The sequence below is a fragment of the Dendronephthya gigantea genome, unplaced genomic scaffold (assembly GCF_004324835.1).
Source record: "Dendronephthya gigantea isolate DGI-Jeju-01 unplaced genomic scaffold, DenGig_1.0 000011F, whole genome shotgun sequence".
NCBI classification, from domain to species: Eukaryota; Metazoa; Cnidaria; class Anthozoa; order Malacalcyonacea; family Nephtheidae; genus Dendronephthya; species Dendronephthya gigantea.
The window spans coordinates 3,419,941-3,488,676 of NW_021163021.1; the positions used below are offsets into that span (position 1 = coordinate 3,419,941).

General features: G+C 36.1%; 4 protein-coding genes across 4 annotated transcripts; 3 read left to right on the forward strand and 1 right to left on the reverse strand.

The window, feature by feature from the left end:
* The first annotated feature begins 7,287 nt into the window (after positions 1–7,287).
* LOC114518735 (piggyBac transposable element-derived protein 3-like) lies at positions 7,288–9,045 on the forward strand. The gene has a single exon (XM_028538732.1). The coding sequence runs from the start codon at positions 7,288–7,290 to the stop codon at positions 9,043–9,045; it is 1,758 nt and encodes a 585-aa protein (XP_028394533.1).
* Positions 9,046–30,845: 21,800 nt separating this feature from the next.
* On the forward strand, positions 30,846–32,416 carry LOC114518736. The gene is made up of 3 exons (XM_028538733.1): positions 30,846–31,254; positions 31,653–31,886; positions 32,094–32,416. Exons 1-3 carry the CDS (start codon positions 30,846–30,848, stop codon positions 32,414–32,416), a joined length of 966 nt encoding a protein of 321 aa, XP_028394534.1.
* A 917-nt stretch (positions 32,417–33,333) lies between these two features.
* On the reverse strand, positions 33,334–36,469 carry LOC114518737. The gene is made up of 7 exons (XM_028538734.1): positions 36,220–36,469; positions 35,813–35,932; positions 35,293–35,625; positions 34,656–34,888; positions 34,279–34,412; positions 33,915–34,189; positions 33,334–33,575 (listed from the first exon to the last, which is right to left on the reverse strand). The coding sequence occupies exons 1-7, from the start codon at positions 36,467–36,469 to the stop codon at positions 33,334–33,336; spliced, it is 1,587 nt and encodes a 528-aa protein (XP_028394535.1).
* Positions 36,470–43,972: 7,503 nt separating this feature from the next.
* On the forward strand, positions 43,973–45,073 carry LOC114518738. The gene is made up of 4 exons (XM_028538736.1): positions 43,973–44,025; positions 44,211–44,285; positions 44,402–44,552; positions 44,703–45,073. The coding sequence occupies exons 2-4, from the start codon at positions 44,232–44,234 to the stop codon at positions 45,071–45,073; spliced, it is 576 nt and encodes a 191-aa protein (XP_028394537.1). The 5' UTR covers positions 43,973–44,025; positions 44,211–44,231.
* Positions 45,074–68,736: the final 23,663 nt, after the last annotated feature.

A 68,736-nucleotide genomic window follows, 5' to 3' on the forward strand; every position in this document is an offset into this window, starting at 1 on the left:
ATTACCTTGTGAAAGCTTGTAATAACGATGAACCAAAGTCCTCTTCCAACCGTAATGGTTTGTTATAATATTTTTGAAAAGTTTGAGCGTTAGACCACCCAGCTGCTTCCAATATTGTATCAATAGAAATAGATGTATTAGTTGCGGCTGACGACGATGCCGCTCTTGTACTGTGACCACAAAAATCATTTATTCCGGCCAGTTTTAGAACTATTTTCAGCCATCTCAAGATGGTGTCTGTGCTCACTTCTTTATGTGGTTTTTGGAAGCTAATCAACAACTGTCGGGAGTTTCCTCTTAAACTCCGCGTTCTTTCGATATACTCTGTTAGAAGCTTGAATGGGCAAAGCGTGGGATCTGGCTGATATGGTTTAACCATTAGGGGCGCCAGGTGTTTTCCGGGTCTAGATGTTTTTAACAGTCTTTCAAAATGGAACACATATTTCCCGTCTGCGCACGACATACTGTCAAGTGACAAGGCTTTAAGAGTTTGACACCTCTGTGCCGAAGTAAGAGCAAGAATCATGACCAGTTTTAGCGTCAACGTTTTGAGGGTTAAATTTCTGCTTGGCTGAAGAGTTCGTAGGTAGTCTAATACTATTCGAACATCCCAAATATCATTGTGCCTTGGTAAGGATGGTCGACTTTCAAATACCCCTTTCAGGAAACGACAAACCATCGGGTGTGTTCCAAAGTTGGTGTTATTTGATAAAAGTATGATAGAGGACAGAGCACTACGTGCTGTATTCAATGCACTGTAACCAAGACCCTTTTTAAACAAGTCTGCGAGAAAATTTATCCCTTCTTCAACAGTGGGTGCAAAGGGATTGATATTCTGTTCACTACAATATTGTTTCTATTTTCCCAAGTATCCTTCATATTGTTTTCGCGTACCTGTTCTCCATGCTGCTTCAAGGACTTCTTTAGCTGTTGTCGAAAGGCCTCTGTTTTCAAACTGTTCCCTGATAAGTGACACACAAGTAGGACTAGTTTCTCGTGGAGAGGGTGCTTCTCCAATGGGTTGCTTGGGAGGTGCAATGTTGATGTTGTGCTGGGAAGTATGATGGGTGACTGTATCAGCATTCGGATTGCCACTGGCCACCAAGATTGGGTTGGCCATTTGGGTATAACAACTAGGCCCTCGGATTCTTCCTATTGGATCTTTTGTAGGACCTGGCTAATTAAACAGAATGGTGGAAAAGCATAAAAATCATATTCAACCCATGGGTATTACGTTTTACGTGATATTGTAGGACGTTTCCTCCGTGCTTGATATGGGTACACTTGTATCTGTAACCATCTGCTATGCCACTGGGACTAGGGTTGCTGGTTGAAAGAAAGTGGAGGTCGCCTTTATAATTGTCTGGTTCTTGACTGTTCTTTTCCCGTGTTTTTGCAACGTTTGTGTCCACTTTTCTTTGGTGAAGGGTCGAGACGCGGAAAGCATCTCCGTGCCAAATGTCTGTGACGTGCTGGGTAAATCACTTGCTTCATCGCTTGGTTTTTCGGTTTCCTCATATTCAGTTACCACACGTTGCTGTTCTGCGTCTCCTGAACTTTCCTCTTCTTCCTTCGACGATTTGCGATTTAGAAGATGAAATATTCCCTGTAATTGTGCGTAAATATTCTTAGCTTTTATTATTTAGAATGTGACAATTGCAATTAGGCGAATGAGTATTGAATTACCTTTTCTTGTTGTCTGTTTTGGGCAAGAGGCCTTGTTTTAGTCATGCTTGTATCTCTCAGTGGTTTTTCAGGGTTGGCAAGGCATCAGTTTTTAACCGTACTCGAAACATTTCTTGACACCCTATACGTTCCAAAAACTGTCGCGAATGTCCAGGTTCATACGCTTCCTCAGCGAAATGGATTACAACCGTAAACAGGACAGTACGACATGTCTTCGATCGGCCTCAGTTTGCAGTAATGAAGCATCAAATTCGCTTATTGCCCTGTTATACGGCTATTTCGCTCACAATGATGTATTGTAAAACCTGTCAGCACCGACACGGCAACAGTTATTGATCCTAATTTGCTTCTTAGTGTGTCGCCGAAAGAACAACACATAAGTAAAAAGTGTCGCTGTAATATACCTTCCCATCCGGTGATATAATCTCCTTGCTTTTACTGGTGTGGGCCGTAAATGATGTCGGCAGGGGTAATAATACCCTTTCTACCTAGCCGACAGTTTCGCCCTTCTGCAATTCCGACCCGGTACATTGTTGCTAGCTGTTTTTGATATTGTTCTAGAGATACTTTGCACAATTCAAATTCTACACATTTACCATTTACAATTATATTATTCATTTACTACATGTTCAAAGTGTTTCTGCAATAGAGTATGTATCGTTGTTTGAAACATTTGAAATGTATATATTGCCTGTTGCCATAATTGTCCAGATGTGAGGACCACATACATGGCAGGCATCATATTTATAAGCGTTTTAGCGTTTACGTCGCCAATATTTTTTGGCATAAGAGTGACGCATTGCTATTACACAATTATTCAATTCCATTCGCTCCGTATCATTCATTTTAACAAGATATTCAAGTAACAACGTCCAGGTACAATAGAAATCTATATATCAATATAATGAAATATCTTGCGAACCCATCAAATGACGTCACAAATGTGTGCGTGCATAAATTATCACATTGTGTTGTTTTCAAAATGGCGGACGACTGTTCAACATTTTCACAAATTTTCTCAAAAATAGGTACGCAATGCGTACATGTGGGTAGCCTCTAAAACATTTGCAAATCATTGGCTGCGATGAAGCTATGGTTTGGCAAAAAAATTCAAGTTTGATTCAATGTCAAACTACAGGCTGCTATAGTGGCGAGTCAATATAAACTAATGCTTATAATTTTACTTTCTAACGCCATATGTTAGCCAGTCAAATTCACGAAATCGATTTTTTTGTACAATATATTTAATTTTTTTATTGTTTTAATTTAAATACATTTTTACCGACAGAAAAATAACATATATAAAAACATATTTACAAAAGATAGGAAATGCATGATTTTTAAAAAACAGAATAGGTGGACAGAACAAAAAAGAGAGTAAGGTTCCAGAGTGGTGGTATAAATCGTCTGCTTAATTAAGCTTAGTTTGGAAGGAGAGAAAGATTTTTTAACGTTTTCAAAGTACTTCTTTTTTATGCCCCTTGATTATTTATTAGCTAGCATATCGGATGTTATTGTTCCTGTACGAATTCAATTTGACAGCCTTCAACATCATTGTGCATCAGCTCATAGCTAGATGTTCCACAGATGACTCGCTAGATCAAATGACACCAAAAAAGCTTATCAATCAATTGATAGCAGACATTGATGAACTGGACATTGTTTATGACACTATCCAGAAGAAAATCATTTAACTATCCTAAAAGTTATGTTTATAGGAACTGCACAGTTACATAAAATAAACTAAAACAAAAAAAGTATAAAGTTCTGTTAAATTATGTTAAAGCTTCCTGGTGACAATTGACACTTGTTATTTGACAAAATGGTATATATTTCATATCATTTAATTAAAGAATCTTATATGACTTTTAACTTATATATTTATATTTCAGGTCTTGATTTGAATATATTATCAGCAGTGTACATACACATATGTTTCTACAATATACACATTGTCTGTGAGTTTAAACTAACTTGAGTAAAATTTTTATATTAATTATATGTCTAAACATGGAATTTTGGGAATGGAACATTTGCAATGACTGTATTGGTCTTCGATTACCATTTTTCTATACAACCTGATCTATCAAGTCCCCTGCATTTTAAATATCTCAGCCATTTCCTTCCATCACCAGTAGTTAAGGGGTGCTGACACATTTTCGATCCATGTGTTACATTTTTCATGAAACTGAAGCATAACTTTTGCCAGTTTCATTCAAAACTGAAGCACAACTTTTGCCAGTATCATCCAAATATTATAAAGAAACTAAACCTTGAGATCTTGTTATAAATCAATATGTTCTGTTTGTATCCCTGTTCCACTGCTTCGACATGCTATTTGTGAATTTAAGCATAATTCCTGTGCTCAATTTTAGTGTTTACAGGAAGCATAATTTAGCATTTAATATTTTGATCTTTTTGAAGCAAATGGAATATAAATATTTCATATTCAAAAATGTGGGCATATTAACATTTCCATGTATGTACAAGTCATTAAATATATACAAGGTATTAAATATGCAGGGTGTATCAATATCCGCTCTGTTTTACAATACAAAAGCCATTTTAAATTTTCACAGGCCTAAAATCTATTATAGTTCGGCCCAAGCGTTTTTTAAATTTAACTATTTGAAATTAATCAACAAATGAAATGGGCGATATAAGCATGTTTTAATACTTATGCTGTGTTACCTTTGGAAGTCATATACAATTATATATGGATAATATATAGCATGCCAAAAGTACTTACGAATCAATAAATATGTTCCCCCATGCCAAAAGTACTTCGAAATAAATAAATATGTTCCCGAATTCCAGAAATCGTGCAATTGCAACTGTTAGTGGTGTGCATCCATGTTAGTTCGTTTCGGTAATGCGACAATCACCGAAGATGTCAACAAACACTAATACTAATAGTTCATGATCGTGATCTGTTGTGGACATTTAGACGGACGCGGACACTTTTCAGCTATAACATAGTGGCTACCCACAAAAACTAAATGCGATAGGAATGAAAATTATAAAATTAAGTATTCCATAGGTAAGTTTAATAGATATATGAAATAAAAATTTTGGCTGCCAATGTCCTTTAACACTCTCTTGTAACCTACACAAACTTTGTCCTGTTAGGTCTTTGTTACCTCGAGACCCTACAGGTAACTTTAACAGAGAGTGCACAGTTACACCTTTAACGTTATAGGCTGCTTTACCTGTGGTAGCAGTAATAGCACATTTAGTTTGCAGAAGGTTTTTTATAGCATTAATAAGATAACTTTTACCCGTCCCGGCAACACCATTTATAATGAGACATAATGGCTCTTTGTCAGAAGATGTATCTTCAAAATGAGATTTAACAATGTCAAAAGCAAGTTTTTGCATTTCACTAAAACTGTTTAAGTCAACAACATCATATTGGTCATTAATAGTATATTCTTCTTTGTTTGTTTTTATCCATGTTGGCATTTCATGGATTTGTTGTTCTGTATAATTGCCTCTATCAAGGTGCCAGTCATATGTTGACGCTGGTGTTTGTTCAGAGGTGTCAAAAGGAGTGTGAAGGTCTGACAATATCATCCACTCTTCTTGAGCTACCTCCTGTTCTTCAGAAGGTTCATCTTCTGATTCTTGACTTTGGATGACAGCTTCTAATTTGTCAAACCAGTCTGGAACATTGGATTGTCCACAAGGAGTCTGCAAGAATTCTTGCCAAGAATTGATTAGAACATCGTCAGTTGGTTCTTGGTCACCCCACGCATTGTTTTGGGTTGTTCTCCAGGGTTTATATCTTAAAAGTTGATACTTACAATATAGTCCAAAAAAGGAGAATAAGTTGGGAATATTCTTGGTATAACATTCTCTGGCAATTTTGTCAGTTCATTGTGAACAACTTTATATGTTGTGGCAAATTGAACAAAATTCATATTCATGATATTTTGTGAGCTGTCATATTGCTCGTGATTAGTGTACACATCAAGAAGTGAGTAATCAGTGCATTACTCACCTTCTTCAAGGTGAGTGTGACGTATTTTACGTGAACCATTTAAACTGATTGGTATCACATTAAATGATGAGCTATGAAGCTTTAAAGACAACAAATGATGCATTGTCTCCTGAGCAGCATAATCTCGTTCACCAAGGGATCTCATAACTACCTTCTTAATAGCTCTGCGAGGGTCAGTATTGCTGTCAACTTTTTGCATAATAGAGTTAAATGCTTGTTTTAATAAAGGTGACCTTGGTTCACCTTTGGCTGCATATTTTGTGAGATATTCAACACATGCATAGTGATCAATAACAACTTGAATATCACAGTTAGCTCTCCACCCCTGGAGTTGGAATTGCTGATGGTTACTTAACCTTGAGTCATTTCGCTTAGTCACAATTTTAGCTTTATAATGTTCATTATCACCTGAGGTGTGTATCTTTTCAAATTCTAACTTTGTCTGCAGACAATTGTCAAATGGAAAATGAAATCTACATTTCAATTCAGTCTCATTTGACTTTTTCATGTTCAGGAATTTCATTATGGGGTTTCTGACATGGATGAGTTTCAGGTCGTACCCACATATCTTCATCTGGTGGGTTTGGATTGACAGTTGATAATAGCCAATCAACATACCGACATACTGTTTCAGCTGCTTTCTGACCAGCATCAATATCATTGTCTAGTTCAGTTATATCAGAAGAAATGTTCTCATCTTTAAATTTTTGTGCTAAGTAACCTTTCAAAGCAGTCTCAGTAAGTTCACACAAACCTGGGTCATTATTTAGTTTAGCAGTACCATGATAATGGATACTGCCTCTACCTTGGTACTCATATCTAAACCAGTGCCATTTTGCACCAATTGTTTCATAAAGCCAGTGTTTAACAAAGCTTTCTAATCTTTGAGTGAAAAACCAATCCACAATATGAGGATTGTTAATTACATTTTGTCGTCTGACCTCATTGGTATTATTACCAGTTCCACAACCATTATCAGCATTAACCCTTAAAGACCCCTTGTGACAAATATGTCACACCAGTTTTGAGGGCTATTTGTTTCTTAATAAAACTTTTTTCTGACCAGTAGTGCCCATTGTGCCATATTTGGTACATAGAGCTTCCATTTTGTCGAGCAAAACTGAGACAAAAAGGAGAATGAGTACTAGATTCTATATTTTCAACATGGCGGCTGTCACGCACGAGATATTTTGCTTTTCCTCTGGTCTTTGATGCTTAAAAATTATACTTTAAAGGTACGTAAACAGCTTATTCACAGTGTTAAGTGTTAAAGCAATACATAAGCTAAAAAACTAAGTTTAGAAATGTTTGGAACATCGAAAAATGTTATCCTGAAATAAATTTGAATTTTGATGTGCCAAATGTGTCACTTTGGGCATTTGAGTATCACTTCCAACTAACACCATAAAATATATAAAATAGTGGCACCCCAAACAATTTTTTTTTATCATTTATATAATGATCATATAACCTTGTATGTATAATTACCTATAAAAAATACAGTTTCTAAAGATCACTTTAGAAAGCTTGTAAGCATTTTCCTTGATTGTTTTTCAGAAATACAACAACTTAAACTATATATTTACCTTTTCAAGGTAAATATGGACAGAATCCCAAAAACATATACAGTTAGAGATGCATTGGAGATGGTTGGCAAGGATGGGAGTGATATAGAATTCAGTGATGATGATTCTGAAGAAGAATACAACCCTGTGAATAATGAGAGTGAGAGCTCTGATGATGATCAAAACTTAGATCACAGTGAAAATGATAGTGATTCATATGATGATGAACCTTTGGCTGAACGTTTACAAAAGCAAAAGACTTCCTCTAGTGCCACTGATATGCAGGAAAAATATAAATACAGATGGAGGAGCCGTGGATTTGATCAACAAGAAATGCCTTTCTCTGGTGATGAATATTTATTGACTGAGCCAGAGCCATCATCATTAGAATTTTTTAGGCAATTTGTAACTAAGGAAATGCTCCAGAATATGTGTGAACAGACAAATGTGTATAGTGTTGAAAAGTCTGGTATATCTATAGAAACTTCAGTTGATGAACTGGAGAAAATCATTGGTATGTATTTCCTTATGGGCCTAGTTCAACTTCCATCTGTAAGATCTTATTGGGAGAATGCCACTCGGTACCCTTGTGTTGCTGATGAAATGGGTCGCACTCGCTTTCAGAAGCTTCTCACTTTACTTCATTTTGTCAATAATAACCAAGTTACTGATGAAGAGAAAAAGGACAAGCTTTGGAAATTAAGACCATGGCTGGACAAGCTAAGAACTAATTTTCTTACAGTTACTCCAAGCGAGCACCAGTCTGTTGATGAGATGATGGTGGCATTCAAAGGTAAATATGGACCACGAGTTTACATGCCCAAGAAACCAACAAAGTGGGGATACAAGCTGTGGGCACGAGCCTCATCATCTGGATTTATACATGATTTTGATGTGTATCAAGGAGCATCTGATGAAATTACTGATCGGGATATAGGTTCTAGTGGTGAAATTGTGATGAAGCTTGCATCAACCTTGCCTGAGGGTAAAAATCACAAACTTTATGCAGACAACTACTTCACATCCCTACCACTGGTTGAAAAACTAAAAGAGAGAGGAATTCAGTATGTTGGGACTGCACGTAACAATCGGTTGAAAGGATGTCCTCTAAAATCTGAAAAATCCCTGAAATCACAAGGTCGTGGAGCATATGATGTGAAAGTTGACCAGCAGAAAGGAATTATTGTGCTAAGATGGCTGGACAAAAAAGCAGTGACATTGGTGTCAAGTTATTGTGGGGAACATCCGGTAGGAACTGCTAGGCGATGGAATAAGAAGGAAAAGAAGTATGTTGATATTCAAAAGCCAAAGATTGTTGCTGAATATAATAAATTTATGGGAGGCATAGATCTCATGGATATGCTCTGTTCCTTGTATCGCTATTCAATCAAATCTCGAAGATGGTACTTGTACATCTGGTACCACACCTTGACAGTTGCTATGGTCAACTCATGGCTTATTTATCGCAAGCATCAACAGAATGGTAAATACATGAAACTTCGTTGTTTTCAGGCAATAGTTGCAGAAGGTTTGTTGAAAGCTGGTAAAACCAGAAAAAGGAAAAGCTCCTTAGACAACCCGTCTCCAATACCCAGAAAGCGGCAGACTTCAGTACCAGTTGATGATGTCAGATTTGATGGTGTTGACCATTTGCCAGACTGGGATAATGACAACAGGCAAAGATGCAAGCTGTGCAAAGACTCTCGATCTCATGCTATGTGTAGGAAGTGTAATGTTTACCTTTGTTTTAATAAGGACAGAAACTGTTACAAAGAATATCACACCAGAGGTTAATTACTAAGTTGATACTTCAAAACTGTTTAGAATTTGAAACATTTGCCTCAACAGGTACCTGACATTTACTCATCACTACAAACTTGTGTTGTAAATAGGTAGTGGATAACCTTATTGGAGTTCAGTTATTCAATCTATGTTATGTAAATAGCATCATTTTTCATTTAATCTATATTAGTTAAAATTCTAACAGATGTATCATGTTGTTTAATTTCAGCAATTTGATCGCAAATAGGATATGTAAATACCCATTGTGACAAATTTGTCACAAATTTAAAAAGTGCTGACAATGTGAAAATTCTTAGAAATTATTTTTGACATTTTATTCAGTAGCCAATCTGAATAGGAATCCAAAATTTCAGGAATTTTCCTCACGTTTTTCTCCCTTTGGGCTTTTAAGGGTTAAATAGAGTGTGTAACTCAGGCCAATGCATATCCGCAGAGGAAAAAGTGAAAAATAATGTTGGTGCTCCAACACTAGTTATGATAGCTTTGAGTTCTTCTCTTACTTTGTTCCAGTAAGCATTAGTACCAGCAATATTCCCAACATATCTAGACACTTTAGACATAAACAGATTAGCATTGTTACTGGCAGTCATTTCCCTTAATTCATCAATAGTGAGATGTGCCTCAACTGGGTTTTGCTTTAGGAATATGCCACTTTGTTGTAAGATTCGTTTTCTTTGAATCATATTAAAAGCCCAGAACAGAATCTGGGATGGTTAGCAAAACGGTAGACCCATTTGGCATCAATAACTTCAGCAAATTTCAAAAGGTGCTTTATTCGCTCCTGAAGAGGAACATCCCGTAGAAGTCCTTGATTAGTTGGATCACCTTTTCCATCCGGAAATAATGTTGGGAAAGCCATTGTGGCGAGATGCGATACCTGATATTCATTTAATGGTTCATTCTCAATTGTGGGCCATTCCATTGGCTCATTTTCAGAAATTTGATTTTTAATAGCTTCAATTTCCTGTTGTTGTTGATGACCAACTGGCAAAAAACTACTCTAAGCTAACTAAGTTATTGTAAACTATATCCTCAGATGGGTTATCAGTAGGAGGACCGAAATCCTGGGAATTGTCATCTGTGACTATATCATCATCTGTCTCAACAGCCATAAGACCTGTTGGCACACCATTTTCAGGTAATAATTTTAATGCATCCTTATTAATTGTGATCTCTGAATAATATGGATTATTATTATTAAGCCAAACTAAAGCATTGTGCACATTTTGTTTTCGAACAGTCAAATCTTTAAATGTGTGATCTCTACCTTTAACCTTGACAATTACCACAGGCAAATCTTTGGGGTATCTTGGCAAAGACTTTGCAAGCTCAGTAAGATTTTGTGGCAAGTTGATACAATGCCCTGAATAACCTCGTTGACCACCTGGTTTAATATAGACTCTCATTACAAGAGCACGTGCAACCAACATTTCTTCAACTTGAGTTAAATTTTGTAATTAATGTGGGACATGTGAAGGAATCATTGAGTTTTCATGTGAAAATTTTTTTGGAGATTTTTTATCCCCAATACATCTGGAACAAACATAAGGTGTCCTTGGTTTAGATTTTAGGGGCCATGCTTCTTTGAGATTTCAACATTGGTTTTTTTGCTGCGCAGGACGAGTTCATGATTTTACTTGTTATATATGCGTTGTGTGGTTTGTGATGTTTGTCCTGCTGATGTAGTTTTATGCATATATCGCTCGTTCGTTCTGTGTAGGAAAAAATGCATGTCTAAGTGGGTAGGGTGTTTTACGTTTCCGGATGCCCACAGTTGAAGTCAATATATTGTGGGATGGTGCGGCATGTTGTTTTCAGATTGCCCGATAATTTTCAGTATTTGCAGCATCACGGGATAATCAAATGCGGCTACCCTCGTTGTATGCCATGATTATTTCGCTGCCTTTTCCATTCTTCCTGTCTTTTTTAATCTTTGTCAATTGTATTGTGCGTGGCGTGTCTCTGGTATATAGTATTTTACGTATCACCACAGACATTCGTTTCGCTCTTGCTCCGCTCTTTGTTTATTCCTTAGTTCTTGCTATACGGAATTATGCCTGCTACCACTACCAGAGCGAGTAAACGAGTGCAGAGGCGAACGCAACCAACCCGACCCGGCCGACCGCGACGATCATCCCGCTCCGGTCTACTCACGGCTCCAAGTACATCGGTGAATACCTTGCCGCAGCCATTGTCCGCGCCAACTACTGCACCAACAGACAACACCACTGCGGGGTCTACCAACCATTTTACCCTCTCAGAAGCTACTCTAGCCCGAATAATTTCGGAAACAACGCAGGCGGTCATGGCCAACCTCCAGTCACACACCATCCCATCTACACCGCCCGAGTTGTCGACGGAGACGCGTGAATTGCCAGTGGTTGCTTCGGGTGTGTTGGGTACGGCAGACGCCACGATGCAGGGGCCGGTGGCGTCTGCCTTACTCAATATATCAGGTGAGCCTAATTTAGTGCCAGTATCGCGGTCCCCAACGCCAAGCTCCAAATTTAATTCGATCAGTTTGCCTATCGGAGCAAACGTTAGTGCCAAATTGAAGTCGAAAATTTGGGCCAATGAATTTTTAGATTTCAGCCTATTGCTTGGTTCTGGGGCTTGTGATACGCGTTATCAGCTATCGGTGGGGCCTCAAGAAGGCTCCAATGTTCCGCTTTTATCTTTGGAACCAACACACAAAGTGAAGTCCATCCCTAATATCGAGGCATGGACTTCAGCGTTTCAAATTTTTGTCGGGGTGTACACAACTAAATTCCCCATGGAGGCCCCGCTTTGATGAAATACGGCGAAGTTGTTCGAGATTTGGCTGCTCGCGGGGGTGACTGGCGTTTTTACGACGCTCAATTTCGTCTTTTGCGTCAAACTAACCCAGCCGATGCACCGTGGAGCGACACTCACTGGGAACTGTGGATAAGGGCGCAAAATTTCAATCATTCACGCTTCACTAAAACCCAGACACCTACACGTAATCATGGGTCTAATTCGCCAGCGTCAGTTCCTGCCCTCTTTGTTCCCAGGGGATTTTGTCGCAAGTTCCATCGGGGTGGCGATTGTCCAGTATGTAATTTTAAACATCAATGCTTTAAATGTGGTGTAGTCCACTCCGCCCTCCGATGTAATTTTTGTCCCTCACGCTCAAATTCGCAGTCAACCCCTGCAGCATCCAAGTCCCGTCCTGCCAACACCAGTACAAATTAATAAACTCTTCCCTCTACTATGTGGATATGATGTGCGATTGACATTTTTGTTATATAATGGTTTTCAATTTGGTTTTCCCCTTCATTTTGAAGGCATTCGTATATCGTTTTTTGCAACAAATCTCGTTTCGGCCTTGCAGAACCCGGAAATCGTTAGTGCTAAACTTTCGAAAGAATTAGCGGCGAATCGCATTGCTGGGCCCTTTGAAAATCCCCCTTTCCCCAATTTTCGAGTCTCTCCGTTAGGCGTTGTTCCTAAGAAAACTCCAGGGGAATACAATACCTCTGTGAACTATGCTCGTGTCGATGATGCAGTTTCTATGATGAAGCAGCTTGGGCGCGGTTGTTTTCTTGCGAAGACAGATATAAAAAGCGCATTTCGTATTATTCCCATACGCCCTGCCGATTACGATCTCTTGGGTATTTTTTGGCAAGGCAAATATTATTATGATAGAGTTATGCCTATGGGGTGTGCGTCATCATGTCGCACTTTCGAGATGTTTAGCACTGCTATCGAATGGGTTGCTAAGACACACTTGTTAATCGCACATCTAATCCACATTCTCGATGATTATCTAATGGCCGCACCTACTTATCACCAATGTCGCATTGACCTTGTTCGCTTTTTGTCTCTCTGTGAACACGTAGCCGTGCCAATCGCTCCAGAAAAAACAATCGGCCCACACAACGTTCTTTCCTTTGCCGGCATTGAATTAGATACTTTGCGCATGGAAGCCCGCTTACCTTTGGATAAAACTGACAAATGCAAGCAGTTGATATCTGCTTTTCTTTGTCGCAAAAAGGTCACATTATGCGAGATACAGAGTTTTTTCTCAATGACATGTGGCATGACTCTGCTAGCCTTAACCTGTACACCGATTCTGCGGCTAGCCTCGGCTACGGCGCACTTTTTGGTTTTGAGTGGTGTTACGGTGCCTGGCCCGACAATTGGAAAACTTTTAACATAACGATTTTGGAATTCTACCCAATCGTATTAAGCGTTCTTCTATGGGGAGACCAGATGCGTAACCAGCGTATAACTTTTTTCACCGATAATGCGGCATTGGTTGATATTATAAATAAGGCTACTTCTCGTGATGTGACTGTTATGGTGTTTGTTCGACGCCTGGTGCTGGCTTGTTTGCAATTTAATATTCTCTTTCGCGCTCGCCATGTAGCGGGGGTTACAAATGTTTTGGCTGACTCCTTATCTCGCTTGCAGGTTTCAAAGTTCAAATGGCTAGCTCCGGTGGGCGTTCGGCCAACACCGACAGTCATACCGCCTCACCTTCTACCACACAATTGGCCGTTATTACCTCGCGGTTAATTCAATCTAGTTTGCAGCCATCTTCAATCCCTACCTATCGCAGGGCATGGAAACTATACAATCAGTTTTCTTCTGCAGTTTTTCAATCTGCTTCAGTCAAACTGCCCATATCGCCTTCAGACTTGGGTTTATTTATCGCATTCATGTTTCAGCGCCATTATGCAGCCTCGACCGCGAATACATATGTTTCTGCATTAGGTTATTATCACCGTCTAACGGGCGTGCATGACCCTACAAAGGTATTTTGGGTTCTCGAAATGTTGAAAGGATATGGTAAGCTTGGCTCCGGTGTTGATGCACGCCTTCCAATCACTATTTCTATCCTCCGCACAATTTTGCAGCAGACTTCTCTCGTTGCCTCTAGTGAATATCGCGCACTTTTATTTAGGGCAATGTGTACGACAGCCTTTTTTGCCTTTTTGCGGGTTGGTGAAATAACGACTTGCCCACGATCTCCAGGCGTGCTTCAATTATCTCAAGTGGTTCAGCTTGTTGATAATTTGGGCAATATTTCCGGTTTGATAATCAATTTTGCGAACTTTAAACATTCCTACAATCAACCTCGTGTTTCTCTTACACTTCACCGCCGTTCCGATATTTGCCCTGTGCAGACATTACTCGACTATTTTGCGCATCGCGGTTTATCCGATGGTCCACTTTTTCGCACTCTCGATAGGCGCGCAGTAACACGCAGACTATTTACTGAGCATTTGGCTTTGATTTTTTGTGCATGTCAGGGATTATTTTAGTGTGCAGTGATAACCAATTTGTGCAGTGATAAATGAGATTTGTGCAGTGATAAATGAGAATATGTGCATTCTTTAACTAAGCTAATTAGCAAAATGAGACTAAAATTCACGATTCAATGATTTCTGTTTTGTCACAATGTCCGCATCGTCAACCTCGCTTTCATGAGTATCACCACGTTCAAAAACTTTCTGAAACCATGCCTGCTTGTCAGCCTTTGGTGTATCTCTCACGCGCCGTTTTCTTTCGTTGATAAAATGACGAACGGCTGGCCTTGGGTCGAATTTTGCCAAGACTGGCATGTTGATGTTGACATAAAGATAATGGCTTATTGTTTCACGTTGAAGACGATTCCTTGAACTTGTCTTTACGTTGTTGTATGCCGAGACTAATCTTTCACAATCAGCTGAGTGTGGTTTGCATACAAGTATCCGGGCCAGAACCTCTGTCAGCGTTTTGGTCTCGTTGGAATTTGCGCACAGTTTTTGCAGCAAAGCTTTTGGGTTGCTTTTGTTCATATTGCTTTCCTGCACATCCTCGTACTCTTGTGCCAGATATCGCAGATCGAGATCCGGTGCCACTGAAGCATGAACTTCCCTGATATCTTCTTCATTTGCAGTGAATTTTACAAATGAAGAGAAATTTTCTTTTGCATGATCATCTATGTCGAGCCTTCTTTCCATAAAATTATGCAGTGCCTGTAATACCTCAACCTTTATTGCAGAAAACGCCCTTGTTTCAGAAACATAGAGATTTCTTCGTGCCGTTCGTCGTTCCTTCTGCCACAAAAGTGTCCCAAAAAATGTTCCATCTTCTTCATTGTAGCTTTGAGAAAACTTATCTTCCCAACCACCTATGATTGGGTGTTGATGCAATTTGTTGAGTTTTGCAATGAGCTTCTTTGTTTCTGGGACAATATCAACGATTGTTATGTCATCTCCTTGCAACTTCTTCTGGAACACCTTCAACAGGAAAAGAACATCTCCGAGAAAGCACATCAGCATTAAGTTGTCTTTGTTTGACAACAGTTTCCCGAAACCCTTCGCTTGCTCCTCGGCTTCTGATCTTTCACAAAACACCATAAGTGCCCTCCAAGAGGTGAGAACGGCATCAATCAATCCTGCTGTAAATTCCGTCCACCTAACTTCATAATACTTTGGAAAGCGCCGGACATTGAGACCATGCTCTTTTGCACACTTTTCAAGCTCTGCTGTACGTGCTGCCGACGCATGGAAAAATGAAGAGATAGCAGAAACTTTTCGTATCAGGGTATCCACGTCTGAAACCTCCTTATACATGTCGTGGTATGCTAATGCAGAAGAGTGAACCGCACAAACTGACTTCAACATTGGGAATTCTGCCTCTTCTTTGGCTCTTTCATCATCAATCAATTTCCACAGTCCATTATGTTCACCGACATTTTTGTTTTCCCCGTCAGTTGTCATATGGTTTGCCATGGTCAAAACTTTATTCAAGCCAATTGTATCAGTCGCGCCTTCCTTCAATGCTTCTAAATGACCCTTGGCACCCCTATTTTTAACGTGGTCAAGGCCAACGTACCGAAGTAGTTCGTTTCCATTTTTGTTAATAACATTCAACAACATGAACTCGTTGTCCTTTTGAGTACGATCCATCGGAGCATCGCACTGGAAAGAGGCTGCGAGACAATCATCGATTTCCTGTTTAAATCTCGGTAAGTCGGTCTGCACGATAATTTTCAAAAGTTCCTGATGGCTTGTTGGTGTCACGTATTGTAGATCAAACACTGATGCGTCATACTCTTTAAAAGGACTATTATAATCGAAAGTATGAGCAATTTCACTAGCTACTACTCGTGATGGCCAGGTAAAGGCAGAAATCGCTAAATTTTTGGCATCGTTGTACACCTGAATAATCAATTTACCGATTCGGTTAGCAAGAAGGTGGGTTTGTGCGTTTGCTATCTTGAGTAAAGGTACTGCTTGTATTTTTTCGGACGAAGATAATCCCTTAATTCTATTCGACTTAACAGACTCTTTATGAGCTTCACTGCTGAGATGTTTTGCTATTGTTCGTTTACGGGCTTCTGTTCCTGTTGGTGTGCATATGGGGGGAATTCGACCTCTGTAGCAAAACCTTTTAATAATATCTGAGTTTTCATTGCATGCTTTGCATCGTATTCTTTTTCTCCCGCCGGATTTAGGTACCACCTCTATGTCTTTGGCTGCAGTTTTACGATCATCAGATTGATCAGAATCACTTTGAGAAGTAAGTTCATGTTCAGTCTCAGAATCACTGTCTCCTGTAACTGTTGAGCTCAAAGTCGAAGAACTAATTTCAGTGTTATTGGCTTCGTTGTATCGATCAGACTGTTCGCTGCATAATTCGTGACCACTAGAAATGTTTACATGAGCACCAGCTTGCTGATCTTGTGAATTTAAGCTGTCATTCGCAAACTTTGCTGCAACTGGTTCGATTGCCTCATTAGCATTTCTTATAAAGAAATCAAGTGTTGACTGCTTTGTGGCCATCTTTCCAATCTATTTTTGACAGCCAATTCAGTTGCTAACCCGTTGCTAAGGAAGTACAGTTGACCAATCGGCTTTATATTACATGTAAATAACAATGCCTACTATGGGGCGCCATTTGTTCATTTATTATTTACTCAAAAATATGATGGCTTTTTAAGTGATTTAACAAATAATCCATTAATTCTGGATTATTTTCAAATAATATACAAACCAGATCATACAATCCATTTAATCATAAGGATTATTTATTATATAATCCATTGTGTAAATGGATTATTTGTTATATAATCCATTTTGTAACTAGATTGTTTATTATATAATCCATTGTGTGACTGGGTTATTTATGAAATAATCCATTGTGTTACTGGATTGTTTATTATATAATCCATTTACACAATGGGTTGCTCATTGTGTAAATGGATTGTTTAATAAATTATTCTTTTCGCCCGAGCATTATTTAACAAATAATCCTCGTACTGAGCCACTCTGAATGATGGAATCGTGGAATCTAAGATAAGGTACACCGTTGGTTACACCAAGTATTAACTGTCTCTCGTTGACTCATTTCCCGCCAAATTTCCAACATTAAAATGGCGGCAGCCAGAAATTCATCTTCGACATCTTCGACAGGTTCTGCAAATAGGTCCAATACAGTTAACAATGCTTTAAGTCTCATAGAGTCTTTAAGGTCTGTAATTTCTGATTGTCAGGACGAACAAGTAAGTAAATGTAATTTGGGTAAACATAAATATGAATAATTTATGTTCATTCACTTCATTAATTCATTGTACAATACGGCTGCATTGTTCAATATTTGACTCTGCACGCTCTATTAATTAATTCCATATTAGTCAGGCAAACGTTTTTATTGCACCATACGAATTGCATGCTCAAATTCGTCACAACTCACAAAGCACAAAGATATGGATATACATAGGTTATAGCCATTATTTTAGGCAGTGAACATTAAAGATTATTAATTTATTCATGCCCATCTCCGGTGATGTTAACAAGGTTTAGAAATGCTTATTAATTTTGATTACAAATTAGGAATTGATTATACATTATTACCAATTGACAACATGACAGCTATCAAGTATCAATAAACCTTGTGTCTCAACAGGAGCCTGAGTTATCAACCACTGTTCAAAATTTGATAACAAGCCCAGCTTTACCTTCCTCCTTCATGGCAAGAAGTCATCTCAGGCATTCTACACCTATCTCTAACACCACCAAACGTCGAAAAACATCAGGGCAAGTTGGCCGAGTTAAACAATACAACAAAAACATTCTCTGCTTTCCATTCTCAGATCAGTTTAAGGGAGGAAAAGCAAGGCCAATCCCTCGAGGAAAGGCTAGAGGGAAAATGGCTGAGCTTGGATTATGTGGGAAAATTGTCATTTTCTCTAACTGGTCAAATGATCAGATAATTGAGGAGGTGACTAGTCTGTTTGGTCATGTTTTTGACTTATCAGAAGGAGAACAACTGCCTTTCAGGTAGTGCTATAAGTATTTGAGGATTAATTACCGGTATGGTTGATTACATTATATGACAGATTTGTAGTGCTGAGTTGATGTCATTAAATTTTAGATATTTAGGGGTTGTTCCTGGGATGAAGAAAATTGCTTACCCAAATGTGTCAGCATCTTTCAAATGGACAGGTTCGGCTGTTGCTTCATTATCGGGGCAGGGTGATATATACATTGAATCTGGCCTCCCACTAATTAAAAAGGAAAAGGAGATGATGGAAATCTTGACAGATTCAGAGGTAAATGATTCAGAGAATTCAGACTCATAATAGTGCATGCATATGATTTAACTTACGCTATATCACCTTTCCTCTTCTTTCTATTTTTTAAGGAAGAAGACATGTTGCCATCAGGGCTAGGCTCACCAGATCATTTCAGTGACAATGTTAACAGTCCGTCAGTTTGTGAACAACGCCCATCCGAGGTCAGGTCCTTATGGGCTGTATAGCATTCTGATATCAAACAAGCCATTAAATGTTTTTCTATCTCAGATTTAAAATATCACATGCAGTGTATATGTTTAATGCAACGAAAGAATTTAGAGTAATTTGTTAATATTCCAATATAGGCAAGTGAGAACCTGCATGATGGACCTTCTAATGCCTTTATTCCTTCAACTGGCAATGTTCCTTCAAGTAGCCATGGTTCCAGCAACAGTGATGTGGCCACTACTCTTTCTCTTCCATTCTGGACTGAAAATGATGCTGTTGATATATTTGAAAGCAATCCAGAACCCTCTTTTTTAGAACTAAACAACTCTGTTAGGTAATTATAGCTTTATACAAATTACCCAATTTCTTAAGCCTGGATAGTAGTGACCAAATCAATCAGGATGAGCTGTGTTATGTTAAATTGTGAATATATTCCTGATGTCTACTGATCTATAACAACTGCTAATTATTTTGTTAGCTTAAACAACCAAGATGAAAATCAAAGCATTGCAGAAATTCTAAAGGAGCACTGTGAAACTGTGATCAAGGATGCTTTGGAATTTGGTGAACAAACTATTGTGATCCGAAGAAATCATGCATTTCAAGATTGTATGCGATGGTTCAAGCGAGTTGATTTTGATGTAGAAAAGAATCTCAAAGTTAAATTCGTTAATGAAATTGGTGCAGATTATGGCGGACCTCAGCGTGAATGTCTCCAGAAGATCTTAACTGGTCTAACACAAAGTGGCATTTTTCAGGGAGAAGTTGGTTACCTTCTACCGTCACCCAATCTCGTGAAATTGATGGATAAGTCAGTGTATCAAGTGGGTAGAATGATATCGTTTATCATTTGCCATGGTGGCCCTGCCCCTCGAATATTCCATCGTATTCTCGTCGACTATATATGTGGTAAGGCTGCACCAACATCAGCAGACATACCGCGTTTGGATGTGAGAAATTTTGTTCGTAAAGTAAGTTTACATGGATCAAACAGGATACATTTCGAGTTTATTCCAAAGAAAGTGAAGAGTTGCAACTTGCAACTTATTCAATTTTTTTCTTTTTTGCACCTAGGTTGAAAATATGCAAGGATGTATAGACCTGAGTGAACATAAGGAGGTCTTTGATGAAATATCCGAGGAGATAGGCTGGTTCAAAACTTGAATGAAAGAAACGTGAAAGAATTTAGTGATCGTACCGCGTACCATTTCACACTGGTGAAAAACCGAGCCTATTTAGATGATTTTATCGACGGACTTCGCTGTTTGGACATTGTGCATCTTATTCAGACTTACCCTGGTATGTAACTTAGTACACGTTTCTGAAGCAATGGCTGTTAACGTTCCATTCTTTTCCTAATGCCGTAGTTGGGCAGATATTGTAACCTTATCAGTCTTTTTCGTTGACGTTTATTTAACAGTTATAGTATAGACGTTTATATATTTGTTGCAACCTTGAATAAACTAATAATACATCCATTTAATAAACTACTGAGTACTGTGCTAATTGTCTGTTGTAGATAAAATGAAAGATGTTTTGTGTTATGGTCCCCGTGAACTCACTGCTGATGGTGTGTACAGCATGTTCACTTTCGAGTTTAGTGACGAAGGAAGCAACGCATATGAAAAAGAAGCTGTTGTCGCCCTTAATTTTATGCATTTTTTGGCGAATTGCGAAGCTAAAGGTACTATAATATTCCGTATTATGATATCAAAATAACAAATCCCACGTGAAAGAGTAAAGGATTTTGCATTATTTTCTATATTTTTTTTACATATTTTGTAGCATATGCGTGAGTTTAGAAGACTCTTTACAGTTTTTTTCTGGATGTCGTGCAGAACCGCCTAATGGTTTTGATGCCCCACCAACTATTCGATTCTTAGTCGAGGGAAAGTTTCCTACAACATCTACCTGTGGCTTGGTACTATTTCTTCCTGCACATGAAGATGAGAATGAATTTGTTGAAAACATGGTGTTTGCAATTTTGAACTCACCAACGTTTGATAAAGTATAAGCTATGTTTTATTTTTTTAAGCGAACAATTGCATTTTTTCAAAGTTGCTTAGCAAACTTTAAGTGTTAAAATTCAGTGTAAGCAATAATACTACATTCACTTGAAAAAAAGTGAAAGTTATCATCAGTTGATGTTCATGTACTGTTGTTAAATTTGAAATATACAAGTAAAAAAATTGAGTCTCCCAGATGTTCAGTTATAAAAGTACCTATTTTTAAGTAGTTGATTTCAAATCATGTTCTCCATAATGAAATGCATTGTTCTCAGTCAATGATTAGCAGTCAATGAATAATAGGCTAGGAATAATACTGCTTTTATATGCATTCAAACTTCAAAGACATTAATAGCCCGGACGGGGAGCAAGTGCATGCTTGCTCTGATATCAATCAATATTTACATTTTTCAGTATGTTTCCAACAAAGTTGACAGCCTCTACATAAATGTCCTTTCCTTGCTCATTTGATAGCTTTAAAGGATTAACTGTGGCCTGCAATTCCTGATATTCTTCTTCCTTAATCGGGCATATTGTAGCTGGAACAGTGATAACAGTAATATTTTCTGGCTCACATGATGTGGAAGGTGTTTGTCCGGTACTTGATGTGCTGCTTTGAGAATTCGCAAAAATTTCCATTAAATGGCTGTTTGCATAGAATAACTGTGTAGGTGTTGCTGATGCCTCTGTAGAAATTTTATGGCTATTGTGTGCATTTTGGTGAGCAAATAGAGCATTGTTTATTCTAGGAATAAAAACGTAATGTAGACAGAACATGTCCGTTTCATTTTCAACATCTAGGATACCCTCGTCTTCTAATGTTCTGAAAATTTCTTTGAAAGGTGTTGTTATGCAGATGTTGAGGTCTCTGTTGTTTCTTTCAGCCCTTTGGTTGTGCACAGACCTACCAGCTATGACTGGTGTACTACCACTTCCGTAGTGATCATACATTGCCTCCCAAACTCTGATATTTTCTCCACCATGGTCTGTTCTCACGTGTAGAAGAAAGCCTAGATAACCCACAGCAGAACGGAACAGTTCCAGGACTGTTTCGGCTTGATTATTATCCGAGCATCTGAGAAATGTAATTAGACGAGAAAAGCCGTCAATCGCACAGTGGATAACCATTCTATATCGTATGAGTTTATGGTTACCGTCTATATGCCATAAGAAATTTGGGCAAGGTACATTGTATGCCCTTCGTTGTATGGGTCTTTTTCTTCGCTGTCTGATGCCATCTGCATCTATTTGCTCCAAAGCCTGTCTTACACGCCACCTCTGAATATTAATTTGCCGAGAGCGAAGATGGCCCATCACCATGATCTCACCCATGTTTGGATGATCCTTTATGATATCTTTAACAACATCAATTAATTGTTCCTCACTTACATTGGAGTAACGCTCATTATATGCGATTCCAAATTCTCGCATTTTTTTGTATAAAGTTGTTCTTCCAATACCAAGGATTTTAGACATTTGCGTGATGCTAAAATTTAACGATAGCGGGTCCTCCACCTTTTGACGGTCAAGGTGAACGGCCGGTCTTCCAACTCGAGTTTGGATCTAAATACAACGTTCAATTTTTTGAATAGTAGAAGACCATATATATGTATGCAAACGGTGAATAGTGAATGAACATAAATTATTCATATTTATGTTTACCCGAATTACATTTACTTACTTGTTCGTCCTGACGATCAGAAATTACAGACCTTAAAGACTCTATGAGACTTAAAGCATTGTTAACTGTATTGGACCTATTTGCAGAACCTGTCGAAGATGAATTTCTGGCTGCCGCCATTTTAATGTTGGAAATTTGGCAGGAAACGAGTCAACGAGAGACAGTTAATACTTGGTGTAACCAATGGTGTACCTTATCTTAGATTCCATGATTCCATCATTCAGAGTGGCTCAGTACGAGGATTATTTGTTAAATAATGCTCGGGCGAAAAGAATAATTTATTAAACAATCCATTTACACAATGAGCAACCCATTGTGTAAATGGATTATATAATAAACAACCCAGTAACACAATGGATTATTTAATAAATAACCCAGTCACACAATGGATTATATAATAAACAATCTAGTTACAAAATGGATTATATAACAAATAATCCATTTACACAATGGATTATATAATAAATAATCCTTATGATTAAATGGATTGTATGATCTGGTTTGTATATTATTTGAAAATAATCCAGAATTAATGGATTATTTGTTAAATCACTTAAAAAGCCATCCTATTTTTGAGTAAATAATAAATGAACAAATGGCACCCCATAGCCTACTGCCTAATTATTGTAATAAAATAAACACTGTGTGCAGGGTATTCATATTGTGTTGAGAAGTAGTCAGGAGCGTTTCTACTTCGAATTTCTAATGGAATAGGTTTACCGGGTGCGTAAGAACGGTCAAGTGAATTTATTTTGTAAATGCTACTATATTTGTGAAAGCGCTTCTGTGATTGACTGTCAATTAGGCGGTTTACAGAAGTCAGAAATACACAACGAACTACAAAAGCAGAAGTGGGAAGGATCTTGTATTTTCACTATTTTGACTGTAAAACGTGTTCAAAATTATCAAAGAATGTTAAAGTTAAGGTTTGTTTGAGTTATTTTCTGCTGGTATATATTGACCAATATATATGTGCAATTTATTTCTCAATAACTGAATAACACAAGCGCGTCTGCACGTGTAAAGGCGCTCATCGTGTCACATTAAATACACTATTAATTTTTATATCATTCCGTGGATGTACAGTATGAAGTTATATTATTGTATTTAAGCCTTAATTAGGTAGCCCCGATCTATTTTAATACTTGAGAGTATACATGTATAAATATTGGCAAAACCAACTGTAGCTATTTAGTCAATTATTAAATCATCAAAATACACTTTTGTCATATTTTATGTATATGGCAATTAGTTTTACTTTTACAATTATTATATTTTTAGAAGTATACATTTCATAGTTGCTTGTTAGAAAATTCTTTAAAGATGAGTGCTAAGTAATGTAGATGCATTGACATTTTGCAAAAAATAGGCCTATGTGAGAAAGTGTTGATATTTAATATTGTTAATGTTATAAAAATAGAGGATGGTGATATAGGCTCAGCTGGGATTTTGGCTCATTTGCTAGCATGTATATAGTGTAATGCATGGGTTTAAGAATCAGAACAAGTAGGTCAGTCAGAAGTTTTTCTGTAATGTGGGGAAAATGATACAAATTTTATCCTTTTTGCGCTTTTGTGCAGTGATAAAATTTCCTTAAAATAATCCCTGGTGCATGTGGTCTTGACCCTACTAAGTATAAGGGGCACAGTTTTCGAATTGGTGTAGCTACTTTCGCTGCGGAATGCGGTTTTTCTGACGCTCAAATCAGAGTAATGGGTAGGTGGAAATCCGACGCATTCCGCAAGTACATTCGTAGTCCAAACTTATCTTCGCGACCTATGTCGCATCATATGTCGACATGAGTCATTTATTGCCGTGCCTGGCTGGGGTTGACCTTGGCTGCACACTTCTTAGTTCGTACTTATTTCGTTAAATCCCATATTAGTTGCAACTACGATAACTACGATGAGACTCATTGGTAATCGGGCGCAATGCTGATACAGGGGTGAAGCTAGCGCTCCTCTACCTCATATCACTATTTTCATATTGGCGACTCCGGTTGCAGATACTCGGCCGGTCAATGCAGGGGCACGACTGGTTGGAGATCTGTACCTTTTTCTTGCTGCGATTCTTATATGTGGGTTTGGGGTGGGGTTTGTCTCCTTTACCCAAGGAGCCTTGTGGTGTTTAAATTAGCCCCACCTTTTCTGTGCAAATTGTTTAGTAATTGAATTTATTGTTTGTTGATTAATAATTAATTTGTTGTTAAGTAAAAATTAATAAATCGGCATGAGCGTTAGACAATTACGCACATAGCCAAATTTGTTGTTCATTTTGTGCATCACACAAAACATCAATACTATTTTCTGTTGCAATTAAAATGGGCAAATCAATGTTATTTTGTGCCTCGATGGGCTCCACCTCCATGGGCAGATCAATATTATTTTGTGCCTCGATGGGCTCTACCTCAATGGGCAGATCAATATTATTTTGTGCCTCGATGGGCTCCACCTCAATGGGTAGATCAATATTATTTTGTGCCTCGATGGGCTTAACCAGAATGGGTGATTGAATATTATTTTGTGCCTCGATGGGCATGTTGAAAATAGCTTCCATTGATGCTAATTTCTTGGCTAGAAAATGACACCGCACAATAGTAGGTAAATTTTTCACGGATACATATATCTCACGAGGAATGCGGTGATTCTCAAAAGCATTCAGATACATATCGTCTCCTTGCAATATGACATCATCAATTGTAGACGTCTTCCAGTCGACTACAGAAGTAGTTACATGTGCAGTCAAAATTGCGGATAGACTCATGAAAGAGCACTGTTTTCCCCGAGATTGAGCACTAAAACGATCATGCCCTTGATGGATACTTTCACAAGCAAGCAAAGACATATATTCAATAAATTATTGTATTTATCGTTGTTTTTGTACCGTATCGTATATATATATATAAATTTCTTTCTTGAAAAGATAGCTGATGGCACTATAAGTACATATGAATGCTTTCGCCACAGATTGACTGTGTCATGTGATACGCCATGTGCTACCATTCTGCGAATTTAGAAATTTATTTCGAATGAAAGAGGTACGAAGAGAACAAAACATTGAACTGTAAACAAACAATTTACATACAGTTCAATGGAACAAATGAAACCAGAGCGCTTATATGCTATATAGGGGCGCCTGACACAACGCAACCTCTCATATAAATTGTGGAGCTGTATGGAAAACATTTTTATTACAACACAATTGTGTTAAAAAGTGCTATTTCGAAAGCTTAGGTTTTCAAAATAGTATTAAATAAATGTTTTCTCAGATTTAATAATTTTTCATCCTTTGGTTTGGTAATAACCCCTAAAAAAAACTTGACACACCCAGTGAGCTCTATATATAGCTCTATACACCCCGGGATTCCTCTGAAAAACAAAGGCTCTAGATTAGGCTCCGGGATAATCCCAGGATAATCCAAACCAGAAGCCAGACTTCCGGTTAAGTTTGTAACTTGCAACGGTGTTTTGTATTTCAAAATTGAAACGGCGTGAAGCGACAAATCAGAATGATTTCTGATTCAATGATCTCGGGGAACGAGATTGAGGACAATAGGACTGGATACAATAGATCTCTTTTCTTGTAACAATGGCGGAAGAGGTAATAAAAATAGATCAGTTTGGTAATATTGCATGTTTTTGCAATCCGTTTTAATTCTAGGTAAATCATGATCATCTGCACTTCTTGAATAGTTTCAAAGTTTTCTTTTGTCCTTTTCTCCTGTACAAAACCATTCTTTTCCATGGTTTAATCATTTGTTTTTCGTAAATATCGTGATGCTGAGGACACATGTTGTCTAGTGATGCATGGACAGTAAAATAAGTACATTTTATGTCTGATGATGTAAAATTATATTTTTGATAGATAAACGATAACCTAAAGGTACCCCAAAAAAATATGGAGGAAGGTAAGGAGTCTTTTACACAGGCAACACTAGTTTTGAAATAATTTGTGAGCAACAAATCAGTGAAAAGAAAAGTTTAGTTATGTTCTGGAGGTTATACTATAGGCCATAAATAGTGATGTAAAAAAACTCGACATTTGTAAGAACAATACATTTTATTTATATGTTTTTGCTATTGTAAGCAAATCAACAATGCTTTGAGATTAAAAATTGCCAGCAAGGTCCAAAACTCTTGGCTATTGCTAGCAGCTGTTTCAAACCCTGTGTTCACGACTATTTTGACTGAATGGAAACCAGTCTTAATGAAGTGTGATTTTCTTGTGAGCTCTTGATTTTCCACTTTTCTAAGAGGTATAAAGCAAATGTTTTCCAATTTCCCAGGAGGTGTTTATTTCTAGAATTTGATCCTATCTTTTAGGGGTTCAAATCTGACTGGATTCATCCAAAGGAAAATTGCATGTTTAATATGGTTGTATTAATTTGTAGGTGGTGAGTTTTTTGGCTATGTTCATGATGTAACCCCAGTCCATAGTTCTGGGAAAGTTAGATATGTTACATGCAACCTACAAACCTCTGAGAATGGCATGATGAAAGCCATTTGCTTTTCACCAGAAAAGAATACAGCACTGCTGTCTTACATCAGCAACGGAAAAGAAAAGCCCAATTAAACTTAACAAGTACCATTATAACGAGAAGTTTCAGAATGTAGTTATTGACAAAAACACTGCAATAACTATTAACCCAAAAGCATTACCATTTGCAATGAAAGAATCACCAGAGAAATCTCTTTTAACCATTGAGTCATTGGCCACTACAATGCCACAACAGCTGGTACGAATAAAAGCAACCGTGAAGAAGATATCATGAGAGAAAACCATCAAGCTTGAAAGAGGAAATCTAACTAAATCTACTGCAATTCTTGTTGATCCTACTGGTTCAATTAATGCAGTTTTCTGGGAAGAGTGGTCAAACTGCATTCAAGTCAATAAAACATATGTATTTACAAATTTCCGAGTGAAGAAAGATAATCACACAAATGAATTGTGTGTGAATACAGCAAAAGAAGGTTTCCAATTCAAGGAGGCTCCTGATTTTGAAGAAGATCTGGCTGAAGTTCAGCTAAGTGTCATGGACATGGCCACAAGAGAAGTTGTCATTTCAGTGATTGGTGTTAAAATGGTGTCCACCTATCATGCATGCAGTGCTTGTGGTAAAAAAGGTGAATTAAATGGCAAGTTTGTGATATGTTCAACCTGTAAAATGAAGCAAAAGATTACTTCAGAAAGCAAGCATTGGTATGCCAGGCTATTTGTTCAAGATGTTGTCAGCAAAGAGAAATTCTTTATAATGGTATTCAATCAGCATATTGTAATAATGTTTGAATCAGTTGGGGTAAAGCTCCTTTGTAGTAAGACAGAGGAACAGGTTACCGACAATCTTTTGGAAGTCGAAAACCTGAAAATAACCTACAACGTTTCAGACAAAAAACTTATTCATGTCAACTTGTAAGCAAAAGTACATTGTTATGAACTTTAGAGTCTAAGAATATGTTAGATATGAAATTTACAAATTAACGTTTTGAAACATTGTTATTACAGATTCAAAAACTTCTTGTCTGTGCAGAGCAGCCCAAAAATGTTTTCGTTCTCGTGTGTTCGGACGTGTACGCGAGTCTACTCTGTCTATATTATGACAAGGTTGGCAAGCATCGGCCACAACATCCGCCAGTGTTCAAAAAAACCTTGTAATAATAGACAGAGTAGGCTCGCATTCACGCGCTAGCCCACAAGAACGAAAACATTTCTGGGCTTCTGTGGTCTGTGTTTACTGTCCAGATTCTCAGAAACTGAACATTATAAGCACGTTTTGTATATGAACTTTTTAAATTAACGTTTTGAAACGTTATAAACTTTAGAGGGTCATAGTTTAATATTTGTTGTCTGTGTTCACTGTTCACGAACTGGGGATTTTATATTAAAGTTTTGAATTTCTTGTTTTGTGGTTTGTTGCTAGCCTAGAACTCGTTAGTCATCATACGATCCGACTGCGTGCAAAATTTAGTAGCTAAGACTTTAAGACTTTAGTAGCTAGGACTTTAAGCATGTAGGACGTCGCGCGACGACGACGGCTATCAACACAATGATTAAAGTTTTTAATGATTAAAAATTGATGATTTCAATCAACACAATGATTAAAAATTATTAAAATCAATAATTTAGACACAATGCTGAGTCTATTTACAACGACAAACACAGATTTTTACCTCTGGAAATGTGTAAGACGCCTGCATTTGAATTTCAGGCTGCACAGTGCAGCTTTAAATTTGCTTCAGTATAATCGTTTCGAGCAAAAAAGCCATATTTTCAACTTCTTATGCTGTATTGAATTCATACGAAGTTATAACACATGACAACTTTTCTTCACAGCTATTTATATGAAGCAGTTTGTTTTGGCCGTCGTCATCGCGTGCTGTCCTTCTTGTTAAGGTATGTATTGTGCAACACTGTGAACAAACATCGCGAACTTCCAAATGATCGAGATCATTGTCGCATATAGAAAACGGCGGGGAATGGGTACGATATTCATATTGCACAACACTGCGAACAAACATCGCGAATCTACAAGACTGTCAACAATAGTGTGCTGCCTCCTAAGGGAGGCAGCAATTATACAGTGATACTAACTCTAACATTATCGGGAGATAGGTTAATTTTGCAGGAACTATACTTATTTGGTTAATTCACGGCGTTTTTCTATGATGCGCTATGAATAAGTTTAATTTTTTGCTTGTATACATTTGTTGGTTGTGTAAAACTGTTTGAACTATATTATACGGTGATACTAACTCTAACATTATCGGGACAGAGGTTAATTTTGCAAGAATTATACTGATTTGGTTAATTCACTGCATTTTTCTATGATGGGCTATGTATAAGTGTAATTTTTTGCTTGCATACATTTGTTGGTTGTGTAAAACTCTTTGAACTATATCATACCGTGATACTAACTCTAACATTATCGGGAGATAGGTTAATTTTGCAGGAACTATACTGATTTGGTTAATTCACGGCATTTTTCTAAGATGGGGTTTGTATAAGTTTAATTTTTTGCTTGTATACATTTGTTGGTTGTGTATAAAACTCTTTGAACTATATTATACCGTGATACTAACTCTAACATTATCGGGAGATAGGTTAATTTTGCAGCAACTTTGTTGATATGGTAATTCACCGCATTTTTCTATGATGGGCTTTGTATTAGTTTAATTTTTTGCTTGTATACATTTGTTGGTTGTGTAAAACTGTTTGAACTATATTATACGGTGATACTAACTCTAACATTATCGGGAGATAGGTTAATTTTGCAAGATATATTCTAAATTTGGTTAATTCACTGCATTTTTCTATGATGGGCTATGTATAAGTGTAATTTTTTGCTTGCATACATTTGTTGGTTGTGTAAAACTCTTTGAACTATATTATACGGTGATATTATCTCTAACATTATCAGGAAATAGGTTAATTTTGCAGGAACTATACTGATTTGGTTAATTCACCCTGTTTTTCTATGATGGGCTTCGTATAAGTTTAATTTTTTCTTGTATACATTTGTTTGTTGTGTAAAACTGTTTGAAGTATATTATAGGGTGATACTAACTCTAACATTATCCTGAGATAGGTTAATTTTGCAGGAACTATATACTAATTTGGGTAATTCACCGCGGTTTTCTATGATGGGCTATGTATAAGTTTGATTTTTTCTTGTATACATTTGTTGGTTGTGTAAAACTCTTTGAACTATATTATAGGGTGATACTAACTCTAATATTATCCGGAGATAGGTTAATTTTGCAGGAACTATACTAATTTGGTTAATTCACTGCGTTTTTCTATGATGGGCTATGTATAAGTTTAATTTTTTGCTTGTATATATTTGTTGGTTGTGTAAAACTCTTTGAACTATATTATACGGTGATACTAACTTTAACATTATCGGGAGATAGGTTAATTTTGCAGGAACTATACTGATTTGGTTAATTCACGGCGTTTTTGTATGATGGGGTTTGTATAAGTTTAATTTTTTGCTTGTATACATTTGTTGGTTGTGTAAAACTGTTTCAACTATATTATACGGTGGCCCAGAAGGCTCAACAAAAAATAAAAAAAAATGATACTTAAATTAAAATTAATAAAAACACAAATAAAAGTCTCACAATGCAAACAAAAAATATGACAACGCAAACAAAAAATATCACAAAGCAAACAAAAAATATCACAACGCAAACAAAATATATCACAACGCAAACAAAATATATCACAACGCAAACAAAAAATATCACAACGCAAACAAAAAATGCCACAACGCAAACAAAAAATATCACAACGGAAGTTAAAGTTTCCTGATGGACCGGAGGCAACCGATTCTTTATTTTTTAAATTCAAAATGGCAGAGGAAAAAGAACAGAAAGAGTTGATTGAGCAATATTTCCATCGTGGTTATGAAAATAAAGTCATTATTGATCTACTGAGATGTCAACATGATATTCACATGAGCCTTAGCACATTAAAGAGAAGACTTCAGGATTACGGCTTGACTAGAAGAGGGCTGAACGTTGACGAAAATCGTTTACGACAGCTGATTCAAAGTGAAATATCTGGACCCGGCCAACTCCGAGGATACAGAGCAATTTGGCATTCCCTGAGATTGTGTCATAACATTCATGTTCCACGAAAAGATGTTGCAAGAATTTTGCAAGAGCTTGACCCTGAAGGAACACTGCAAAGAAGAAGTCGAAGGCTTCAAAGAAGAAGATACCTTAGCTTTGGTCCAAATTTCTGCTGGCACGCTGATGGTAAACACATTACTTTATTCCTGCAATCTTATTGAAATTAATTTTAATTTACCAAGGGCAAGATAGTCTGTATAGAAAAAATAAACAGAAGTAATGAAACAAATATTCAATGTTCTGTAGTCGTTGTTAGCTAGCTCACTGTAAGATGCTAATTACATCATAGGTAGCCCAACAGTGAGGTGTTTGATGAAATCAAACTCTTAAACAAAAACTCTCGCGCTGTAGTATGTCATACATATTAACATATAGTATATAATTACCTACTAATAGCTACGATTACCTACTAGTAGCTACTCGTAACTGCTTCTTCACATCCACCAAAAGAAGAAAATCGCACCCACATCGCAGCAAAAATTACAACTGTAAACAGGCATTTAACACTCTTTCATATTATATAGGTTATGATAAATTGAAACCATATGGGTTCCCCATACATGGAGCTATTGATGGGTACAGCAGAAAAATATTGTGGTTGGAGCTTTCAAGGTCAAACAATAAACCAGAAGTGCCAGCAAATTTTTTTTTGGAGTGTGTCAGAGAACATTCTGGCTGTCCCATGCTACTCCGAACTGATTGTGGAACAGAAAATGGGATAATGGCTGCAATCCAAGCATATTTTCGTCAGCATGGAAGTGATGAATTTTCAGGGTCTAAGTCCCACAAATATGGGACATCTCCAAGTAACCAACGTATAGAAGCTTGGTGGTCCTATTATCGAAGGGGAAGATCTTCATGGTGGATTGATTTTTTTAAAGAAATGGCAGCAACTGAGGTACTTGATATTGGCAGTGAATTTCACCTTGAATGTCTTTGGTTTTGTTTTGAGTCTCTTTTACAAGATGACCTGGATAAAGTCAAGAATCACTGGAACACACATCGAATACGACGGTCAAAGTATGGTACTGTTCCAGGTGTGCCTGATGTATTGTTTTTTCTGCCTCAGCGTTCAGGGGCTGCAGACTGTAAAATCCCTGTTACAAATGAGCAAACAGCGGCAGTGCAAAACCATGTACAAATTCAGGTTATTGATGGTGAGATGAATATTTTTCAAGAATACTTCCACTATGTAATGGACAATGAAGCTTTACCTTATCCAGCGAATCATGTAGAAGCACATGATCTATTTGAGTATTTAATAGCTGTTGGTAACCCTTTGCAGTAAAATACAGTTATACCTGTTTGAAAATGCTGAATGGAGATTTTAACATTACATTTTCCTGTATAATTAGCGTTAATATTGAATGCTACTTTATTGCTATAGCACACATATAGTATGTATTACATAAACTTTATATAACACCATAGACAAAGCACGCAGACAAAGCATTGCTCCAAGTTCTTTACAAACAATAAGAGATTAGGGCAACTGGTGAGTTTAGTAGCCAAGAGCCAGGTAGGGCCAGTGTACTCTATTAAAACCTAGAACGCTACAACAAGTTGTAACATTTAAAACAATATTAATTTAACATTGGCAATAAAAATGTGAACATTTAACATGATGCGCCAAATCTACGATGCAAACGTGAAGTAATACTGCCCTTGCCGTTATTTTCAAGAATTCACGACAGGTATAAAATTATAGAAGTCTTTTAGTAGACAAAGTCAGAGCCGTATAAAAAGCAAATTAAAACTAGTTTCCCAACACTATTAGCATGAAGCGTTAATTGAATTGAGGGGTGAATACGACCTCGTTCGGGTGAATGCTCATATATTCTGCTCTGCCCGACGGATTTCTTTTGAAAACACATATGTGTACAAAAAAATCCGTCGGGCAAAACAGAATACTGCGGATTCAATTAAGACCGTTATTGCGAATAGTTGTCGCGTTAATTTCAACAATTGTGCCATTACGTTTCTAAGGCGTGGCTTCACGCTCTGTCTCTAAAACATCGCGCTATTCGCATTTAACAGCTACTTGAACCCCCCCCCCAATTAACGCTCTAGCTACGCCCCCATGTCAAGCATCTGTTTTCATGTCACGTCCGCTCGTAGATTTTGGTGCATCTTAAACTCGCTACTTTTAAAAAGAACTGTACATGTGTGATATGTATGTAGTTAAATCACTGAAACAAAGTAGATTTATATGAAACCAAAGCCACACGATTCTTTGAGCGCAGAGGTCATCATAATTTTCATGTCTTCTTCGTTGGTAATGTGAACCGGTACCATAAGTAACAGGTCGCAAGTTGACACGGTTGGACGGCAACGGCACCCTTCTTTACAACCATGAACAAATACTAAAGTCTTCTTCTTTGAAAATCCCAAAACTGGAGTGGTCTTAGTTCCTGACATCCACTTTAGTAAACCCGCTATAGATATTTCTGTAATATTACAAGCAATAAAGATGAGTGTAAAAAAAGCACAGCGATGCCTTTTTTTGCACAATATGCACTTAATTGAATTCAAAATCAAATTTGGCTAGCCATCCATAGGACATTACTCTTTAAGCATCTTATAGGTTAGAGGTAAAGCATCTTATAGGTTATATTATTTACCATAGCTAAATAATTAAGGAATGTACGTAATACAGTCCTTTTGATCAGGAGTGTAGAAACTGGAGGCCTTCCAGCTACACAATTGTTTATTCACAAACACATTGACAAAGTAAAGCTGGTCTGACAACAAATCAATATGAAGTGAATGACGTGAATTTCCCTCACCTTCATCAAACTCTAGTGACTGAATGAACTCGCAAAAGTACTTAAAGACATCAATTTCCTTATCTTTCTGCAGTTGCGACTGGCTGTATTTTACTTCCAGTTCATCAAGGAATTCATCTGGTGACTTCAGATTAGAACTACCACGAACAAAGGCAAATTTCCATAGCTCAGGACACTTCTTGACACTTTCCAAAATACCACAACTGGACAAGCCTTGCTCAAGTTGCATCAGTTCAGGCATAGTACTAATGAATTGACTTTTGATACAAATGGATCTGGATTCAAATAATTGAATAAAACCTCAGTTAGCTAACTAAGATTGATTTATATACAATTTCAGAAATCAAAATGTTATATTACTCACTGAAGGATGCCTGTAATAGACTTGAGAGTTTCTCGATGGGGAACACCAGTGTAACCAATGTTTCCTAAGACTGTGAGTACATCGTCTGATACCAAGACATTGTGTAGCTCTTCATCACACTTTGCTTCCATGATCTGTTAGTTGGGAAATTAGCATGTAAAAACTCATGATTATACAGTGAAGTGAAAATGTAGCTGATGGTGACATGGAATATAACACTAGAATGACTTCAAGAGCTTGTATAGGTTGGCAGGTTATAAATAAAGGTGCTTGTGAGTTATACAAACATTAAAAATACAGTGCTACAAAATACAAAAATTATGCAAGCATGTCAGGCAATCATTTTTATAAAAAATTATTTGCCTTGAATAACCTACCTGGTTTGCTGCTCTTTTGTAAATTGACTCTGGAATATCTTCAATGGATAATTGCTGGTTTGTCATGACATTAAATATAGCTCGATGTAAGAATGCTGGTGCAGGACCACCTTGTAGTATTGACATCACCATGACTTCTCCTGCCAGCTTAAAATCTTCATTTTGAAGCCCAATTATTGAATTTATTGGCTTTCCATCTGCAAACAACTTTACTTCAATATATTCCAACAGTTCTAAAAGCAGATGTATCATATACCAGGAATATTAATCAGGTCAATACTCATTTGCATATTTTTTATTAGACTTCTACTAAAAATTATTCATGGTTTAGAGGTGGTCTCATCAATACACAACCTGTCACTTTGGAACTTTCATTATAGCACATTTAAAATAGCAGGACTTAAACTTGAGGTTTGGACTCCTTCCAAACAGATGTTATTAATTACTGTATGTCTATGTTAGACTATACTATGCTATAGCTAGTAACAAAGTATTCGTAATGTTGTCTTCAGATTAACATTTTTGCATATAGGTAAACACAAGTACATCATATCATTGATATGTTCATGCAGTAATCAATGAATATATAGGCATGCGGTAACATTTTCATACAGGTTGGATATCGAAAGGTAATTACCTGAAAAGAATTCTCTTTTGGGACCTCCATCATCTACTGCTGGTTCACCCAGAAAAACAACTCGAATAGGTGTATTTGCAGTAAGGTTCCATTTCTTTTTGGCTTCCTTGAAATCAATCCACAAGTGTTTTCTGCGAACATTTACTTTTCTGGGTTGTTCCTTCTTAACATGTATATCTGCTAACTGCTGGGCAACATTTTTCAAGCTAGACGTATCTGACAGTTCCACATAAAGTCCAGGGTCAGGAAGATCAGTGTCTATTTCACTTTCGTTTTCACTGTCTTCTACTTGTACCTCACCAATCCAGATGTCCACGCACCTATCAGCATGCTCTGCAATTTCATAAACAGGAAAATTTTTAAAGCATGATGGACATTCAATGTAATGTGCAACAGACGATTGTCTTTTTTGATCCCCATTACTATTTGGCAATGCAATTTCACTAGACGTGCTTGCATGGTCTGTTCACTTCATCCAATGTTGTCTGTTTCCAATTCCCTAGTCTCTGTTGAAAGGAACGTTCTTTGGTGACGGCATCTTCGATTATTCGATCACTGTCGTCTTCACCGCAATGGTTGTTGTCAGAAGATTCTGCTTCAAGACTCTCGCCAATTTCAAATAAATTATTGTTTATGTAATCTGTTTTGGTCGCAATGAAAATAGTAATACGGTTATAGTTCCTTCCCACATCTTCTCTGTATTTATTAAGGACGAACTGCTCAGTTGTTCCTGGTAGATGCACTATTTCGCTGTTATCGGGGTAAATGAGTGTGTATTCTAAGGTCTCATGGACGTCTTTGAAGTGGTTTGCATGTTTCCGAACGCTTCTCTCTAAAATTGTTTTTACCTTTGCAGTCACTGGCACTTTGACAGGAAGGGTTCGTCCCCTACACTTTTTAAATTTGTCATCTTCGAACTTCATAAACCGTTGACGTTGATGCTCACTTGTGCATCCTCTTTTCCCTTCGTCTTGGAGGTCGAACTGCTTCCTGACTTCAACTTCTTTTTCGGTTGGAATCTAGATGATCGCTCCACTTCTTTCCTCTTTCTGAATTCCGTGAAACTTACGATTTTCTTTTTATCTTCTCCGTCTTTCTCGTTTTTAACACACGCCCCGCATTTCCAGCAGAAGTTAGACCGATCTGGTGCCTCTACGCCACAAATCTGACAAAACATTTTTACGGAACCAGCAGCGAAAAACAAAACGACAACTTTTTAAGTTTTACTACTTGGCACGCACATGGATATTTTCTCAATGTGTCTACTTCCGTTGTGGCGTATATTACTTCCGTCAAGTGACTTTTACTTCCGTTGTGATATTTTTCGTTTGCATTGTGATATTTTTCGTTTGCGTTGTGGCATTTTTTGTTTGCGTTGTGATATTTTTTGTTTGCGTTGTGGCATTTTTTGTTTGCGTTGTGATATTTTTTGTTTGCGTTGTGATATATTTTGTTTGCGTTGTGATATATTTTGTTTGCGTTGTGATATATTTTGTTTGCGTTGTGATATTTTTTGTTTGCGTTGTGATATTTTTTGTTTGCGTTGTGAGACTTTTATGTGTGTTTTTATTATATAAGTATGTAAGTATCATTCCTTTTTATTTTTTGTTGAGCCTTCTGGGCCACCGTAATATTATATGGTGATACTAACTCTAACATTATCGGGAGATAGGTTAATTTTGCAGGAACTATACTGATATGGTAATTCACCGCATTTTTCTATGATGGGCTTTGTATAAGTTTAATCTTTTGCTTGTATACATTTGTTGGTTGTGTAAAACTCTTTGAACTATATTATACGGTCATACTAACTCTAACATTATCGGGAGATAGGTTAATTTTGCAGGAACTATACTGATTTGGTTAATTCTCTAGCGTTTTTCTATGATGGGATTTGTATAAGTTTAATTTTTTGCTTGTATACATTTGTTGGTTGTGTAAAACTCTTTGAACTATATTATACGGTCCTACTAACTCTAAAATTATCGGGAGATAGGTTAATTTTAAAGGAACTATACTGATTTGGTTAATTCACCACATTTTTCTATGATGGGCTATGCATGTATAAGTTTAATTTTTTGCTTGTATATATATTTGTTGGTTGTGTAAAACTCTTTGAACTATATATATTATAGGGCGATACTAACTCTAACATTGTCGGGAGATAGGTTAATTTTGCAGGAACTATACTGATTTTGTTAATTCACCACGTTTTTCTATGATGGGCTTCGTATGAGTTTAATTTTTTCTTGTATACATTTGTTGGTTGTGTAAAACTCTTTGAACTATATTATACGGTGATACTAACTGTAACATTATCAGCAGATAGGTTAATTTTGCAGGAACTATACTGATTTGGTTAATTCACCCTGTTTTTCTATGATGGGCTTCGTATAAGTTTAATTTTTTTTTGTATACATTTGTTTGTTGTGTAAAACTCTTTGAAGTATATTATAGGGTGATACTAACTCTAACATTATCCGGAGATAGGTTAATTTTGCAGGAACTATATACTAATTTGAGTAATATTCACCGCGGTTTTCTATGATGGGCTATGTATAAGTTTGATTTTTTCTTGTATACATTTGTTGGTTGTGTAAAACTCTTTCAACTATATTATACGGTGATACTAACTCTAACATTATCCGGAGATAGCTTAATTTTGCAGGAACTATACTAATTTGGTTAATTCACTGCGTTTTTCTATGATGGGCTATGTATAAGTTTAATTTTTTGCTTATATATATTTGTTGGTTGTGTAAAACTCTTTGAACTATATTATACGGTGATACTAACTCTAACATTATCGAGAGATAGGTTAATTTTGCAGGAACTATACTGATTTGGTTAATTCACCGCGTTTTTCTATGATGGGCTTTGTATAAGTTCAAATTTTTGCTTGTATACATTTGTTGGTTGTGTAAAACTCTTTGAACTATATTATACGGTCCTACTAACTCTAACACTATCGGGAGATAGGTTAATTTTGCAGGAACTATACTGATTTGGTTAATTCACCGCGTTTTTCTATGATGGGGTATGTATGAGTTTAATTTTTTGCTTGTATACATTTGTTGGTTGTGTAAAACTCTTTGAACTATATTATACGGTCAAACTAACTCTAACATTATCGGGAGATAGGTTAATTTTGCAGGAATAATACTTATTTGGTTAATTAATTCACAACGTTTTTCTATGATGGGCTATGTATAAGTTTAATTTTTTGTGTGTATACATTTGTTGGTTGCGTAAAACTTTTTGAACTATAATATACGGTGATACTAACTCTAATATTATCAGGAGATAGGTTAATTTTGCAGGAACTATACTGATTTGGTTAATTCACCGCGTTTTTCTATGATGGGCTTTGTATAAGTTCAAATTTTTGCTTGTATACATTTGTTGGTTGTGTAAAACTCTTTGAACTATATTATACGGTCCTACTAACTCTAACACTATCGGGAGATAGGTTAATTTTGCAGGAACTATACTGATTTGGTTAATTCACCGCGTTTTTCTATGATGGGGTATGTATGAGTTTAATTTTTTGCTTGTATACATTTGTTGGTTGTGTAAAACTCTTTGAACTATATTATACGGTCAAACTAACTCTAACATTATCGGGAGATAGGTTAATTTTGCAGGAATAATACTTATTTGGTTAATTAATTCACAACGTTTTTCTATGATGGGCTATGTATAAGTTTGATTTTTTCTTGTATACATTTGTTGGTTGTGTAAAACTCTTTGAACTATATTATGCGGTGATACTAACTCTAGCATTATCCGGAGATAGCTTAATTTTGCAGGAACTATACTAATTTGGTTAATTCACTGCGTTTTTCTATGATGGGCTATGTATAAGTTTAATTTTTTGCTTGTATATATTTGTTTGTTGTGTAAAACTCTTTGAACTATATTATACGGTGATACTAACTCTAACATTATCGAGAGATAGGTTAATTTTGCAGGAACTATACTGATTTGGTTAATTCACCGCGTTTTTCTATGATGGGCTTTGTATAAGTTTATTTTTTGCTTGTATACATTTGTTGGTTGTGTAAAACTCTTTGAACTATATTAAACGGTCATACTAACTCTAACATTATCGGGAGATAGGTTAATTTTGCAAGATATATTCTAAATTTGGTTAATTCACTGCATTTTTCTATGATGGGCTATGTATAAGTGTAATTTTTTGCTTGCATACTTTTGTTGGTTGTGTATAAAACTCTTTGAACTATATTATACCGTGATACTAACTCTAACATTATCGGGAGATAGGTTAATTTTGCAGGAATAATACTTATTTGGTTAATTAATTCACAACGTTTTTCTATGATGGGCTATGTATAAGTTTGATTTTTTCTTGTATACATTTGTTGGTTGTGTAAAACTCTTTGAACTATATTATGCGGTGATACTAACTCTAGCATTATCCGGAGATAGCTTAATTTTGCAGGAACTATACTAATTTGGTTAATTCACTGCGTTTTTCTATGATGGGCTATGTATAAGTTTAATTTTTTGCTTGTATATATTTGTTTGTTGTGTAAAACTCTTTGAACTATATTATACGGTGATACTAACTCTAACATTATCGAGAGATAGGTTAATTTTGCAGGAACTATACTGATTTGGTTAATTCACCGCGTTTTTCTATGATGGGCTTTGTATAAGTTTATTTTTTGCTTGTATACATTTGTTGGTTGTGTAAAACTCTTTGAACTATATTAAACGGTCATACTAACTCTAACATTATCGGGAGATAGGTTAATTTTGCAAGATATATTCTAAATTTGGTTAATTCACTGCATTTTTCTATGATGGGCTATGTATAAGTGTAATTTTTTGCTTGCATACTTTTGTTGGTTGTGTATAAAACTCTTTGAACTATATTATACCGTGATACTAACTCTAACATTATCGGGAGATAGGTTAATTTTGCAGCAACTTTGTTGATATGGTAATTCACCACATTTTTCTATGATGGGCTTCGTATGAGTTTAATTTTTTCTTGTATACATTTGTTGGTTGTGTGAAACTCTTTTAAGTATATTATAGGGTGATACTAACTCTAACATTATCCGGAGATAGGTTAATTTTGCAGGAACTATATACTAATTTGGTTAATTCACCGCGGTTTGCTATGATGGGTATGTATAAGTTTGATTTTTTCTTGTATACATTTGTTGGTTGTGTGAAACTCTTTGAACTATATTATGTGGTGATACTAACTCTAGCATTATCCGGACATGGCCAGAAATCACAGACATTGAGCCTGCGGCGCGCCAGCTGCGTTGCCCAAAAGCAAAAACATTTGAAGCAAGTAAAGTCCTTTAAATACATTAGGAGCGCTTAAATAATGGCAAATAATGGCAAATATATTTTAGGATAGGTACTTTTTTCTATTTGCCTGGATGGTTTCTAATTGTGGTCTAGTTTCAGCATATTATGCCACAAAGATATAGCGTGAAAGTGATCGGAAAGTTGTTCCACTCGAAATTTCGGCTACGACGGCTGTCTTCCTTCATAAAGTGTAGTAAATAGACTCAAAAATGCCCAAAACGCGATATTGAACGATCAATTTTGAAAGATAGAGAAATTATATAGATTTTGCCTCGTCGGAACCTTGTAGTTGGAGATTACCTTTCGCCATTTCCATATTTTTCTTGCTTTAATGATGTAAAAAAGCTGTTCCAAAATCCAGTTGAATACGCGAAATTTGCTAGCGTTCGGTGTGCCATTATTTTTGCGCCACCAGATGCGCGCTTTGAAAAAAAAAATCATTTTTCAAGAAAATATGCCTATAAATGTACCATATTTGCTATCAAAATGATCAGAAGACAGTGAACTGTTTAGATCTGCCAGACATGGAGGTCAGCAGTTCAAAGTTTTCAAAAGACCGGATACTCTATGTAGCCTAACAGGTAGTCTCCCGCAAAAAACCGCGAAATGCGAAAATGTAAATTAAGACTATGATGGCGCAATTAAATATTCATAAAAAATTGTACGATTTTGCCAAGTTTCGAGAGTGCTTTTCCATAAAACGTTGTGATGAGGACGACAAGATATCTTTCAGAATTTCTGTAAATAACAAGTGTTTAAAAAGCTGGTATGACCTTAAGTGCGAGGTTCCAAATGTGTCATATGTACAGATCATAAATGGCTTCCTAGAAGAGCGATATGTTGTACTGCTGAAAGAAGATTGTCTTAGGGTGGAAAATCGGGTTAGGAGGTTGGCTAGCTTAGCTAATTCAAAATACTATATGGTTTTTGCTAAACTATGGAAACTATATGGTTTTTGCTAAAAGCATGAAATACGTGAGCATATGCAGTGATGAAATTCAGCACATAAGCGAGATAAAAGCAGAGCTTGAGAACGTTACCGCTGAGAAAGTATCCCTATTCAATGATTACAACGAGATGAAGAATAGTGTCAACAATGCTGAAGCAGAAAAGTGTAACGTGGAAGAAAAGTTGAAAGAGCAAATAAGCATTAACACAGAGCTCCAAAGAACACAAGAACGTTTGCTGCAGTATGTTGACCAAGTGGAAGAGTTGCAAAGCATGGTAAATAGGGGAAGAAACATTTCTGAGGTTGGGGGACGACAAGAGTATCGAAAGCTGAAGGAACTAAAATCCAAGATAGAGCAAGCAGTATGGTTTGGAAGGACATTTGGAATAAGCCTGTCTGCTGTAGAGGTCAAAGATGATGCTGGTGTTTACCACACAATATCATACAAAGATGGAAAAGAGACAGCAAGCAGGTCATACAAGGATCTTTCTGAGGAAGAGAAGGATATGGTCAAGCAGACAGTGTTCCTTACTGACAAATTCTGCATTGGAGAGGCAGCCTATCATGAACTGACAATGGTACCAAATGGCACAAATTTGCCTCGATCATATCTGGTGAGGCAATGCAAGAGTGACATGAATAGCATTGTCCATATTACAAGGACACCGGGTGAGGCTGAGGGAGCCCAGGTTGATTTTGAAAGGGAACTTGCAAATGTATTACGAAACAAGGTTTGTTGAGATGTTAATTTATAACTATATATTCAACATTAGCATCGAAAGTCAGATAAACTTGAAAATGAGTATAGTCAAATCTATATCTCAAATTTATGCATTATAGATAAAGAATGGTGAAATTGAAATTGGAAGTGAAGAGAAAGTGAAAGTCAAGATTAGTGGAGATGGGGCTAAGATGACATGACAGACTAGCTTTCTTGTTATGTCTTTTTCAATAGTGGACAGTGATGATGTAATGTCCTCAAAGGGTAATTTGTCTCCAAAACTGCACTTTTGACCATTAGCAGGGAAAGATCTCCTTGCTCCCTATTTTAATATTTTACTTTGTTTTATGCCAGACAACTTTAGTCGATCATCAGTGGTAGAGAGCTGCTAGTTAACAGATTGGTTTACTGCATTTATGGTTCTTTCTTGTCTAAATATTATATAATATATATTTCCCATTGATTTACAGGTAACCACACACTTGCGGTCATCAAGGGACAAGAGAGTTATGAATTACTAAAGTCTTCTTGTTCTCAGTTGTTCACATCTATTAACAAGTTTGTGAGAAGTGGAAAAATCAATGTGGATGGAAATGACATAATGCTTGAATTATTTCTTGGTGGTGACTATAAGGTACCTGCAATACATTTAAACTCTACTCAGTGCCTAATGTCATTAGCGATATTCAATTTTGCAATACCTGGCCAGATTTCTTGGGGCACTTGTGATATAGAACTAACTGTTGCTTGTCAACTGGAAAACAGAATGAAAGTCGGGGCCAGTTTCAATGGGATAATAAATTAACATATATAAATTGCAGATTAATTTTTTTATGAACAAGAACTAAATTTCAAATGCTTGTGTTTGCAGTTTCTGTTGGAAATTTGTGGCATGAAGGGAGCAACATCAGACCACTCATGCATTTGGTGTAAACTTCATAAGGCGCACAGGTAAGTAAATGAACTTGTTGGGAAATATGCAGACTGTTATCTTGGTAAGAACTTTCTGACAGATTCCTGAGAGCCTCAAATTTGTTTTCTCAAAAAGTGCACCAAAATAATTTATAATAACATGAAAGTGTTTACGTTTAAAACTTAGTATACTGATTCATTACTTTTTGTTTTTAACAGACATGATATGTCTAAACCTATGAATTATTACTGGGAGATACCTTTAGTGCGCTCACTGGAAGACATAATATCATGTGTTAGGAAGCAATCATTTTCCTGTGTTCACCCACCATTGCTCAATATTGATGTTAAAAATATTGTTCTTGATGAGTTACATTTAATGTTGAGAGTAACTGGTAAGGTATTACATTTGCTATCTCTGTTTTTACCAATATTAATTAATATGTGTACATGTAACAAATGCCAATTCACTGAACATTCTGAACTATAATTTCCAGATATATTGCTCAACAACTTGGTCACAGGAGCCATTAGAGCTGATGCCAAAGAAAATAATAATAAACCCCCTAACCAAAGGACAAATAGACACATAGAGGCTCTCTTGTGCGCTGTAAGAAGCTGTGGTGTAACATTTGCAATCTGGGAGAAAAGAAATGCTGATGGTAAGGGCAGTGGGACCTATGAATCAACAAGTTTGATGGGCTCAGATAAGAAGATACTGCTAAAACTTCTCCCACAGAAGCTTCATGATGATCATGTAGTGGAAGCAAGCATCCGTCCAACTATTGTTAAGCTCTGGAGTGTAAGTATTTTATGATTCTGTTAATGCAGGTGTGGATCACTGTTGTGATGACTATAGTAGGCATCATAAGAACAAACCATAAACCAGATTGATTTAGTGTATGCTTATCAGAGATAATCCTAAATTGCATTTTTTATCAGTAGCAGTTATTTTATACAGTATAATTTATTCTCTTTCACATCTAGGATTTCAATGACCTTTACAGCATGCTCACAGCCAGAACTGCTGATAATAGCAAGGTTTTAGAGTATTTTCAGAAGGTAAATACATATTAAAATTTCCTACTCTGCTTGAATAGATATGAAACAATGGGGGAAAAGGGATTAAATTGGATGTTGCAAGTTCAAGTACCTTATATATTGTTTTATTCATTAAGGCCAAAGCATGGGTCAACTTGTTTACTTCACTTGGAGGCAAAGCTGAGGGCTATAAGAAGACAAATGTTACCCCATATATGCATAGTATGGTTTACCATGCACCATTCTTCATGAGTAAACATAGTGGATTAAGCAAATTCACCGGCCAAGGTAAAAGAACACAATTACTAAATAAGTATTTTTGAGGGTGATAACATGTGTCAAGGTGGCAAAGTATAATGTGCTGTAGCCACACTATTTGAACAAGAAAATATAAATGTTTGTCTGCTATAAAATAATATTATTTCAATATTATGAAAGGTGTTGAGAAGAAGAACGATGATTGCCGACGCATTCATCTTTTTAAATCAAACAAGTGGGATGCTGCAAAGGATGTGCTATTGGTGAGCAAGAGGCTAGAGAATTTGCAAGATTATGAGAGGAAACCCAGGGAGTATATAAAGAAAAATGCTGAGTACTGGGATACGACCATCAAGGAAAAGCGATCACTTCTCAGGAAAAGTATTCAAACACCTGATGAACATAATCAGGAACAGGATGCAGTAGCTGAAATGAGCCCCCCTGAAATCAGGGCAAAGCTAAAGAAGATGGGATATCCCACAAAAGTACGAAATGCTAAACGGCTGCAAGAGCTTTATCAAATTGCGATACAGTCAGCTGCTCAGAGATAATCTAAGTTAGTAAATGCTTAGCCCAGGAATGTACAGGGGTCCTTGTGTAAAATTTCTAACAATATGCTAATCATGCTTGGTTAAATGTCTATGGCATCTATGGGTGATTATGGTTGGAACTGAGTCTCCTTTGCAGACTTGTTACTGTAAATAACAAAACACTCATATTGTTCATTGTTGGCTTAATGTATTATCAAGTTATTTAACTAGCAAGTATTTTGAATGTTACAAGGTTTTTTCAATAGGGAAATACAAAGTCTTTCATTTGGGAGTCTCTGGGCTTTAATAAGTTTTCCTTCTTTTACTATGAAGGAAATTGGTGACCATGAGAGCACTGGCTTCACTTTGAGTGGAAAATCAACTGCTGAACCTTCTCCATGCTCATTAATGATATACCACCAATTATCAGGCAGAAATTTAAGTCTATACAGGTCCTCTTTACCTAGCATCAGATGTCCACGATGAGCTGATGGTGTGCCTTTGTTGTGAATGATGTATCTCCACACATCCAAGCGCATGTTTACATATACAGGAGATAACGATGAACTTTTGAGTGAAGTAAACACGCCTAATGAAAAGTGTCGGCTTGCTTCCTGTAAAATGTCATTGCTTGGTACCACTGGAAGTGTATAGCTTCTACATTAAAAAACAGATCACAATATGTCTCCCTTAAAAAATATTGTATGGAGGGGCAATCAGCAACATGGAATGGATATTGTAGTAAGGCTAGTAACTGTTTAAATTTTAAACAGTAACGCATTCAATTAAAATCAAGGCACAGTAATCTAACAATGGGGAATGTGCTTACCAAATGGGCTTCTGTATAGTCATATTAAATCAATAAATGAATAGACCCCAGGAAACTAACCTTAGCAACTGGTGGTTCAGGTTTTCTGTTGGCTCCCAAGAACTGCTCTCCAGTGGCCAATCTTTCCATTTTACTAGGTATTCGTAGGCCTAAAAATTATTTTAAATTGGGTTATAAAGAAGTATAATATGACTAACACAACATTTTAGTAATTCAGTACTATGAAAGTTTAAAGACGAAGTAGCATACAAATTTATCGTTTACCTTTCCTTTCGACCGTCTCTCGATTATCCGCTCTGCCTCGTACAATTTACCACGCTTTCTCTTTTTCGTATCGAAAAGAACAACCGATGAAAATGAGTGCAATTGCTGATAATCAACCGCGACTTCAACACTTCGCTTCGCAGCCATATTCAGCTTATTACCATATTGCGCAAGTTTACCGCTGTATGTTTTGCAGGCTCAAATGTCACAAATTTCTGGCCATGGATAGCTTAATTTTGCAGGAACTATACTAATTTGGTTAATTCACTGCGTTTTTCTATGATGGGCTATGTATAAGTTTAATTTTTTGCTTGTATATATTTGTTTGTTGTTGTAAAACTCTTTGAACTATATTATACGGTGATACTAACTCTAACATTATCGAGAGATAGGTTAATTTTGCAGGAACTATACTGATTTGGTTAATTCACCGCATTTTTCTATGATGGGCTTTGTATTAGTTTAATTTTTTGCTTGTATACATTTGTTGGTTGTGTAAAACTCTTTGAACTATATTATACGGTGATACTAACTCTAACATTATCGGGAGATAGGTTAATTTTGCAAGATATACTCTAAATTTGGTTAATTCACTGCATTTTTCTATGATGGGCTATGTATAAGTGTAATTTTTTGCTTTTATACATTTGATGGTTGTGTATAAAACTCTTTGAACTATATTATACCGTCATACTAACTCTAACATTATCGGTTAATTTTGCAGCAACTTTGTTGATATGGTAATTCACCGCATTTTTCTGTGATGGGCTTTGTATTAGTTTAATTTTTGCTTGTATATATTTGTTGGTTGTGTAAAACTCTTTAAACTATATTATACGTTGATACTAACTCTAACATTATCTGGAGATAGGTTAATTTTGCAGGAACTATACTGATTTGGTTAATTCACCACGTTTTTCTATGATGGGCTTTGTATAAGTTTGATTTTTGGTTAATTCACCACATTTTTCTATGATGGGGTATGTATAAGATTAATTTTTTGCTTGTATATATTTGTTGCTTGTGTAAAACTCTTTGAACTATATTATAGGGCGATACTAACTCTAACATTGTCGGGAGATAGGTTAATTTTGCAGGAACTATACTGATTTGGTTAATTCACCGCGTTTTTCTATGATGGGCTTTGTATAAGTTTAATTTTTTGCTTGTATAGCTACATTTGTTGGTTGTGTAAAACTCCTTGAACTATATTATACCGTGATACTAACTCTAATATTATCATGAGATAGGTTAATTTTTCAGGAACTATACTGATATGGTTAATTCACCGCATTTTTCTATGATGGGGTTTGTATAAGTTTAATTTTTTGCTTGTATACATTTGTTGGTTGTGTAAAACTGTTTGAACTATATTATATGGTGATACTAACTCTAACATTATCCGGAGATTTAGCTTAATTTTCCAGGAACTATACTAATTTGCTTAATTCACTGCGTTTTTCTATGATGGGCTTTGTATTAGTTTAATTTTTTGCTTGTATACATTTGTTGGTTGTGTAAAACTCTTTGAACTATATTATAAGGTCATACTAACTCTAACATTATCGGGAGATAGGTTAATTTTGCAGGAACTATACTGATTTGGTTAATTCACAGCGTTTTTCTATGATGGGGTTTGTATAAGTTTAATTGTTTGCTTGTATACATTTGTTGGTTGTGTATAAAACTCCTTTAACTATATTATACCGTGATACTAACTCTAACATTATCGGGAGATAGGTTAATTTTGCAGCAACTTTGTTGATATGGTAATTCACCGCATTTTTCTATGATGGGCTTTGTATTAGTTTAATGTTTTGCTTGTATACATTTGTTGGTTGTGTAAAACTCTTTGAACTATATTATACGGTGATACTAACTCTAACATTATCGGGAGATAGGTTAATTTTGCAAGATATACTCTAAATTTGGTTAATTCACTGCATTTTTCTATGATGGGCTATGTATAAGTGTAATTTTTTGCTTTTATACATTTGATGGTTGTGTATAAAACTCTTTGAACTATATTATACCGTCATACTAACTCTAACATTATCGGTTAATTTTGCAGCAACTTTGTTGATATGGTAATTCACCGCATTTTTCTATGATGGGCTTTGTATTAGTTTAATTTTTGCTGGTATATATTTGTTGGTTGTGTAAAACTCTTTAAACTATATTATACGTTGATACTAACTCTAACATTATCTGGAGATAGGTTAATTTTGCAGGAACTATACTGATTTGGTTAATTCACCACGTTTTTCTATGATGGGCTTTGTATAAGTTTGATTTTTGGTTAATTCACCACATTTTTCTATGATGGGGTATGTATAAGATTAATTTTTTGCTTGTATATATTTGTTGCTTGTGTAAAACTCTTTGAACTATATTATAGGGCGATACTAACTCTAACATTGTCGGGAGATAGGTTAATTTTGCAGGAACTATACTGATTTGGTTAATTCACCGCGTTTTTCTATGATGGGCTTTGTATAAGTTTAATTTTTTGCTTGTATAGCTACATTTGTTGGTTGTGTAAAACTCCTTGAACTATATTATACCGTGATACTAACTCTAATATTATCATGAGATAGGTTAATTTTTCAGGAACTATACTGATATGGTTAATTCACCGCGTTTTTCTATGATGGGGTTTGTATAAGTTTAATTTTTTGCTTGTATACATTTGTTGGTTGTGTAAAACTGTTTGAACTATATTATATGGTGATACTAACTCTAACATTATCAGGAGATATAGCTTAATTTTGCAGGAACTATACTAATTTGGTTAATTCACTGCGTTTTTCTATGATGGGCTTTGTATTAGTTTAATTTTTTGCTTGTATACATTTGTTGGTTGTGTAAAACTCTTTGAACTATATTATATGGTCATACTAACTCTAACATTATCGGGAGATAGGTTAATTTTGCAGGAACTATACTGATTTGGTTAATTCACCGCGTTTTTCTATGATGGGCTTTGTATAAGTTTAATTTTTTGCTTGTATAGCTACATTTGTTGGTTGTGTAAAACTCCTTGAACAATATTATACCGTGATACTAACGCTAATATTATCATGAGATAGGTTAATTTTTCAGGAACTATACTGATATGGTTAATTCACCGCATTTTTCTATGATGGGGTTTGTATAAGTTTAATTTTTTGCTTGTATACATTTGTTGGTTGTGTAAAACTGTTTGAACTATATTATATGGTGATACTAACTCTAACATTATCAGGAGATATAGCTTAATTTTGCAGGAACTATACTAATTTGGTTAATTCACTGCGTTTTTCTATGATGGGCTTTGTATTAGTTTAATTTTTTGCTTGTATACATTTGTTGGTTGTGTAAAACTCTTTGAACTATATTATACGGTCATACTAACTCTAACATTATCGGGAGATAGGTTAATTTTGCAGGAACTATACCGATTTGGTTAATTCACGGCGTTTTTCTATGATGGGGTTTGTATAAGTTTAATTGTTTGCTTGTATACATTTGTTGGTTGTGTATAAAACTCTTTGAACTATATTATACCTTGATACTAACTCTAACATTATCAGGAGATAGGTTAATTTTGCAGCAACTTTGTTGATATGGTAATTCACCGCATTTTTCTAGGATGGGCTTTGTATTAGTTTAATTTTTTGCTTGTATACATTTGTTGGTTGTGTAAAACTTTTTGAACTATATTATACGGTGATACTAACTCTAACATTATCGGGAGATAGGTTAATTTTGCAAGATATACTCTAAATTTGGTTAATTCACTGCATTTTTCTATGATGGGCTATGTATAAGTGTAATTTTTTGCTTTTATACATTTGATGGTTGTGTATAAAACTCTTTGAACTATATTATACCGTGATACTAACTCTAACATTATCGGTTAATTTTGCAGCAACTTTGTTGATATGGTAATTCACCGCATTTTTCTATGATGGGCTTTGTATTAGTTTAATTTTTGCTTGTATACATTTGTTGGTTGTGTAAAACTGTTTGAACTATATTATACTGTGATACTAACTCTAACATTATCGGGAGATAGGTTAATTTTGCAAGATATATTCTAAATTTGGTTAATTCACTGCATTTTTCTATGATGGGCTATGTATAAGTGTAATTTTTTGCTTGCATACATTTGTTGGTTGTGTAAAACTCTTTCAACTATATTATACGGTGATACTAACTCTAACATTATCAGAAGATAGGTTAATTTTGCAGGAACTATACTGATTTGGTTAATTCACCCTGTTTTTCTATGATGGGCTTCGTATAAGTTTAATTTTTTCTTGTATACATTTGTTTGTTGTGTAAAACTGTTTGAAGTATATTATAGGGTGATACTAACTCTAACATTATCCGGAGATAGGTTAATTTTGCAGGAACTATAGACTAATTTGGGTAATTCACCGTGGTTTTCTATGATGGGCTATGTATAAGTTTGATTTTTTCTTGTATACATTTGTTGGTTGTGTAAAACTCTTTGAACTATATTATAGGGTGATACTAACTCTAAAATTATCCGGAGATAGCTTAATTTTGCAGGAACTATACTAATTTGGTTAATTCACTGCGTTTTTTGCGTCCGCTGTCCATAAGGACTGCGGAACGCTTAGTCATCACGCAGAGGCTAGACGGGGTTTATGGCAAATTATAAATGCAAAATATCTGAGCATGCGCGAAACGGATGGGGGAACCGCAGGCGCCCTAAAAACGTCATATGCTCACGTGATGACCGCAATTTCCGGTACGATCTGATCTGCTAATTTTGTCGACAAGTTCTGAGCAAACTGCCAAAGACAAGTTCGCAAAATTCGATTTGATTTGGCCGTTTTTTGCTGGTAAACGTCGCCCTACTTCATCTCATTCAAGGTACGCTAACCAGTTTCACCTTAGGCTTAGCTGTATTTATCTATAAATGTGTTGACCTTGAGGGCCGAGGCTTGTCTCAAAGTCGACGAGGTGACATGCAGTTTGTTAAGCACGCTTTTTGTTTTGTCTTTTAGTGCGATTCTCGTCGAGTCATCGCAGCAACAAACTCACTGGGGCCTTGTGTCTGCACTGACTCGTTTGTCAGGCAATTGCGTGTTGTATCGCAATCGAAAAATCTATAAACTAAACGGGGCCTTGTGTCTGCACTGACTCGTTTGTCAGGCAATTGCGTGTTGTATCGCAATCGAAAAAGCCATAAACTGGGACCTTGTGTCCGCAAAAAAATTGCTAAAAACTTGCTAAAAACTTGCTAAAAACTTGCTAAAAACTTGCTACAAAATTGCCAAAAAGTATACAAAAATATTCATCTGAAACTGGATAACAAATCAAACAAAAGACAGTCTGCACAAAACTACTGACAGTCACGTGACATCATACTAGACATGGGAGTGTCAATTGAACAATATCGAGCAAGAGTTGGTTCTCATGCAAACTTTGTGAGACAAAGAGAAGTGTCCAGACGTCTGACAGGTACTTTCTGGAACACAATGTTGATGATGTTTTATTTAAATGTATTTTACTTCCCAACATTAAAGCAAATAAATGAACAATACAGTAGATCAAATGAACCAGTAATTTGGTTTATCAAAATGGTCTGTTATCACCAAGTGTATGTGCCTGGTTTACTAAGATTGTCAAATGATGTGGAAACAAACCCAGGACCTACAGTATATGACATTGTTGATGCAACAAAAACTGTGTGTGCTGATTTTAGCCAAGGTTGTGAAGTCAGATTTGGACAAAATGCAGGAAAGCAATGTGTTGCTATGTCCTTGACTGCAATAATCTTCAGCCAAATACAAGATGTTACAACCTGGGATACAGAATTATTAAACACAATTTTAATTAATGGCAATGACCTTTATACATGTATATCCAATTCAGTGAATAAAGACTTGTTGCTATTGACTGATGTGCCTGAAATGGTTTCTGTTAATGACATAATCTATAATTTACAATACAGTGAGTCATATGCTGGTGATGTATTCATGGCATGCAATAGTCGACCATATTTCACACTTCTAAGTGCATTAAATAACATATTCCTATTTTCTGAGCTAACATACAGTTTTGCCCTGCTTACTATTGGTTGCAATACTGTGGCAATATTGAAAGTTGCAGATGGGTCTTTTAGAATCTTTGATTCTCATGCTAGAAATTTGTTTGGTGTTCCTAATGAATTTGGAAAATGTATTTTAATCACAATTAACAATATTCAAGATCTAGTTGTATATTTTCAGACTCTTTCACCTGGAGGTGTTACACCATTTGAGGTCAAAGGTGTTCAGTTTACTTCAATGTGCTCACTTCATAGTGAACATGTAAGAAGGGGAAACCCCGGGTTAAACAACCCTGCAACAAATGATGAAATGTCAAAAAAACAAAAGTATGCTAAACATAAACAAGTAGGTGAAAGTAGTGAGGCAAGAGAAAAAAGGTTATCAAGCCAAAGGGCATATAATAAACGTAAAAGAGAAAATGAAACAAATGAACAGAGAGAGAAAAGATTAGCGGCAAAAAAATGTACAGGGAATATAAACAGAAGAATGAAACTGTAGAAGAAAGAGAGAACAGGCTTGGAGCAAGAAGACAGTATCAAAAATGTAAAAAGAACAATGAAACTGTTGAACAAAGAGAGACTAGGCTTGCAGCACAGAGAGAACAACGAAGGAAACAGAAGCAGAAAAATAGGCGAAATAATAAAAAATGTCATCATGTTGACATTAGTGATTTGATAACACAATTCCACAAAACTGTGTCAGAAGGGCCATTATATATTTGTACATGTTGTGATCAATCATGGTACAAGCACAGTGTTCAACGTGCAAATAACCTGCGACTGAACAATATCAACATGTCTAATCATTTACAAGGAAAGTTAAGTGTTAATGGTGAAGAATGGATTTGTAGATCATGTAATGACTATCTACGTAGAAATAAAGTACCTCCATGCGCAGTGTCAAATGGGATGAAATTTCCTGCCATACCTGAGTTTTTTGATCTAAATGAATTAGAATGTAGACTTGTGGCTCCAAGGTTGGCATTTCAAAAAATTATGCAAGCACCAAGAGGTAAACAATTCAAGATTAATGGTAATGTGGTGAATGTGCCAGCTGATGTGACAAATACTGTCAATATGTTGCCTAGGTTACCTCATGACACAGGTACAATTAAAATTAATTTGAAAAGGCGTTTACAATACAAAAGTTCAGCATTATCTTTAAATGTGAGACCGCAAAAAGTTTTACAGGCAGCTGCGTGGCTTGCAAACAACAGCACCCTGTATAAGGAACAAGGCATAACTTTAGATTCTAATTGGGCAAAGCACTATGCAGATAGTCTACAAAATACTTGTCCAAGTGATGGCAGCCACAATACACAAGATAGTGACACTAATAAAACAAACAATGATAATTGGACTGAGGGAGAAGCAGAAATACCTGCTGGAGTAACTGATAGTATGCTTACTGCCACAGATTTTCTTAGTGACCATGAAAGGGAAGGTATTTATAGTATTGCACCTGGGGAAGGCAACAGACCAATGAGCATATTTAGAGACCAATATTGTGAAGAACTGGCATATCCTGGTATTTTCCTAGGCCAAAAACGACCAAGCGATAAAGACAGATTAGTCAGTGCATATTACAGTGAAATATGTAAATCTGAATTAAGACGGTCAGACCGCAGGGCTGCTATGTGTGTAGAAAATATATTCTTTAAAACCAAAAAGCTCCAAATGAAAATTCTGTTAGGAAAATCCCAAATTGCATTGAGAAAATGTAAATCTGGCAATCAAGCCATAACAGCAGGTCAATTGAAGCAAAGAGGAAGCCTAGAGAACCTTATCCACCATGATGAAGGTTACAAATTTTTGAGAGGATTACGAGGTTCACCACCCTATTTTGAAAAAGCAAAAAAAGATTTATTTGCAATGATTCGCCAACTGGGTCCCGCAACATTGTTTTGTAGCTTCTCGTCTGCTGAAACTAAGTGGAACCATTTATTAAGAATACTTGGCAAACTGGTTGACCACAAAAACTACAGTGATGATGAACTTGACAATTTAGAGTGGAATGATAAATGCAGGTAATTCAAAGTGACCCTGTAACATGTGCTAGACACTTTGACTTCCAATTTAATACATTCTTAAGACAATTTCTGATTAGCAGCACTGCACCTTTAGGAAAAATCAAAGATTGGTTTTATAGAGTTGAATATCAACAACGGGGGTCACCTCATATACATATGTTGATATGGCTTGAAAATGCACCAGTGTTTGGAGTCAGTGAGGATAAGGATGTAGCTGCATTTATCGACCAAATTATCACATGCCGGAAACCTGATTATGACCCAGGACTGCTTGATTTAGTTAATCGACAGATGCATAGACACTCCCATACATGTAAGAAGAATAACAAAAATGTTTGTAGATTTAATTATCCTCAGCCACCTATGAGGTCAACTTCAATATTACACCCACTTGAAGACACATTTTCTGAAAATCACAAAAAATCTCTTAAGCAACAATGGAAGGATATTACGACAAAACTCAATGATTTGAAAGATGGACAAGATGTGACATTTGAGGAGTTTCTCCAAGAATTGAGTATCACAGAAGAAAATTACCTTTTGGCTTTACGTTCATCGCTGAATTGTCCCACAATATTTTTAAAAAGAGAACCAAATGAACTAAGGGTTAATAATTACAACCCAGCATGCCTTAAAGCATGGAGAGCCAATATGGACATCCAGTTTGTCCTTGATGTATATGCTTGTGCCATGTATATTGTGTCCTACATTTCTAAAGCACAGAAAGGTATGAGTGAGTTATTGCGCAAAGCATGTGAAGAAGCAAGAGAAGGCAATGCTAGTATAAAGCAACAAGTACGAGACATTGGTAACAAATTCCTTAACAGTGTTGAGATCAGTGCTCAAGAAGCAGTTTATGTCACCTTACAATTACCAATGAGAAAAGCTTCTCGTAGTGTGATATTTATTCCCACTTCACCTCCAGAAGAAAGAGTTCACCTGTTGAAACCATTGAGTGAAATTGAGCATATGGAGGATGACTCAGAAGAAATTCATGCAGGGGGTCTTTTAAAACGATATGTTGAACGACCACACTCAGTTGAAAATGTTACTCTAGCTGACTGGGCAGCTTGGTATGATTCTTGTGGCTCAAAACCATATAAACCAAAAAAATCATCTAAACTTGATATTGATTGTCTACCAGAAGAAACATTAGATGATGAGAATAATGATGATGAGTTATGTGATGATATTAACATAGAAGTATTGAAAGGCAGCAATAAACCTAAGAAAAGACAAACAGCTCGAATCATCAGAAGTGCATGGTTTAACAAAGAAGCTCACCCAGAGAAACATTATCGTGAATTAATTATGCTTTTCACCCACTGGCGAAATGAAGATACAGATTTAATGAGAAACTACTCTTCCTATGAAGATCATTATTTAGCCAGAGTTGATGAAATAGCTGAACAAATGAGTCAATATGCGGTCTGCGGGGATGATTTAAATGACATTCAAAGCAGGTTAAATGAAAATGATGATGATGATGAGTTTTGTAACATTGCACCAGTTACGCAGCATAATGAACTGCAAGATCAAAATGAAGGTGATGTTGATTTACACCCTGATCTAAATGAACAATATGATTTATCAGGTGATCTTGGTATTCCATCAACCTCAGTAACTAGTGAGCCACTTGTGTTGAATGAAATGCAGGATGATGAATACAGAACAATGGTACAATCATTGAATAAAGAGCAAAAAGAATTCTTTTATCATGCTTTAAATCTCATTAAAACATCAGATAAGCCATTTTATTGTTTCTTAAGTGGTGGAGGAGGAGTTGGAAAATCTCATCTAACAAGATCAGTTTATCAAGCTGCTCTCAAATTCTATAACACACGTGCTGGGCAAGATTTCCATCAAGTTAAAATACTTTTATTAGCTCCAACTGGTAAAGCTGCATACCTTATTAATGGCAACACAATACATAGCACCCTGGCAATACCAGCTAGCCAATCACTTAAACATTATAAACCATTGGATTCAAGCCGATTGAATACATTACGGACTCAATTAGGTGGAGTCAAACTAATATTACTTGATGAAATTTCAATGGTTGGAAATAACATGTTTACAGTGCAGATAAACAATCGCTTAAAAGACATCAAAGGTAGCAAGGAAGATTTCGGAGGCGTTTCCATAATTGCAATTGGCGACTTGTTTCAATTACCACCTGTATTTGACGGTTACATTTTTAATGATATCCAAAATTCAGAATATAGCATACTGTCACCTAATCTGTGGAATAAACACTTTAAAATGTTTGAATTAACTGAGATTATGAGACAAAGAGAAAGCAAAGCATTTGCAGAAATTTTAAACCGATTAAGGGAAGGGAATCATACAGAAGATGATATTGCAAAGATAAAAGAAAGATGTGTAACTGAGGCTGACTGTCCACCAGATGCTCCTCGACTGTATATCAGAAATGACAATGTTGATGAGTACAACCAAGAAGTTTATGACAGAGCTACTGGCAACAAATATAGCATAAAGGCACAAGATAGTGTTATTGGAGCAAACACTGCGGAATTAAGAGACAAAATTTTGAATCAAGTAATGAAAATGACTTTGCGAAACACTAAACAGCTTGCCAGAAACTTACAACTCGCTGAAGGTTTAAGAACAGAGATGGTCTTGAATGTAAGAACTGATGATGGTCTCACAAATGGAGCTGGTAATATTATTAAATTAATACAGTTGCATCAAGCTAACAGACCATCTGGTATAGTATGGGCTGAGTTTGATCATGAAGATGTTGGCAAAAAAACCAGACAGGAAAACAGACACCTTTATGTGCAAGGTATTGAACGTTCATGGACACCAATCAAACCTGTTACAGCTCAATTTGCTGTTGGTAGAAATAAGGCTGCTCAAGTTGTGAGGAAACAGTTTCCATTAAGATTAGCTGCTGCAAAAACTATACATAAAAGCCAAGGAAGTACTATGTCTGAAATTGTTGTTAATCTCGACACAAAGAGAGCATTCTCGCATATCCATTATGTTGCACTGAGTAGAGTAACCTCATTAGATGGTTTATATGTCACTGACCTGTGTGAGAATAAAATAGCAGTCGATGCCAAAGTTGTTGCTGAGATGACAAAATTACGAACAGATAAATCTTTGAAACTCTGTTACACCCCATTTTATAACCTTGACCAATCTGCCTTGAAGATCTGTCATTTAAACGCGCGTTCTCTGCATAAACACATTAATGATGTCCGTAAAGACTTTAATTACTGTAATGTTGATATAGCAGTATTTACAGAAACGCGATTTAGTCCATTTGATGAGGATGAAATGTACACAATAGATGGCTTCGAACTATTCCGAAATGACGCCATGTTTAATCAACGCACAAACACAAGAGGCTATGGAGGTACAGCAGTGTACAGCAAAGTACCATATGTTCCAGGATATCCCTATTGTCACAACATGAATGGTATCGAGTTCACAGTGATCAAGGTTGCCAGCAGAGCTGATACTACCATCATTGCAGTTTATCGTTCACCAAAAGTTCCTATCAGAGACTTATGCTTAGCTTTGACAACCATTTTGAATGAGCATGCATCACTACAGAATATTGTGATCGGAGATTTCAATGTCAACTGGTTAGTGGACACAGAACGACAACCGCTCTACAACGTCATGGTAAGAGACAATGCTCATAGACAGTTGATATGTGATGTTACAACAGACAATCAAACGCTAATTGATCAAATATTTACAAATATTTCCGAGTCTGAAACAGAATCAGGTATTCTTGAAACATATTTTAGTGACCATAAGGCAATCTGGGTTTCCCACAAACCAAGGTATTAGACTTTAGACAATTATAATTACTGTTATGTAATACGTCTAATATATTCAAGACATATTACTTTTGCAAAAAAACAATGCAAACAACTTAAAAGTGAACTTAGTTATGAAATCATACAAACTATGCTATGCTATGAGAATATACAGTATAATATGTTAATTGTTATTTGGAATAGAGATTTTGGATCATTTTGATCATTGCAGTTCATATAAACAAACATAACAGAAATAATATACACAGCTCTTACTAAATTTATTGTAGTTTCATGAGTTACTTGTATGTATGCGATAATTAATGCAAAACTGTGATAAGTGCAGCCATACAGCCATATACTACACCTTATATTACATGGTGGTGGTTAATGGAGGGGGGTTAGTTTTCAAAAAAGCCAATAACTTTCTATGTTGTTGGTTTCATTTGTAAAACAAACATGCTCTCCCCTTCCATTAGCCACCAAAACCTTGCATGCATGACTACAATAGGACTAGGCCCAATTCTTGAAAATGATGTAAAATATTGTACACTCTGATATGCCCCGTCATTTTTCAAGAGTTAACAGTAACAATGATTTTAGTAAATTTCTATCCCAATTCTGTTATATGATCATATCAATAGTAACAAAATAATAACTGAAAAGCTCCTGCCATGTCTGGTTGTTGCATGTATTCCAAGAAATAATTAAGGTTTGTATACTGTCCTATGGTATTACTTGCATTAATTTACCAAGTACATCATTATTCATTGTTACTATGTTGTAGTTCTTCCATCTAGCATGCCTATTATTAACAATAATCTGTAATTCTGTTTTTTTCAGGATTAAAATCATTGGCCATTGAAATCTTGCCTGAGAGTCGAATGAAAATATGTACAACCCATGTACTGCACATCCAAAATTGACCATACTGGTATAACTAGCTTCTGTACTGGAGAGTCAACATCAATTATTATACTGACATACAATTCAATAATGGGTCCCATGGAGAGAAGTTTGTTAAAGACATGCTACAGGGATTATTCTATCCATTGGTGAGACTAAAGTACATTATATGCTTGACAATATCATTATACTGTACTTATACTGGATTAGTCATCAACTGCTATGCACTATGGGTGTGGTGGACCAATACACAAAATCATTACAACTGGTACCTACTGTAGTCTGCAGTATATTGCTGGTTCATGCACCCTGGCCCAACTCCTTCACGCTAGGAACTCATGGTATGTGGGCACTGGTGTGCATGCAACTGAACCTCCAACAACAATGATTGTACCAGCTTTAGCAATCAGCACAGGAAAAGCCTGGATTGTCACACAACAATGACATTGGACATTTTATTGAATATATATAAGCACTTGGAAGCTTGACTTGGAATATGGGATTTTATTTCTGAATGGATTTCAAAATAATGAAGATAACCATGCCATTGGCTTATTCTACTTGATTATTTTCATTTATCTGATGATGGTCTTCTACTGGAAACATCACCTGTTTATAACATCACTCCTCTTTCACCTTTGGTTGGAACACTCTCCATGCACCACGATGTTTTGGACAAGTCAATGAAGTCATGTTCAAGCAACAGTGTGGAAGCTATAGTACTTTGAAATGTGTAATCCATCTTCGATCGATATCTTCAAATGGAAAACATTGACTCTCAAAGCAGATGGACGAAGAGTATAAATTCAAGACATATTACCACACACCAGACTGACACTCATGAGACTAATTATTTATTACCTCTATATAGTACTCATGTAATATTTTAGCTTAAGTAATTCACAATGCATAGATCCCATAGCATTCATTTTCTTAAACAATGCATTCATTGCATCATTATGTGCATCCATAGATCATAAAACATTTTGCTACTGTCAAACAGAAACACATCAACAAAAAATATTATTTTCATCTTTATTTAATGTTTAATATCAACCATTCATTACCTTTATGTAACAATAACTATTAACAAATTGCAAAGTATAAGTTATTAGCTAACTAAAACTTATTGAATAACTAGTAATTTTAATATTTGTGACTACAAATTCCATGTGATGAATCAAGTTGTGCCTATACTGTATACAGTAATATTGTCATACCAAGTCAATATAGAAACGAAAACACAACTTACAGTACCTATTATTACTTTCCATGGTGCAACTCTTTTTCATGAACAAAAAACGTGTTTACATAATATTAACAAAACCGTCCCTACGCCAGGCAAATCTAAGACCCTAGGCTACCCTCATTGACAATACCACCTTTTCTTCTACAGAAACAGTGAATTTCACTCTATCAATTAACAACAGGGTTTCGGTTATCATATCTTCAGACAACTTTTTAACACTTTCTTTTACGTTGTAATCATCTTTCTCAGAGACTGACTTAAACATCTCATCTATGACTGCTTCAGAACAGAAAAATCTACCCTTGATTTCTCCTTCCTCTGCTATAATAACATTTGCTGTAACAACTGACACCAAACTTCCGCTAAGCATACTTAATTTACAACATTTACACTTTATGAACTTATCACTGCAATGAACCAACTTACTTTTACAATTTACGCATAAAAACGCTTTATTAACTTCTACGCCCACAATGTTGCCAACAAATAAACTGGTTTCTTTCTCATTCGGCACAAGCTCCATTGCTGCCTTCACGATCTCCTCCTCTATACTCATCTTTTCATCGGGCAATTCTACTATGGTAGAACCAGTGTTAGTATTCAGACATTTGCTTCTATACAAGGCAACTTTGACATCTTTGAACTTGTGCACTTTTTCCACGATAACATGGGCAATAAGATCTTCCCACACCGTCAATTCAATTGACCCCAGACGCATCTGCCACTACCAGATCGCATTTTCTTAGCTTCTTTCCATACGCATTCGAGAAAATAGTTGTCACTTCTGACTTGTGCAGAACAACAGCTTTCAGTGAAACCACTTCTCCTTCTTTTCCTTCCTCCAAAATACTCGCAACGTCAAGAAACTTCGAATTATGGTCCTTCCACGGGAAGGAAACATTCTTGGCATCTTCGACTTTCGAATACTTTTCCAACTTGTACTCCGTTCCCTCTGCAAACTTTCGTTTTTGTGGACTGACTTGTACTAACCGCACTGGCGACTTGTCATCTTCCTTGCGTTTGAGGTTGTTTCTTTTCTCGGGAGAAAAGCACACCACGCGTCGGCTTTCGTCCCTCTCTTGCACGACAAAATGGAAGTACCTTCCAGCAGTTTTAGCTGGCATTGCCAGATCGGAAACCCGATGGACGAAGCCTTCTACATCCACTTTTTTAGCTGCCATGTTGATAAAGCACGTGCAATTTGCAAAAAAAAACAGCCGAAGGCCGAATCGCGAAAAATCGTCCCAGTGTCCTAACACGGCCGCGCGGCCGGAAATAGGTCATGTTTCAGGGCCATAATATATCATCGCGCATGTGACGAAAACGTCTCATGTGGAACCAAATATTTCCACTAGGATTTCCACTAGGCGAAAATTTTCGACCGAAGTTGGTTTCTATTGTCAAAATTCAATAGATCATAAATTAGTTCCACTTGAATGCTTCTGAGACAAAGGAAATTTTCGTTTCGATCGAAAAATTTCGCCTAGTGGAAATCTGCCTTTATATAGGTCTCTCCGTTGTGCGCCCAACGTCTGAAATTGTATCCCTTTGATATTAACTCTACTTCTGCTCCTTATCCATTAGGCCGGCCTTACACGGTCCCACTTTTCGCTCAATATACAATTATAATAGAATATCCGAAAAAAAATTATAATCTATAGACACTCAACGGACTCAGCACCAGAAGGCCAAGAACCTTTAGCTCGACAAGCCTAACATTGCACGCCTCATCAAATATTGTAAACTAGAGGAACTTTCTCATTAAATATTCGATCTAGTTACGCAGGGACGTATCCAGCCCGAAATGAGTAGGGTACAACTGACTTTTAACAATAAACCAGACAAAGTAGTACAATGCGGTGCCCCTTGCTGAGGCCTGTTGCCTGATGGCTTCACTACAGTTTTAATATGCAGCTATGTTGCCCACAATGTGGTTGTGAACGTTCATATACCATGGGCTCACCATGAAAATCAAATTTTCCTATTAATAATTGTCAGTTTTTCCTGTATCGCCAATAGACGGTTCATACATACTCTACTTGTGAAAAAGAAATGAAAAAGATGGCGATATTTATGGCACAGAATTATAGCGACATTTAACCAGAATGCATTGCGAGCATCTGCCTGTATGCCTGTTGCTGTAGTTTAATAATCATTTATATTTAATAAAGGGAAAGGTCACTTTTTCTATTGGGAATTTAATAATTAAATATTACTGCATATAAAATTTGGTGTATTGATGACATGATCAGTACAAGAGTATGAGAAGCAAAAATTTTAATTTCATACAGTAAAACACATTTCAACTTTACTATAAGCCACGTCCTTAATTAGTGCGAATGCAGTAATTATTTACAATGAAAAAAATAGTTGATAAAAAATAATACCTGTAATATGAACTGCTGAAAATAACGGGCAGAATCAACCTATTATTAAATATTACCCTCATCAGATGATTTTACTCACTGCCAGGAAAACTGTCAGTGAAATGTGAACTATGTACAAACAATAGTAGACTATTAGTAACAGCATACATGATATGCATCACAGGTGGTTAATACATGTAGGAATTGATGATATGATTCCCCAAATTAAAGTCTACTATATGAGAAAACAATGATTATAGTGACTATTGTGGCTATACTAGGAGGTTTAAGTGCAGGGGTTTGTGCTTTGCCTCATAACTCCTACAATAAGGACCTGTGTACTGTATTTAAATCAGGATTTATACTTCTTGGGAATGTATAGTGTCACCATAATGATAATACAGTAGTATATAATAATTCATTTTAAATTAGAATCAGTATGATATGTATTCCTATTTCTAACAAAAAATTATTACAGTTTAACAGAAAACATTACCAGAATATTGGATGAAATTGTTAAAATGACATTATAAGTCTAGTACAAACAAAAATTTGTCGCATGAAATTCTTCATTTACTTGTCTATTTGTATAATCTTCAGCAATATCACTTTCATCATCATGCTTGTCGACGTTCAATGCACGATGCCGATGGACACTTCTGCAGCCGATCGCTGTAATCTGTAGGCGTACAAAACTTGATTGCCCAAAGACAAACTAATTGCATTACACATAAGCGAAATCAGAGCTTTTTTGGCCGCAAAAATGAACTTTCCAAAATAGTGGTTTGTTTACGTGCACTGGTTCAGAAGCATGTATTTCAGCACGAAAGCAACGATTCCATATCCCCGAGTGCTTCCTCTATCTCTTATTGTACATCTACGATCCTCCAGATTCCCCCCAAAATCCGAGCCCACGGTAACTGGTCTGATCAAAATCCGAGCCCACGGTAGACGTCTGATGCGTTGTAACTTATACAATTTTGCATGTGCAAGCGGTAAATACCTATCGAAGTTGGTCGGACGGACGGACGAACGAACGAACGAACAAAAACCGAGCAATTATAATGCGGTGCTAGGGCACCGCAATTACAGAAAAATCCGTAGATAATCTTTCATTGTGAATGCCTGATTCAAAACAGACTTTGCACGCGTGATTTAATAATTAAAATATCACTATGCATTCCTATAACTTCCCACTACTGAGAAACGTTTTATTTCCTTATTAATTTCTCGCCCAATTCACAACAAAATTCAACCAAAATCTAATCAACTCTTCACACAATGTTAACCATTTACTTACGAGAAAACGAATTCCTCGCGGAACAGCGGGCGCATGTACGCATTGCGGACCTATTTTCTATGATGGGCGATGTATAAATTTAATTTTTTGCTTGTTAATATTTGTTGGTTGTGTAAAACTCTTTGAACTATATTATACGGTGATACTAACTCTACTTATCTGGAGATAGGTTAATTTTTGCAGGAACTATACTGATTTGGTTATTCACCGCGTTTTTCTATGATGGGCTTTGTATTAGTTTAATTTTTTGCTTGTATACATTTGTTGGTTGTGTAAAACTCTTTGAACTATATTATACGGTGATACTAACTCTAACATTATCGGGAGATAGGTTAATTTTGCAAGATATACTCTAAATTTTGTTAATTCACTGCATTTTTCTATGATGGGCTATGTATAAGTGTAATTTTTTGCTTTTATACATTTGTTGGTTGTGTATAAAACTCTTTGAACTATATTATACCGTGATACTAACTCTAACATTATCAGGAGATATAGCTTAATTTTGCAGGAACTATACTAATTTGGTTAATTCACTGCGTTTTTCTATGATGGGCTATGTATAAGTTTAATTTTTTGCTTGTATATATTTGTTGGTTGTGTAAAACTCTTTGAACTATATTATACGGTGATACTAACTCTAACATTATCGGGAGATAGGTTAATTTTGCAGGAACTATACTGATTTGGTTAATTCACCGCGTTTTTCTATGATGGGGTTTGTATAAGTTTAATTTTTTGCTTGTATACTTTTGTTGGTTGTGTAAAACTGTTTGAACTATATTATATGGTGATACTAACTCTAACATTATCGGGAGATAGGTTAATTTTGCAGGAACTATACTGATATGGTAATTCACCGCATTTTTCTATGATGGGCTTTGTATAAGTTTAATCTTTTGCTTGTATACATTTGTTGGTTGTGTAAAACTCTTTGAACTATATTATACGGTCATACTAACTCTAACATTATCGGGAGATAGGTTAATTTTGCAGGAATAATACTTATTTGGTTAATTGACAGCGTTTTTTTTGTGATGGGCTTCATATAAGTTTAATTTTTTCTTGTATACATTTGTTGGTTGTGTAAAACTCTTTGAACTATATTATACGGTCATACTAACTCTAACATTATCGGGAGATAGGTTAATTTTGCAGGAACTATACTGATTTGGTTAATTCACAGCGTTTTTCTATGATGGGGTTTGTATAAGTTCAATTTTTTGCTTGTATACATTTGTTGGTTGTGTATAAAACTCTTTGAACTATATTATACCGTGATACTAACTCTAACATTATCGGTAGATAGGTTAATTTTGCAGCAACTTTGTTAATATGGTAATTCACCGCATTTTTCTATGATGGGCTTTGTATTAGTTTAATTTTTTGCTTGTATACATTTGTTGGTTGTGTAAAACTCTTTGAACTATATTATACGGTGATACTAACTCTAACATTATCAGGAGATAGGTTAGTTTTGAAGGAACTATACTGATTTGGTTAATTCACCCTGTTTTTCTAGGTTAATTTTGCAAGATATATTCTAAATTTGGTAAACTCTAAAATTATCTTAATAGTTGATCGATATATACATCTATCTAATAATAGTTGATCGATAAAGAACTAACCTTAGCTTTTTTGCAAAATGGCCCATTTCGTTGTTAATTCCACCAGTTTCTTTCAAACCTTCGTCTGGCAGACGAAGTCCACTCGAAGTTTCGCCGGCAGTGGCGTAGCTAGATTTACGTGTTTACACATCTTTATAACAATTAGTATGTCATTTGTAATTGATGAATCAAAAGTTACCATGGTGGGCACCTTTGGCACGACAAATATATTCACATGCGTTTATTTTTTTCGTCATTCGTTGAGCAAGACCTACTATTTTGAAGCAACGGATCGTTTCCTGCTCCCCCTGCACTGGTTCAATCACATGATCATGTCGCATGAAAATGCATTGAAAATTAGAAGGAAATGTCGCCAAAAATTGCATTTAAAAATCAAGCAAATTCGTCTTGAACATAAAAACAAAATATTTTATTTTTAATGATTGGAATAAAATAACAGGTTCAGTAAAGTGAGCCAATCATCCAATTTCAATGAAGTAAAGAAAAACCAAAGCGTACTTTGTCCATGACAAAATTCAGGTATGGTCATTACTTAATATACTATAACAAAACTAGAAACTTTTCACAGAGCCACTCATCTAATGTGATCTGGAACATTGCTAATTTGAACTCTTATAGTTAAATCTAAACCTGAACTATTTTTAATTTCACTCCTTTAGTTCAAGTTTGTCTGTTTACTGTACACTGGTTGAAGATTTTCTGCTCAGGCAGGGTAAGTTAGCACCTAATAAGCAATATGAAATTTTCTGCTTGATGACTAAACGCCATCTTGCACGGAGAAATTTTTCTTGCAACTTGCAATGCAATTCTACTCTTGATAGATGTAATTGCCAAGTACGACTTCACCGCTGATGTTTTCTCAACATATCGAATATTCTCACTGTCTTGACTCATTAACATCTCTCAAGAGTAGAATTGCATTGCAAGTTGCAAGAAAAATTGCACCGTGTAACATGGCCTTTAGGTTTCATGCACTGTCATATAGACGGACTAAAGAGGGTCACCAAGAAGCCTTAATGCACATATGGCATCTTTTGAACAATGTTTATTATTTAATGTTGCTTCACGATGCAAACACATCTCAAAAGGTGCCAGTCTGTGCTTCTAAATAATGAGTGTACTTTCAAATATTCCTACAGAAATACATATACTGTTTTCAGTTAAACCTTCTCCATGCCTTGAAGAAGGCGGTTAATGGACACCCTTTTTCGTGCTTCTGCCTGGTTATTGAGTAGGGTTACCTCAATAAACTCATAAATATTTTTCCCACTGTTGGGGTACTGGATGTTGAAGACATAGTAAACACTGGTTAGCAAAGCCAACGCAGGCAACAACTGGGTGCTCACCAGTTTGACAATGATATTCCCCTCTGCGGCAATGTACAATGGCGAAATTGACCCACATTGTCCACCTCCAATCAACATTGGTGCCACTGAACTTGAAATTGCATCATCAATTGATTCATCATCCTAGATTAAGGAGAAGGAGCAGTTTGGTCAAATTTCATGGTCTTGTTAGACTATACACTTAACGGAAGTTAGATATACTCCACACTATACGATTGGTACCAAAAAGGAATTGGTTTAAATGTTTTTTTTACTTTTGGCTGTAGTTAATAAAAGTAAAGTAACTATACTAGACAGTAATTGCCATTAATAAGATATACTTGCATAAGGATATATGGAATAGCTATGCCGAACATTGTTAATTTTGGAGCTCCATAAAGAGTGTTTTTTTTAAAGCTACAATATAATCCACAATATGGTCCACAGTAATTGGCGATTATCTTACGATTGTCCTACCGTCTATACTCTTCACATTTAGTGCTGTAAACATTGATGGTAAAATTAATCAATAAAAATACAACTAATAATTTCATCTGTTTGCATTACCGAGCAGATTTTAATGACAGCCTCAGCTGAGCTTCCTGCTTTGTCTTTAAGATAGGCCTGCAAAAGCAGGACAGACCCATCTTCTTTAATTTCTAAACACAACACAAGGTCCAAATTTAAGACCATGCATTAATTGATATATTTAATCCGAAACCAAGGGAATGGCCAAAATATGGCAGGATCTATGAAATTGCTCATCAAATTTCTAAAAGTGAAACCATGAACTATGATATGTTTAATATTGCTATTTTTGTTTGTACTGTAAACAGTGCAAACAAACATTTCATAAAACTGGTGTCAGCATTGGCCACGGTTCAATATAATACAGACTAACGGTTCTAAAATGTGTGCCTAGGAGGTAAAAAAAATTGAACATTTTGAGCTGCCCTTGTCAGGAGAAGACTTTCAGAAAAGGAGTGCGAGTTTATTTAGTTCCTAGGCAAATGTGTTGTACAACCTCTATCCTTTATTATTTTATGCATTACCTGCTTTCTTCTGGAGATTTTCTACAATGGCCTCTTCCATTTCCTTCACTAGATGCCTGACTCTAACCAGATTTAGTCATTTCTGTGCCAGGCTGAGCAGCTTTGTCTGTAGATCTTTCTTTAATACTGACACCATCTTTTTGTTCCAACGTGGAGCCTTCACCACTCTGTCAAACTCCGCTTTTAGCTACAGTAAATTACAACAGATATACAATGTGTAAATATAAAATATTCCTCGTGTTTTCAGTGCACAAACCTAAAACCAAAATATTAATGCTAAATGCACTAAATAACTACAATACAGCTACGATAATTATGACAACACTCTATCTATTAAGTTACTATTGAGTGAATAGAATTTGGTTCTATCCATTTTTTCCAGTACATTTTGTTCCACACTAAATAATGATTAGTTGTCTTAGCAACGAGTAATGATCTCAGCAGTGTTAATTAGATATTAAGATGATTCAGAATTACCTCTGAAACCAACCCAAGTGCAGGATATTCGTTTATGATGTTCTTCAATGTCGCCGGCGAGGTTAGGATTTGTTGTCGCCTGGACGTGAACGTGAGATCCATTAGCTCACTTATTAAAGCCAGGTTTCTATTTTTGTTCTTGGCCATTTCTTTTTTTAATTCAGCTATGTGCTCTTTACAGGTTTGGTTGGTATCAGCTGGGAATGCAGATGTTGATAAAGATTGATCGATTGAAGGTTTTGATGTGGATAGCATGGATGTTGATGAAGATGGGGAAGGAGATGAGGATGGATGTGTTGCCAAGGTAAATGAGCTTGTTGATAATGAACGTTTCATTGGTGGGCATTTGAATTCACTGTCAGAGCTTGCAGCTTCTCTTTTAACCTTCTTAGTTCTCCGT

Coding starts and splice junctions, on each gene's coding strand:
- LOC114518736 (XM_028538733.1), top strand. CDS start 30,846: ATGGCAGAGGAAAAAGAACAGAAAGAGTTGATTGAGCAATATTTCCAT. Junction 31,255..31,652: donor TTTCTGCTGGCACGCTGATG/GTAAACACATTA, acceptor CATATTATATAG/GTTATGATAAATTGAAACCA. Junction 31,887..32,093: donor ATATTTTCGTCAGCATGGAA/GTGATGAATTTT, acceptor CTCTTTTACAAG/ATGACCTGGATAAAGTCAAG.
- LOC114518737 (XM_028538734.1), bottom strand. CDS start 36,469: ATGTTTTGTCAGATTTGTGGCGTAGAGGCACCAGATCGGTCTAACTTC. Junction 34,190..34,278: donor TCTATTACAGGCATCCTTCA/GTGAGTAATATA, acceptor ATTTGAATCCAG/ATCCATTTGTATCAAAAGTC. Junction 33,576..33,914: donor GTCACTAGAGTTTGATGAAG/GTGAGGGAAATT, acceptor GTAATATTACAG/AAATATCTATAGCGGGTTTA.
- LOC114518735 (XM_028538732.1), top strand. CDS start 7,288: ATGGACAGAATCCCAAAAACATATACAGTTAGAGATGCATTGGAGATG.
- LOC114518738 (XM_028538736.1), top strand. CDS start 44,232: ATGCTCACAGCCAGAACTGCTGATAATAGCAAGGTTTTAGAGTATTTT. Junction 44,286..44,401: donor TTTTAGAGTATTTTCAGAAG/GTAAATACATAT, acceptor TTATTCATTAAG/GCCAAAGCATGGGTCAACTT. Junction 44,553..44,702: donor AAGCAAATTCACCGGCCAAG/GTAAAAGAACAC, acceptor ATATTATGAAAG/GTGTTGAGAAGAAGAACGAT.